The sequence below is a fragment of the Gnatocerus cornutus genome, chromosome 3 (assembly GCF_029298725.1).
Source record: "Gnatocerus cornutus isolate USDA-ARS CGAHR chromosome 3, icGnaCorn1.1, whole genome shotgun sequence".
NCBI lineage: Eukaryota > Metazoa > Arthropoda > Insecta > Coleoptera > Tenebrionidae > Gnatocerus > Gnatocerus cornutus.
In genome coordinates this window covers 1,251,932-1,321,190 of record NC_142235.1, presented here as the reverse complement: position 1 = coordinate 1,321,190, position 69,259 = coordinate 1,251,932, and the positions used below count along the sequence as shown (strand labels likewise).

At 32.9% G+C, this 69,259-nt stretch overlaps 3 protein-coding genes and 2 long non-coding RNA genes across 5 annotated transcripts in view; 4 read left to right on the top strand and 1 right to left on the bottom strand.

Moving 5' to 3' along the window:
* The window catches only part of LOC148176741 (uncharacterized), a 4,847-nt gene extending 3,870 nt beyond the window's left edge, over positions 1-977 (top strand). The window contains exons 14-18 of the mRNA XM_088032800.1: positions 1-70; positions 123-257; positions 305-450; positions 503-638; positions 688-977. The exon at positions 1-70 is cut by the window's left edge and continues 52 nt beyond it. Of these exons, the coding sequence (XP_087888926.1) occupies positions 1-70; positions 123-257; positions 305-450; positions 503-638; positions 688-768 (568 nt within the window). The 3' untranslated portion in view covers positions 769-977. The remainder of the gene's footprint in view (positions 71-122; positions 258-304; positions 451-502; positions 639-687) is intronic.
* Positions 978-19,274: 18,297 nt separating this feature from the next.
* LOC148176740 (tyrosine-protein phosphatase non-receptor type 5-like) lies at positions 19,275-19,733 on the top strand. The gene is made up of 3 exons (XM_088032799.1): positions 19,275-19,303; positions 19,350-19,485; positions 19,533-19,733. The coding sequence occupies exons 1-3, from the start codon at positions 19,275-19,277 to the stop codon at positions 19,731-19,733; spliced, it is 366 nt and encodes a 121-aa protein (XP_087888925.1).
* Positions 19,734-34,802: 15,069 nt separating this feature from the next.
* LOC148176739 (uncharacterized) lies at positions 34,803-35,151 on the top strand. The gene is made up of 3 exons (XR_015769768.1): positions 34,803-34,893; positions 34,944-35,024; positions 35,079-35,151. It is a non-coding gene; the product is annotated as an uncharacterized LOC148176739 (long non-coding RNA).
* Positions 35,152-35,818: 667 nt separating this feature from the next.
* LOC148176738 (uncharacterized) lies at positions 35,819-42,556 on the top strand. Its single transcript, XM_088032798.1, has 12 exons — positions 35,819-35,862; positions 35,914-36,165; positions 39,331-39,579; positions 39,630-40,843; positions 40,899-40,989; positions 41,046-41,122; positions 41,191-41,325; positions 41,379-41,647; positions 41,694-41,829; positions 41,877-42,072; positions 42,131-42,437; positions 42,483-42,556. The coding sequence occupies exons 1-11, from the start codon at positions 35,829-35,831 to the stop codon at positions 42,283-42,285; spliced, it is 2,808 nt and encodes a 935-aa protein (XP_087888924.1). The 5' UTR covers positions 35,819-35,828; the 3' UTR covers positions 42,286-42,437; positions 42,483-42,556.
* An 845-nt stretch (positions 42,557-43,401) lies between these two features.
* On the bottom strand, positions 43,402-44,196 carry LOC148176737 (uncharacterized). The gene is made up of 4 exons (XR_015769763.1): positions 43,798-44,196; positions 43,688-43,748; positions 43,542-43,625; positions 43,402-43,484 (listed from the first exon to the last, which is right to left on the bottom strand). It is a non-coding gene; the product is annotated as an uncharacterized LOC148176737 (long non-coding RNA).
* Between the last annotated feature and the right edge of the window lie 25,063 nt (positions 44,197-69,259).

The following is a 69,259-nucleotide window of genomic DNA, read 5'->3' as shown; positions in this document are numbered from 1 at the left end:
GGAGAGTTTTGCACCATTTTGGAATATGGTGGCCCATGAATCGATTGAAGTAATCATATTCTTAAACAAAGTAACAAAAAAAATGCAAATGTATTAAAATATAACTGATAATACTTTTTTAGAAGATTCCGTTCCGAAACTTTTTACATAGAGGGGCGAAAGAAGTCATCGAGCTAACTTTTGTTAAAGCAAGTCAAGCAACTTTCTGCACAGTCCTCAAGTTCTCATTATTAATTTATAATTCCGCGACTAAAGAGGTAAACAATGTGGTGTTAAGGAAGCAAAAAACCATCTTAAATTGTAGATTATTCATGAAAGAACCGTCTCCGTGCTGGAATTTAGCGAGTGGAAGCAGAGGAAGTTGGTACCCAGATCCATTGAACATTTTGTAGAACTAGTAGATGCTATTACTAAAATAGTTCCTCCAAGACCAATTTTAATTTTATGCAGGTGAGTTCGACAGTTTGTTTTTATTTTGCTGTTTTTGACAAGATTTTTTCAGCGATGGTTGCACTGCGAGTGGTCTATTTATTGTTGTATCTTACGTCATAGACCAGTTCAAGTCTGAATCCGCAATTGACACGTGCGCTGCTATTAGAATTGCACGAAGGAGCGGCACGAAATTTGTCGACTCTGAAGTACGTAGTGCACAAAGTGGCTTTACGAGTGTTAATTTTTTTGTTTTAGAAACAACTGAAATTTGTATACAAGTGTGTTACGAAATTTTGCAAAAATATTGACAGCTACCAAACGATAGATTTTCTTTGATGTTGTTTATTTGTATGTATTGTTTGTATAGGAGCCACACTTGTGGCTTTTTTTTGTTATCAAAAAACTATCAAACTATGTTATCAAACTTTTTTTTGTTATCAAAAATAAGGGGTTTGATTGATCCAAATGAATGAAAGTTTGTTAGCAAAAGCTATATTCATAAAATTAGTAATTCGCGACCTGAGAACTATAAGGTTCTAACTAACATTTGCATTAAACTGATCCAGTGTTCACATTATCGGTGATATCTCTTTAATTTATTAAGCATTTATTTACAAAATGACAGGATCTATTAAAATCATTTTGGCTTGTGAAAATATTAACTCATTTCTTTTTTATACATGATAGAAAATGTTTAAAAAAATCGCAAAACAGATAATTTAAATTTTCACAGAAAATCACTTAGAACCTTATAATTCTCACGTCGCGAATGATTACACTAACAATAACAAAAAAACATAATTAAAAATACAATAAATATAAAAGATACAGTAGTTAGTTGGTAGTGGATAATAAATAAGACATAACAAATTAAAAAACATAAAATAAACAAATTACAAACTACGATGCCTTACTATGTGCGTTTTTAACATTTTTGCATTATAAAACAATTTTGCTTAGTTACCGCGCCTGTTAGAACAGTAAGTTAAGTTTACTAGTTACCAAATTAAACCAAAGCGGAAAGTACAAAATTTACTTATCGTTCTTAGAACGGTAAGTAAAAATTGAAAAATAGTCATTTAAAAAAAAAGATTTATATACAGGTGTCTCAGAATTCGCGCCAAGCCAAAAAACGACGGATGCCGACAGCAATCAGGATGCTAAAAATGCAATTTGTTTTGTCCTAATGTGCATTAAAGTTGAGAAATTGCTTAACGAAAATGACCAATCCCAGAAGCTCAAGCACAAATAATATTAATGTTGCTAGGTTTCATAATTAAATCCTAAAGAGGATAAATTGATTAGGTCCCCTACACTTTTATAACTGACGTCTAATGTCAATTTGACACATGAAAACCACACAATGGCGGTTATAAAAAGAACCCATTTATTACAACAAGAAACTGAACAAGGCACATGGTGTAATAGTTAAATCAAATGCTTGAACAAACATTTGGCATGCATTTTGAATCAGTCCCTGAATGCGTTTTGTCTCAGCTCTGCTTCAGTATTTAGCGGCACAACATAAATAACATTTTTGAAGTGACCTCAGAAGAAGAAGTCTAGCGGCTTTTGATGAAAGCCATTCGCAAAATCTCTCTGTCTGAAAAATCCTTAGGGAGTAAACGTTGAACCCTGGTATAGTACGGGTGCCTGTAATCAGTCGCAAGGATTCTTTGTACATAAGATCATCTGATGTTTAACTTGCGTACTAGAATTCGGATACTTTGCGTGGGGTCTTCACCGCTTCTTCATTTTCAACAGTTCTGGATGTTGCTAAATTTTGTGACAAAGATCTTTCATCACTAGTTTGATTTCGTTTTGCTGTCTTTTATTGTTGAAACTTTCATTCCTTAATAGGCCGAAAATCTTCTACATCAAGTGGAGACTCCCACAATATGAATGAATTTGAATGCGGAAAACCGATCATTTATAGCTTCACAATTAATAGTTATTTATTATACAAGACGATAAAGGACCACTGGTTAAAGATCCTTTATCGTCGTGTATAATACACTATTTTTTTCTATAGGAGCTTTTAAAGAAAAATTAATTTAAATTTATTAATTAAAAAAATGTATCATAATACCCAATGTTGGTTGTTATGGAACTGTTGCTGTAAACAAATTTTTCATTTTCAAAAATCCCGAAAACTACCATGTGCGAGATCGAATTAGAACTTCCAGCAGACGTAGAGAAAGAAGCTGCAACTGCTGTAATTAAGCTGTTGCCCCAAAAATCTCGCCTAATATACGAAAAAGAATACAACACTTTTCAAAGATGGAGAAGTAGAAAAAAATATCAGTGGTGTTAGCGAGAAAGTGCTCCTCGCAAATTTTTCTCAAAAGTCTAAAAAAGTCAAACCTTCAAGTTTATGGTGTTATTACTCAATGCTAAAAAGCACATTGTTGGTAAATGAAAACTGCGACATTTCAAGGTAAGATGTTTTTAAAATAGTGTCAACGTAATGTCATAATAACTTTCAGATATTGCAAACTAATTTCACTACTAAAGAAGCAAAGTGAAATCCAAGATCTTTGAGCCAAATGAGAATATTAAATTCTTGGTAGATGCGTCAGATGATGACTATTTATTAGCAAAGGTAGTAGATTTATTGGATAGGATAAAATGTAAAATTGGGTTTTAACTTACAGGTTGTTGCTGTAATGGCTTTGCATGGGGCTTGCAGATCAGCTAAATTGTACAAGTTACAAGTTTCCAACATTGAGGATCGACAGTCAGTAATTATTGTTTCACTTATTGACACTAAAACCAAGAAAGATCGATCGTTTTGTGTAAAAACGTTCCTCACAAATTCTTCGTCAACTACAGACAGAAAAAGTGTCAGACTGAAGCATTTCGCCGCTCGGCCGCTATGATGATAGCCAACAAGGGTGATGATCTCATCACCGGTAAAAGAATAGGCGGATGGAAATCATCCTCGGTAGCAAAAAACTACATAGAAGAAAAATTGCAGTTTCGAATCAAATTCTTTGCGAAGATTTAGTCACAAATTCAGACACCACTTCGTCATCTGTAGAGATAACCCACGACGAAATCATGAATGCAAGTTCTATTTCAAAAATATTAAACGTCTGAGGAAACGAGAATTGTACCATTAATGTTACCATTACTTTAAATTAATGTAAAAATTAAATAAAGAAAATTTAAAACACTTTATCTACCCTTGATGTTAAAGTAGCACTTTATCTACTCTTGATGTTAAAACGCAAGTTAGCCTTGCATTTTTTGAGAAATAAAGCACACTTTAAAAGCTACTATAGAAAAAACGATATTGATACAATTCTCAATGTGCATAACATAGTTTTTAATAGGTTTAAGGTCAAATACTAATGACAAAACCAGAATTACTAACACTTTTCTAGTCTGACACCAGAAATCTGGCAAAATGGAGAAGATAATTCAAGCAGCCTAGACTAATTGTAAGAACATAGGAAACTTCACATTAGACCCAGACTTCTGAAGAAGAAAATGCAGTAGGTGTCTTTTAAGATGTTTTTGCAACTATTTACATCAATTTGATTTTGTTCCTCGTCAGACTGTAAGAAACGAGAGCAGTCTTCTCTCGGACTGCCACGATCTTCTTTTACTCCTTTTTACTCATTGTCAACCTTTTTGCCTCTGTCCAAATCTTAAACATAATCTTATTAGCTACGATGCCACAGGTTTTCTAGCGTGTTCTTCTTTTTTTTCTTACTTGTCGTCAGGGCTGTCCATATTTTGTTAACCAGTTCTGAGCTTTATATTCTTTTGGTGTTCTCAACAATCTAATTGTCCCTCTTTAATGTATTTTTCTACTGCTTCCATTTATATTTCTTCAATACTTTGAACATTTCTCCATTGATCCAATTTACTATCGCGGAAACAAAATTTCGAACATCAAATTGATTGATGTTTAAAAATTGTAAACTCTCCTTTGTCTTTATAACCTTAAAATTTATAAACGGCACAACAAGTGTCAGAAATTTACTTTTCATGTCAGTCACAATGACAATAAAGGTTGCTTTACATTGCCATGTCAAAAAGTGATGTTCGAAATTTTGATTCCGCGATAGTAATTGGTTTATTAACTAGGATTTTTTTTTCACTTGAATCTTGCTCTTTTCTTCTTTGTCAAAATCCATGTGTTTCTTCCTCTCCGTATGTTTGGTGACTTCCGTTTCAATGATACTTAAATCATTTGCTAATCGCATAATAATACACTTTCTTTGTACTTTGTAGTCTGTGGTTGATTTTCATATCTTGCTTCTCATTTCCTCCACAGACGAAGACTTATTCCATCGATTTACATTTCACTAGTTAGCTCTTAATTTGTACCATTTCTATTCTTCGCTTATTACAAAATCTGTTTCGACAATTCTCGCACAAATTTGTTCAAATGCGTCTTGAGCCAAAAATTCCTTTCTGAACTCACTTTCTGTCGTCTGTAGTATGCGACGTCGGTGGTTTTATGGTGATGGGAGAACTTGTTGTGTTACAGTACGTTGGATTACTCATTTTGCTGGGAACTGTCACACATTGGTATTTCCTAACCCGCGAGAAAGTAAACTGTCATTGTAATAGCTCATTTCCCAACTTTTAAAAAGAACGGAAACTTATGTATTTTTAACTGATTGCGAATAAAATTATTATACGATCTTTGCACTGTTTTTTTCGAAATTCTGACCGTATTAGCAATTAACGTTCAGTATAAGTAACTAACGGATACTATCGTGTCGCTATGTTGGATTTTTGAAATAACTAGGAATTAAACATTGGAACATTGAACATGGAATCAACTATTACAAAACAACCAGTTTCAAAAGAAAGAAAACAGGATATTTTCCTGCAGAAATCGGGAGGAACAAAGTCAGAAATTTATGGTCAAAATCAATTTCGCAATGCACACCCTACAACTATAAGAACTTTATTTCACACTCCGAAAAATTAATTAGGCAAGACTGGATAGCACTCAAAGGAGACGCAGCTGTAGACAAATTTCCACCAATCATTGTAATACTAATAGAGTCAGATTCAGAAAATCAAATCTATAGTATGTCCCCGATTGAGTTCACAAAAGGGAAAAAAAGTTTATTTTCCATTTTACAAAAAATATGACATAGAAATAACAATTTTTGCTTATTTCAAAACAAATAAATCTGCAATTAAAATTTCAAAATTATTAGTTTGTACTCTTAAAATTAATTTTTTCATTATTTTTATTTATTAAATTTTGTAATCGTATTTAAATAATAGCAGGCTGTGGATTCACAATATCAAATAGTGCGTTAAAAATTAAAGAAAAATTTACCCAATAATGTGTAAGTATTAAAAAATTAGAAAAAAAAATGCAATTGCATTCTTAACAATAATTGAGAAAATTCGAAACAGTCTTAAAGAATTACGAATAAGAATTGAACTATGTGCTAAAACAGCTAATGGGTCAATCAAATAGTGGAAATTGGTTTGAGTTAAAGAACAAATTTCATTCCTTTGACATTTTTTTCAAAATAAAAAATAAAAAAGTTCGTTATTTTTTGTTTTTTTTTCGATTTTAAGAACACAGCTTGATAATATTAAAGTTTTAATTAAAGATTTATTTATTTTAAATTAAGCAAAAAATATTATTCCTTTATCATTTTTTTGTAAAATAATAAATAACGGTTTTTTCCTTCTTGTGAACTCAATCCGGGGACATACTGTATGTATACTTCATACCAATTGATAGTGTGGTCCAAATGTCAAATTTGGCTCGAAATTTGGGACTGTAGCAAAGAATTGTGTGGAGGAAAGTACTTTTTAGGGACATTTTTATACACCAAAAATTGCCTACTCTGTGTGCAACATTTTGACAAAAACGTCTAAGTTTATAAACATTGACAATTGTACTTCCTATTTATAAAAATTTGGAGTTACTTTTTAAACTGAAATGGTTTTTACTTGATTTTAATAGAAGTTCAAGTGATTTGTTGTTGTAGTTGTTGACAGTGAAATAATAAACTGTTCGCTTCCAGTACTTTTAGAATTAGGAATATTAGGTAGTTATTTTAGACGTAGTTAGAAGCTAAACCAATAGAGAATTTACTAAATCTTTTAATGCTCAAATTGTATTTGAGTAAACATCTCAACCATCGCAGATTTTGAGAAGATACGTAGTTTAAACTTAAAAAGAAATGAAATGTTGTTTTCCAATGATCAATCAGTTTTTGTGGAATTCATACCTACATGTACACCTAAAGTTAGCTCAGAACTTCCCATTGCAGTGAGGTTTAAAAGTAGCCAGCTTTTAAAGTAACCCAATAGGTACCCTTTAAAAATGTAATTTTTAGTTAATTGTAAGGGTTTGTAATATCAACCCCTAATTTATAATTTTTTCAATATAAATGTGTTAAAAATATCTCCGTTGTTATTTTAGATTCACTGCAAACTGTCTCTAAAATTTGAGAAAAAAATGTTGTTTTATCAAGTTAGTTTCCAATTTCATTACGTCAAAATTGAGAACTACGTTTACACCCATCTGTCAACATCTTGTGTCACTAATGACATCTATCCTGTGGCTCGCTTAGATTGTAACTAAAGTCTTACTTGGTGAAATTGTCGCTTTGCCGATGTTAATTAACGATTTTTGGTGTCCATAAAGTGCAACATGCCCGTGTTAATCAAAATTAACCTTCATAACAGGAATGAAGTGACTTGTGAAATTTTGGTGTAAACGTAGTTTGCCGCTGCGCTGTCATAATTTTGAAAACTAACTTGATAAAACAACGTTTTTTTCGCAAATTTTAAACACAATTTGCATTAGATTTAAAATAAAAACTCAGATATTTGTATCACTGTTATGTTAAAATAATGTTAAAATCGCTAAAAATTATACTTCTTAGGCGTCGCGACGCCAACCAAACCGTGATAAAAACAAATGTAACTTTAAAATTAAAGACTATTTTGGGGGTGGACACAAGTGTTGCCGAACCCTGTATTGCACTAATAAAAATTTTGACATTCAATTATCATCTCTTTTGTACCCTTATCGGCAAGCGCGTGTCCCAACAATAAATCATGGTTTGCCTGAACTAACCAGAACCGGCTTAAAATATTTTAGTAATCATAAAATTAGGATTTATCTGTGGTGATTAATTTACCATTTATTACATTCTTTAAGAAAAACAATAGAAATGTGGGAAATCTACAATTAATAATAATCTCTTTGTCCAAGTTTGATGTAATTCATGCACATGTTTGCATAATTTTTAAATATTATTAAGCCGGGACTGATCGAAGTGACCAAAGTAAGCGCTGCGGTACAACCAGATGGTTTACAACTCTGGGATGTTTTCTATTGTAGACAAGTTAACTTTTACACAATGGGATAATTTTACTGCTGCCATATAGCCTTATACCTTCTGGGTTACTTTACCATGGCGTACCTGTCTTTTAGAGTCGAATATTATCTTATTGCACTCAAAATGTGGAGGGTGTAAACAGGCTATTGTGTCCGAAAATTAAAATTTTTGGCCTCATAAATTGTAAACGTCAAATTAACATTCATTTGACAGCTTCGGAAACACTAGATTTACAAGCGCCCTGGACGTTTACACACGCCGTGCTGTAAAAATTGCCCAAATCGTCTGCTCTTCACATGCGTTTATAAATTAAAATCACTTTACCATAATGAAGATTGATCACCAAAGTGGAATCTACCTAAATTATTATCTCAATTAAGACAATATTTCTATTTTTAAACTAATATTAAAACCACGACCTGCTGTATATCTACGACCTGTGCAAAATCTCATTTCCCCGCATCAAGAATGTTTCCGAGAAAACGCATTTTTTTGCCGAGGAGGGCGCCACTGCTCGGGCGCTTTTGACATTGTTGACAAATTGAATTTTGGGGTTAGTAAGATTTTTGACTTTTGAAAGCTACAAAAAACACAAACGTAGAACAAAGTAACGATCGTAAACAAAGCACACAACGAAAACTTGAAAAAGCAACAAACAACGTGTAATAATTTCAATATTCAAACTTAAAATTTGAAATGTCAAAAACAATGTTGGTAGTAAACCCAATATTGTAAAATGTTCCCAAAAGTGCCCGAGCAGCAGCGCTTTCAAAAGCATATGCGGAGAAACAGTGGAACTACACGAATGCACAGGTCGTAGATATACAGCAGGTCGTGATTAAAACGTTTTTTTATACTGCGCCATCTTGTGTACCATCGGTGCCCTTTAAAAACTGGTACAGCAAAAATTAGTTTGCTGTAAATGTTGCTTTACAATTATTGTCAATTTATTTGTCAGCGTCGGTTGATTTGTCAGATCCAGTAAATGTCAGCATGCCGAGACTAAATAACATTCAAAAAGAGACAATCGCAGTGCGTTTAAGGGATGGGGTTTCAATTCGTCAAATTAGCAATGAATTAGGTGTGAGTAAGAGTACTGTTTTGCTTGCAAAAACAAAATTAATGAGTACGGGAGCATCGTCAGAAAAGCAGGTTCCGCAAGACCGCGAGTTACCACTCCCCAGGACGATCTGCAGCTAACGAATTATCTAAGATAAAATTCTTTTGAAAGCGTCATATCTGCTAGACAAGCAACTCTTTTTCCGGCATCTTTGAAAACCGCCCGTAAACGAGTGCGTGAAACTGAACTACGGAATCGATGTGCGGCAAACAAAATATTTTTAACGGAAGAAAATAAAGCGCAAAGAATACTGTTTGCTCAACAATATGTTAATGAACCGCAAGACATGTGGGACAGAGTAATATTTTCTGATGAAAAAACTTTTCAATCGTGTAATAATGGACACATCAGGGTTTATAGACCTGATGGGATGAGATATAATGAGAGATATGTGCACGACTACAGTAAATCAGGTCGATTTTCCGTTAACGTATGGGGTTGGATTAGTGGCATGGGTCCTGGAGTCTGCCTAATAATAGAAGAACGACTTAATGCGGCTGTTTACCGAAACATTTTGCGAGATGTAATGCTCCCATCGGTGCTACCAGTATTTGATAATGTTGAAAATTTTATATTCCAGCACGTTGGTGTTGATTTACTATTTTAAAATATATTTTTTCAATGTGTTATTGTAGGACAACTGTCCGGTCCACAAAGCTCGGATAGTAAATGAATATTTAGAAGAACAAGGCGTAAATGTTTTACCTTGGGCGGCCAACAGCCCTGATCTGAACGTTATCGAAAATGTTTGGGCACGTATGAGAAAGGTCATTTATACCAACGATTTTCGTCCAAGAAATGCAGACGAACTTCGTCAGAGTATTGTTCAGTCTTGGGAAAGCATTACTCCCCAATTTACAGCGCACCTAGTTTCTTCTATGCCCCGCCGTCTCCAGAGTGTAATAGACAGCAACGGCGCTATGACCAAATATTAGTTCAGTTCCTTTAAATACTCATAAATGCTTAATTTGTTATTTTTCGAATTACTCTGTGTTTTACAATTATTTATTCAGAAAAACAATTTGACAAGTTGTCATCTAACGTCATGGCAGTTATAACCTAATTTAATAATTCTCACAAAACCCAGGTTAACACGATACAAATTTTCAATTTTTGACACTTATCAGTTGTCAATTCGTACCAGTTTTTAAAGGGCACCGATGGTACTTTTTGTGCACCAACTACAAAATTGACAGAATTGACAGATGATGAAATTTACAAATGTCAGATGTGACAGTTCCCATAAATTTTGAAAAATCCAATTATTTAAATTAAAATTTTTCGGCCAAAAAGTTTAATACAACTCTTGTGCGTTAACCATTTTACAGCGCTCAATCATTAAAGCACTCCGGCTACGCCGTCGTGCTTCAAACTGATTTCGCGCTGTAAAATGTAATTTACCACACGCGACTGTAAATAACTATTGTCAAATATTACAAAATAAATTTCATTTAATCCAATTTGCTTACATTTATATCTATGAACATACAACATTTATTTCTCTTTCCATAAGCAAATGTTCACCGAAAAAAAATTGGTTTTTCGCAATAATCTATGTCAGCTTGTAGTTATATGTCTGTGCATTTTCACGTGATTATTTTATTACAGTTTGCGAACAAAGTACTAAAAACCAATACACAGTGAGTAAAATTATATCGTAGTTTTTATAGGGTTTTCTGTACACAGCGTAGTCCCGAAAGGTAATAAGTTTAACTAAATGCTGAATGCAACCCGCAACACATTTCCACAGCTTTTGTCGGCCATTTTATATTTAAATCAAAACATACTAAAGCTATCAGAGTTTTGACAAATCTTTCTACTTAAGAAGCTTCCTAATCGTATGTGGAATGACCTCTGCTGAGGAATACATGAAAGAGCAATGCAACTTTGATGTTCAGTTCACTGTCTCTACAACCGGAAAAAAATTAAATACAAGTATCCACAAAAGCTACAAGGTGTTTATAAATGTTTCTAGCATCAAGGGTGGTTATGAAATGTCAAAGAAATTTACCGCTCATTACAAATGTGGGTTTCGATTTTTCAACTGACATTTTCAGTTAACCTCAAACATGAAGCAAAGTTAATTTTGAGAAATAAACTGTTCCAGTTGTGGTTTAAAACCAGAAAATCAAAAACTTGGACACAAAACTGTAACTGAAACATGAATATAAGTCACGTTATAAATAATTTTCAAGATATGTATTTATATTCACTATGAAAACAAAGCGGCAAAATAGTGCACGGCAGGAATTCCAGAGCCACCCTTGATGTTAGAAACATTTATAAACACCTTGTATGTAAATGTACTTTTCGGTCTTATGAATTGTAAACGTCAAATTAACATTCAAATGACATCTTCGAAAACATTATTCATATTTACAAGCGCTCTGGACGTTTACACACGCCGTGCGGTAAAAATTGCTAAAATCGTCTGCTCTTCAGATGCGTTTATAAATTAAAATCACTTTACCATAATGAAGATTGATAACCAAAATGGTATTTACCGAAATTATTATCTCAATTGAAACAATATTTCTATTTTTAAAGTCATATTAAAACATTTTTTATACAACGCATCTGTCGCTGCGCCGTCGTGCTTCAAACTGATTTTGCGCTGTGAAATATAAGTTACCACACGCGACTGTAATAGTTATTTACAGTCGCGTGTGGTAACTTACATTTTACAGCGCGAAATCAGTTTGAAGCACGACGGCGTAGCCGGAGTGCTTTAATGATTGAGCGCTGTAAAATGGTTAACGCACAAGAGTTGTATTAAACTTTTTGGCCGAAAAATTTTAATTTAAATAATTGGATTTTTCAAAATTTATGGGAACTGTCACATCTGACATTTGTAAATTTCATCATCTGTCAATTTTGTCAATTTTGTAGTTGGTGCACAAAAAGTACACAAGATGGCGCTGTATAAAAAACGTTTTAATATTACTTTAAAAATAGAAATATTGTCTTAATTGAGATAATAATTTAGGTAGATTCCACTTTGGTGATAAATCTTCATAATGGTAAAGTGATTTTAATTTATAAACGCATGTGAAGAGCAGACGATTTGGGCAATTTTTACAGCACGGCGTGTGTAAACGTCCAGTGCGCTTGTAAATCTAGTGTTTCCGAAGCTGTCAATTGAATGTTAATTTGACGTTTACAATTCATGAGGCCAAAATAGTTATTTACAGTCGCGTGTGGTAACTTACATTTTACAGCGCGAAATCAGTTTGAAGCACGACGGCGTAGCCGGAGTGCTTTAATGATTGAGCGCTGTAAAATGGTTAACGCACAAGAGTTGTATTAAACTTTTTGGCCGAAAAATTTTAATGTAAATAATTGGATTTTTCAAAATTTATGGGAACTGTCACATCTGACATTTGTAAATTTCATCATCTGTCAATTCTGTCAATTTTGTAGTTGGTGCACAAAAAGTACACAAGATGGCGCTGTATAAAAAACGTTTTAATATTACTTTAAAAATAGAAATATTGTCTTAATTGAGATAATAATTTAGGTAGATTCCACTTTGGTGATCAATCTTCATTAATATGAATGTGTGATTTTAATTTATAAACGCATGTGAAGAGCAGACGATTTGGGCAATTTTTACAGCACGGCGTGTGTAAACGTCCAGGGCGCTTGTAAATCTAGTGTTTCCGAAGCTGTCAATTGAATGTTAATTTGACGTTTACAATTTATGAGGCCAAAAATAACTATTAGATTGCAGTCTAAATTCGGCCAATATTATTTTCAATTTATACAAAATGTGTTTGGTCCCTGTGGTACAGTACTTTTATTCTTTTTTTTGTGGGCGATTTCATTCTCAGCCTCGACTACTTCGGTAGTGCAACCGGAAGAGGTTGGAGTTAGTTGTACGTACGTTAAATCCGAACGTGACACTTTGTTCCTGGTAAACGGAAAATCCGTACTTTTCGGAAATTTTGTCACAAAATTTCGTAGCAATAATTGGAATATAATAATAATAGGGCAAGCAAGCCAAAGCTGGAACTTATGATACTTAAGCTTCGGTCAGGTCAGATCAGGTCAGACTAAGACGAGTTATTTTTGAAAACTCAATAAATCCATTGCATACATTTTGAGAAAGGGGAAAAAAAAACAAAAATTTGTTAAAGTTTGTTCAAATTTACTTTAACTATTTTGGCATAAGAGGATAACACAACGTTTTTGCAAGAGGTTTTTCACTGAATAAAAATACACATTGTTAGATTTACTCAAAATAATTCCAGTTTTATATCAAACCCAGTGTCAGTCAAAATAGGATTTAAGTATTGAAAAAATAACTTCTCAGTTATAATTTAAGTAAAAATCTAAATGGTTAAATTTATAATTGAATTTACAAAGGTGTCAATTAGAGAATGTCTATGACACAACGAATCTCAAGATAATTGCTTCAAGTCAATAATTTTTGGTATGAAAGAATTTCAATCAGTCAGGCAGGCAGGCAGACAACTGGATTAGTAAATACAATACCATATTTATGTAGTAGCATTGAAAATATAGTTTTTAAACTTATTGTTAGTCTTGATATGTCGGAAATTCTAAATTTACATTATTTGCACAAAGGGGAGATAAAATTGATAAAACCGTGTAAAGTTAGGGCGTGTAAGTACATTTGTATCAACGGAAATTTCCGTTTATCATTAGATTGAAGTAAAAGCAAAAATATAAATATCTTATACCAAATGTATGTATTGATTCACTCGTCAAATTAAATACTTACCAGTTTTCTACGAAATACTACACAGTAGGTATCTTTAGGTGAAAGTCTGAAAATAAATGAGTCCTGACCTTTGCTTTTTCCCATTGAAATTGCTTTTTTTAATGTTCCACCTGGTACAAAAAAAAATTGAAAAAATACTCTCAACACAGTCAATAATCTCGCGTAGAACGTTTATAACGCTTTGTTTAATGTTTATGTATGTCTTATTTATTTGAACCTCTGTAAAAATGCATTTTTAAAAATTGGTCTTACCTACAGGCGTAATTCATTTTTCTTAAAGTTTAACCAGGCCTTGGAGGAATCCAAACCAAAAGTTTTCACCGACACTATATTTCCATTTCTTTCTTTTTGACAAAAAGATGATGGCTGTAACCTCTGTTGCTTATGGTGGTGCAGGTTATAAAATGCAAAATAACGCAACTCATATTGTCTTTGTCAAATTGGTTTGTTCATTATTTCTTAATCACTTTTATTAAAAGGTTGTATGACATCCGTGGCTTATTAGTATTCGCATTTTTAAAAGTTAAGTTAAGTTTTTCTTAATTTGTATTATAAATACAGGGTGTTCAAAAAATGGCGGACCAACTATTCACTACGTGAATCTTCAGATAATAACTAGTAGCTAAATTAAGTTTTTTCAATTATTGAGTGCTTCGTTGGAAATCTACAGCCACTTAAAGGGGCGCTATTTATGGCACAAATTTTTCCTTATAATGAACTCAAGGTTTACAAAATTCTACTAGAGTTCATGTTTTGGGTGATATTTACATACCTAAATGCCTTAAATGCCTTAAATGTTGATGCAAAACGTTATTTTGCACTTTTAAAATCAAACTCAAAAGCGCAAAATTGATTTGGCAACATTTCACTTCAAGAATTCAGTAATGAATTGTTGTCTAGTGCCTGACAATGACCACTTTTTTAGAAAAATCAAACATTTTTTAGGTGTCACCAAGGAGTTTATTTCTCTAATGATGGATAATTTTGTTGACTATTTCCTTCGAAAAATTTAAGCCAATCAGAAAGCTGCAATGTTTTATTTTCAACCAATCACGATCAAGTTTTAGCGATAATACTGCACTAGTGCAATTATCGATAATTTGCATTAGTGCATATTATCAGATCCGACATTTATGAATAAAAAGACTAAATTTAAATTTTTATTTCTTTTAAGAGAATGAACAATTGTTAAAATTCGGAGTTGTCTCGTCCCAAATAGTACACATTTGATCAATTTCTTGTTCTGATAAACTAGATGCACTCATTTTTCTTTTTTCGGGATTCTTTTGCAACTCTTTCCTCTTTGCATCTCTTGCAGTTCGAGCACACTCAAACGTGACGTCTTTAAATGGATCAAAAACAATGTTAAACTCATTATAATATTTTTGTTGCAACAGTTTCGCTATTGTATTCCAAATTGTCTTCACAACACCCTCTTTATATTCTTCTCCATTAGTGCGCCTCATATTGAAAGCGAAGTCTTTAAGAATTAGCGCCAGTTGCGACATAGAAGTTTCCTGTTCGATGGTGTATTTTCTTTCATCACAAAATTGTTCAAACTGTCTCCATGCAGAATCTCTTGACTTTTTTGTGTTCTGTGGAGTTAACTTGTCCACTGCAGCGTTTATTATTTGTTCTGTATTCTGGCCAAAACGCAAACTCATCTTGAAATTATTTTTTCACAAAATTGTTGTCACAACAAAGCCCTTGGATACCGGTCAATGAAAATGTGATTACGGTCAAGAATCGTTTAAAAATTTAAAAGAAACCAATTTTTAAACCAAAAAATTGTTTAGAGTATCGATGAAATTTTTCTCAGGAAATAGTCTGCCAAAATACCCCCTCGTGCATGCCAAATTGCCTCCTAATTTTCTCTCGTGCACTTCGTGCACTCGAGAAAATTAATTTGTCGACAATTTGACATGCACTCGGGATATTACTAATGAATATACCGACACGTGATGGAAACAGTCGAGAAGCAGTAAGGGGCAGTAAGGCTTGTGAATTTCCTAACTGGCAAATTCCCTCAACGAGTTTATCAACAGGTACGTGAGACGGGCCGATTGGAACCAAATTTATCAGGATCATGGAGGACCCAGGACTATTCGCACACCAAGAAGAGAACAAATGGTTCTTGATCTGCTTTGTGACTTTTACTGGTCAGGTGTTATCAAAATTAATTGCAAACCATAGTAACCAATTACATGATTTATTAATAATTGTAACTACCAAAGTGTTGCTCTGGTCTCAAAATTATACTCCTAATAATTACTGAAAGAATTGAACACTGTTGCCGTTTTTCGCAATATTTAAAGTTATTTTGCTCCCTTACAAAGCTTCAAATAAAAATTTTAAACAGCATTTCCAATTCACAGCGTCTTAGAGTTTGACGTTCTTATCAGTTGGTCCGCTATTTTTTGAACACCCTGTATAAGTTGTCTATTTACAAAGTATTTTTTTGAGATTTATGATGGTTGTGCTATTTCCATAGTTAATCATCATTATTACTATTTTTATTACGCTGACATAAAATTGAATTAAAGAATGAAAGCTTATTAGCAAAAACTATATACCTATATATTTTTTCAGCTTTTCTTTAAATGTATCTATTTAATAAATATACTTGTTACAGATTCATTGTAATCCTAACTTATTTTTGTGACTGGAAATATTTTCTACGAAGAAAATGTTTTTGTTTTTGATGTTAGTATTGATTCTGCACTATTGTCATTGCCAAGAAGTAACGAATACTTATTTAACAGGTTGTATTCTATGCAGACAGTTTAAAAACAAAACGATTTTTGAAAAAAAAAAGTTGCAGGTAATAAATTGGAATGATTGGGTTCTTCGCAACGCAACGGAAATTTTACAAGGTCCTGTGACAGACCGACGTTTCTTGAGTACGAGGGATCTTGTTTCCAAAGTGAGAATATTAATTAATGTCAATTTTCAGGCTTAGAAACAGTTTCTGCCAAGTCCAAGACTTTCTTTCTGCAATCGTCATTATGTTTCTCTGTGCAGTCACCTTATGAAATTCAGTTTTTAGTCATGAAATTAGATCATAGTAATCACGAAAAAATTACTTTTAAACAAAATGACAGGAATGGATGATTTTACTGTATAGTCTTGACAAAAAATAGTGAGATATGTTTGTTCCAAAATAGTAGTAAGTTGTCAAATTCTGAAAATTTTTGGTAATACATTTCAAGTTGCAAGCGAATTCTTTGAAAACAAAACTTTTTTTTTTGATAAGACGAAAAATACATACAAAAGAATTTCCCCTAGTTTAAACAACGATATTTTAAAGCGTAGCGGAAAGTTTGGACAAAATGTATTGTACAGTTTCCTAGATTTCCTATGGAGTGATTGTACGAATAGTGTTAACTCAGAAGATCACTCTACAATCCAATCCGAGATGAATAAAACAATTAAATACATGATTTGAGCATTACGTAAAAACTAAAAAAATGTTAAAACTTAATTTAGGACCTTTTGTTTTTAGAACGAAAATTATTTGAACTTGCCTCCATTAGTCTTACCGATACATCTGTAAACTTGAAATTCAAATTAGGTGGTTCTTCACAATTGATCATTGGCTGCAAATCTGACGAAAGTGGAAAAAATTTAAGAGCAGAGCAGTTATGAGGGATGAATTTTACAAGAATTTTTGAAGGCAAACCACCAGATTATGCATTCGAAATAGTTAGAAACACAACCGACGTCGACGTTTATCAATTCACTTTTCCTTCTATCGATCACAATAATTTCCACAAGATAATTGTTAAAGTACACTCCAAACAGAGTTGTCCGAACGAAACACACCTTGAAACTGTGACAGTGACTCATAGGCTTGTTAGCACAAATTTGACCAATCTGAAAGTGTGTTACTGCGGGCAAAGAACTGATTTTCCAAACCTAACAGATTGTTTCGAAACAAACGAAACTTCTTCAGATCTTGTTTTACAGCCGCTACGAAAGTATTCCATCAATGTTACTCTACAGTCAACAAATTTTACATCGCCTTCTATTTCTTTACCTCAATTGGAAACCAATAGCGGTGGTACGTAATCGCGCAGAACAGAAATTTCATTTAATTGAAATTTTAGTTCCAGTTTTAAGCAAAAGTTCAAGTAGGCTAACGATAAATGGTACATAGGCAAATTTTGTATTTTCGAAAAATTTATTTCATGAAGATAATGGTGAAATTGTTGCATACGCTTTAATCTTGTTTACCAAAAATGTGAAGCCAAAGACAGATTATGGATGTTGGGATGGAAGTAACAAAACATGGCCGTCCATACCGGAAAACTTGACGCAGTTGACTTCTAACTTTTGGAACCCTTTTACCGGCGCATCAAGTACTAGAAACCAAAACAGTTCTTTTAATATAGGTTCTGGTGCAGCAAACGACTCTAATCCGCCATTAGAAGTCAATAAGAATTATTGGTTGATTGTAAGAGCCTTCACCAACGCAAGATACAAGGATAGTCCATTTTTGCATTTTAGAATAGGTAGGATTTATATAACATATCTATTCATAATAAACAAGCAGAATTTTTAGAACACGCTGAAACTAAAGTAGGAAAACGTCAACTTCTTTACGTATCATCCGTTTCAACTGGATGCGTTCTCTTATTATTATTTTTGTGTGTTTTTATTTAAAGAGGAGCAAAAGCCGTCGACAAAAAAGTGACGAAACAGAGCTTTTGAGACATAAATTAGATAAGTCTGAAGGTATGAAATTTGAAGCTGAGGCCCCGCTCTTGTTATGTAATTTAGAAATGTTCAGCGCTATAGAAGTGACAAAATTCGCCCAATTTTTGACCGAAGAGTTTTGCAATAAAATAAAACAAGAATTTGATGCAAGTTGTTTGTTGATATATTATTTATTGTTCTAATTTTTACATATCATTTCAGAATTTTGAAATAAAGAAAACCCAGTCTATAACAATTGGTCTGCAAGCCTTTAATATTGACAAGAACAGAAAACGAGAGGAGTATTTACCGTGTATAAAAATTTTTCGGGAGTTTCAATTTATTGCGATTACTGTTTAATTTTTTTAGATGATTGCAACAGAGTTATCCTGAGGAATTTGCCTAGAGCTGGGGAAGGAGACTACATCAATGCCAGTTATATTGACGTAATTATTCTTCGTAATTATTTACTGCTTGAATAAGAAGTAAAATTGTCATATTTGGTAATTCTCTCGTTTTTAAGGGCTATAATCGCAGCAAGGCTTATATAGCGGCCCAAGGACCCAAATTTAAAACAGTTAAAAGTTTTTGGAGGATGATTTGGCAGGAGAACATTGAAATAATCATAATGACGTCAAACACTTTTGAAAACTAAGAAGTACATTTCCCTTATTTTACTATTCTCTATTTCTATCACCATATAAATTTTAGAGAATGTGTGCAGAATACTGGCCCCCGAATGAATATGAAATTTACGAATGTGGCAGAATGGTAATAACATCACTCAGCCAAAACATTTACGATTGTTATACTCGAAGGCAACTTCAAGTTTCTTATGGTGGAACTAAAATATTGATTACTCAGTTTCAAATAAAATGGGTCTTTGAGGTATTTTCCTAATCACCTTTTGCCCGCCATCAAGTTTTTGCAAAAGAATGATCGAATGTGCAGTCCTGTTCTTGTCCATTCTGGGTTTGTTTCTTATATTTTTTACCATTGGAACTAACTGATCTTTTAGGTACGGCGTTGGCAGAACTGGAGTTATCATCATATGCCACTTGGCTCCACAAATGATCAAAGACCAGGGAAAAGTCAATTTTTATAACTTGACTCAAAATTTGAAGCAGCAACGACTTTTCATGGTGAAAGAATTGGTGAGTTGCATTTAAATCCACAAGAAAGATGTTAATTCCAGTTGTAGGAGCACTACGCTTTAGCTCACTTTACAGTCAAGGAATGTCTGATGGACCAAGAAAATCCATTCAACGAATCTGATGATAAACAACGTTTGAAACACCAATTGGAGTACGTGGATATCTTATGTGAACATGACACAATGCTCCAAAAATTGACTCCTAAAGCAGAAAGTAAAGGGGAGCAAAACTTGGTCGTTTCAGGTTAGTACAAAAAGCAAAAATACGATTCTTTAACAAAAACATTTAGCGATTCGTTATGGATGCGACGGTAAATTTCTCGTATCACAAGAACCATCAATGGAGAATTTCGCACCGTTTTGGGTTATGGTGGCTCATGAATCCATTGAAGTAATCACATTTTTAAACAAGGTAACACGTGAACACAAAAAATACTCCAATAAGTGTTAATGATTCCTAGAGAGTTCCATTCGAAAGCCATTTATACAGAGGGGCTAAAGAGGTTATAGAGCTCAATTTGGCCAAAGCAAGTCGAACATCGTACTGCTCAGTCCTCAAGTTTTCATTATTGATTTATGACGCTGTCACCAAAAAAGTACGTACACGGTGTGATACCAAAAAACTCAACAATTAATTGCAGATTATTGACGAAAAAAATGTTTCTGTGCTTGATTTTAACGGTTGGAAGCAGAAAAAGTTGGTGCCCAATTCCATTGAGCATTTTGTTGCATTGGTGGATGGTATTACAAAAATAGTTCCACCTAGACCAACTTTAATTTTGTGTAGGTGAGTACAACTGTTTGTCCTCGGTGTACTTTTTCTAGTTTATTGAACAACATTTTTCTAGTGATGGTTGCACTGCTAGTGGTTTGTTTGTTGTTGCGTCATACGTCATAGAACAATTCGAGGCGGAAATTGACGCCTGCAGTGCTGTTAGAGTTGCACGAAGAAGCGGCAGGAAGTTTGTCGACTCAGAGGTAGTGGTACCTCAAGTTGTTGTACGAAAAATAAGTTTTTTGTTTCAGAAACAACTCCAGTTTGTGTACAAGTGTGTCACTGAATTTTGCAAAAGTATTGACAGCTACCAAACTCTAGACTTTCTTTGATTTTGTTTATAAATAAATTAATGAATAAAAATAAATGTAAATTTGTACCACTAATATTTTTGACCCGACAAAGAAAAAATTTTCATTAGTAATATCCCGAGCGCATGTCAAATTGTCGACAAATTAATTTTCTCGAGTGCACTCGCTCAACAAATTATACAATTCTTGCGTATTTTTATGAGTTCTACAGCCAACACGATTAGCCAGATCATCCCACAAATGCTCTATTGGATTGAGATCCGGGAATTGGCTGGGCCACTCAAGAAGACGGATTTTCTTTGTCACAAGTTTGGATCGATGCTTCGGATCGTTGTCCATTTGATAGATCCAAGCACGAGGCATTTTCCTTCGGGCATATGACAGCATGTTGTTTTCAAGGATAAGGGCGTCCATATTACCCTCAATCGTTACTAGGGGACCAACACCAAAGGATGAAAAACACCTATAAACATTAGTGCCGCCAACACCATGTTTCATTGTTGGTGTCATGTATCGTGGATTAAATCTTTCTCCTCTTGGACGCCTAATGTATCGTCTACCATCACTAACGAACAATTTAAACTTGGATTCATCTGACCAAAGCACTATGGACCAATCATTGGCAGTCCAGTCCCGATGCCTTAATACCAATTGGATTCCCACTTTTCGGTTTTTTCGAGATATCAAGGGGTTTCTTCACAGGAGCGTGTGCGTTTAATCCTGCATTACGCAAAATACGTCCTATGGTACATCTGCTTACTGTAAGGCCAATCTCCATGTTCAGTTCTTTGCAAATATCGACGGCAGTTTTCTTTGGGTCGGCAACCGATTTTCTTTTAATAATTTTGTTCAATTGATTTGAAATTTTTCTCGGGTTACCACACCGAGGAAGATCCTTCACGTTATTATAAACATTTTGCTTTTTAGCAATGCGAAAAACACCACCATATGAAACTGTCCGGCGACGTCCTTCTGTGTTTTTCCAGATTGAACAGCTTCAACAATTAGTTTACGAACTTCAGGGGTAACATTTTTACCTGTCTTTACCATTTTGTCAGGTAACACTTTTTCAGTAACGCACTTGTTAATTGACAATCACAGATTATAAAGAACATAGTCTACTATCAATAAGAAAAATGTATCAGTAATCAGAAAATTAGTATGACAAACTTTTGCTCTCGTAAATTATTAAAAAAAAAATATTGTTAAGTTATTATTTTGAATGTGTCATTAGTTTTTTTTATTGTAAAAATCTTTTCTAAATGTGCTCGAATTAGATTTAATCTAACAACTAAAACAAAAAAATATATTTCATATCAAAAACCAAATATGACAAACTTTCGCTCTCTACTGTATATGTCCGTGTTCGTGTGGTGGTTCGGCGTTTCAACCAGCTTGTCAGCCCGAATCGGAACAGAGGATTGTAAACCAAGGGTGCAATAGGATTTGCAAATTTTCTGACGGCAAAATATGGTGCAATAACTCAAATTCTATCGTAAATCAAATTCTGTTTTCTCTAGAACGGACCGTGGAAATGAGGCTAAAGCCTTTAAAAGGCGAGTATACCAAGACTCGTCGCTGGTCAGAATTCGAGCTGAGCTGTCACATCGGGAAGGTTGTCAAGCGGTACCTCTGTTTACAACACCCGTTACTGTGCTATCGTAAAGTGATTGTAAAATAATAAATGCTTATTTTATCTCTGTCTGGTAGAAATACTTTTTCATGGGTAAAATAATATGAATAAAAAACTTTTATTTTAAAATTGTAAGTACATCAGTACGTTGTTCAAAAAATAATTAGTCAAATAATAAATAGATCAAAGTATTATTTAATATTAGAATGCCAAACAGAAGTTTTCTAAAAAAAACTAAACTTATCTGTTTTATGTTTAATTTTATTTGTTTCCAAATAGATACGTATTTGGTACGAAGGTATACTCAAAAGATACAAAATACATAGTATAATAATGTGTATAATATGTACATGTTAGTAAGTATTTATAAGAAAAGTGGTATTTACATAATAGATACTTATTTATAATATTGACAATTAACTAATACATAGGTAATACAAACTCAATGACGGCGGATCGGAATAGACAATCTTTGTTTCCTAGAGTCAATTAATTCCAGCAACATGTGATCAAAATAAAACTTAATCAATTTTGGTTCCATTTTTTTTTCCAAAAAGTTGTGTCTTCATAAATTTATTCATATTTCATATCACTTTCTTGTCCAAACCAAGCACCCAGAATACACATTTTTTTTCGTGTTATTCTTAACTGCCCTTGGATTTGGTAATACCAATTATGATTTGAATTTACAATGTATGTTCCATTGTTTTCTAGTTACCAGAAGTCAACCTTTTTATTCTCCCAAAAAAAAAATTATATTGTTCTCAAAGGAACAAGATTTAGTGTTTTTTCAGTAGAGTTGAACCGGCCGGCGGCAAAATGAAAGAAATTGTCATCACCTAGTAAAACTCCGGTCAGTTTCTTAGATAAACTCTAATCCAATATTGCAAACATCAGGTAAATTGCATCCGGTCAGGTCGCTCCATAGAGTCATACCATTCAAAACAATTTTGTTTCATTCAACATTTTTATTCATTGATGAACTTTTAAATTCTAGTGAAATAAGAAAAAAATAAACATAAATAATAAAATATGTAATAAGAAAAATAATAATAAATTACAATTTTATTAAATTTCTTTTTCTAAATTTTACGTCCAACACCGTGAAATAGTCGAGAAATTAATTCGTGAGTCATTGAATGACTTTAGTTGAAAACATGACTATAAATTAAACGAATTTTCATACTACATAGTTGTTTCTATAATTTCATACATCAAGCATTATGAAACTTCGATGTGCTTGTACTTATTAGCACTTTTAATAACGCTCTTCTAATTGTAACCATTTTATTATCCTCTGTGCGAAACAAGCAGGTAAAAATTTTAAAAGAAATCCCTTGATTTACAACTTCCAAAGCTGGTCAAGAAACCGCAAATGAGGGTACGCTTGTAAATCAGCCGAATCGTAAATTATCTGCAAAGTTCAGAGCTTCGATTGAAAATTTTTTAGTTTATCTCTCTCATAACTAAACCAATTTTAATGATATCGATTTAAATTTAGCGGGAAAGTGATTTTGAAAGTATTCTTTACTAATTCTAAGTTTAAAAATTCACAAAAATCGGACATAAACTTCTATTCGTAAAACTACCCCTAAATTATCGAATTTTCAAGTCATTTAACTTTTAAATTAAATGTTTTTTCCAATGTTTGATTCTTAGTTTTAGAAGAAAATATGAATACAAGCAGTTGAGAATAAGAACGAAACTGATACATGAAAAAATAAGCGAAATATTTAGACGATACTTTACATGGGATTCTCCATAAGAAAAATGTCTTGGCACTCGCCTTAAGAAACCCAGCGGTTGGAACAATAAATTCCTGTTGGACCAAAGATGAGTTAAAATATCAGGATTTGAGTTTCTCTGCGTTTTGAGCCCGTGAAATTTCTGGTTCTAGTAGGCAAAAATTTTACAGACGTAATTTTTTTTTCAATTAATGGAAAATGTATGTACAAAATCCGCAAATTTCCAGTTTCCATAGTTCGTAATGGCAGAATGTTTTACAAAGTGCAGATTCGGATTATGGTGCGTGTAACAAAAACTCAGAATCCAACGAAGTAGTTCCGGACATATCATTGGAGGAGTAGGAAACCAAAAAAAATATGTTTTTAAATGAGCTGTGATTGGCCAATGGTTTAGATATTGAAAGAAAAACAGTTCAGCAGCGGCATAGTGATGAATGGAACAAAGAACGGCAAATTAGATTGACATCGAGTAATTTCGGAAAAATTTGTAAAATGAGAGACGGAACAGACACGTCAAACACGGTAAAGTCATTGTTATATGATTCTGGTTAGAGGTCAAAAAAACTACCGAATGCATTAAAATACGGAGTTGATAATGAAGAAAAATCCACAAATAAATTTATGGAAATCCCGGGTTTAAAAGTTCAAAATTGCGGTTTGTTTATAGACGATGATAAAAAAATTTTAGGCGCCACCCCTGATGGGTTAATTGGAACTTATGCGATAATTTAAATTAAATGTCCTTATTCAGCAAGAAACAGCACCATTGAAAGAGTGGTAAACGAAAAACTTATAGATTTCTGTCAAATTAATCCTAATAACGAAGGTACAATAGAATTAAAACAGTCCCATAATTATATGTATCAAATTCAAGGTCAGCTGCATATTACTAAACGAAATAGATGTTTTTTTGTGGTTTATACAAAACTAGATTTGAAATATATGTACAATTGTAGAGAGAGACAATGATTTTTGGAATACATTTATGGTTTCCCATTTGGAAAAATTTTATATGAATGCCTTACTTCCTGAAATAATAGATTCTAGAGTTAGCCGAGAACAAGCGATTAGAAGCATTTTAAAGAAAGACATAAATTATGTTCGTTCAAATGTCCGGAATGTCATTTCTAGAATAAAGTAGTTTTATAGTTAGAGTCAAAAGAGTGCAGTAGGCCTATTGGGGAGAGCACTTAAAAAAAAACGCGCCGTCTCTCTGTACCCCAAGTGTGGTGTGGAAAACAGTGAAATATATTTCAGTTTAAAAATATTATTTTTCTATTACTTGCTACAAGTACCTTCGATGTTTGTAGCCGAGAGCGACCAGTTGGGTCTTCACCTACTTTTACCCGACAGCAGTTTATTACAATTGGGCGGAACGTCAGTGACCCCCTAGTGAGCGGTCGTAAATCATGAGATTTGAAGAAGATGATTTGGGTTAGTTGTACAGTTGGTTGCCTATTTTTGATTTGTTTTTTAATTAATAACTTCAAAACTATAAACTTTTTCAAAATTCGAAGATGTCACCTCCATAGCTCTACTTGAGACGCATACATACAAAGGTCGAGCGATTTTTCAAAGTCCAAAATGCGCTTCAAAAACGAAAAATCGTAAGCCATAATACCGGGTATATGCGTAGCGTAAAGCCTTAACGCCGTGATGTTATAAACCCAAGCATCTGAAGAGGTCCCTAAAGTATTTAATTATTTGTTATGCCCCTCTTCACCGGCAAATTTTTGAAACGCTACAGCTTGAAGAGATGGGCATTGCTTCTGCAATATATTTAGCACTGTAAAACGTTTGTTTTTGTTTGCATTGTTCTACAACGCATCTTGGGCAAACAGAGTACTGTTATATTATTGCGTTTTATCATTGTGGGTTTATTATCGTAGTTATTTGTATATAATTCCAGATCGGCTGACGATTTGGTTGACATACATGCAGATGAGGAATTACATCAAAAGCATCAGACGAGAGGGACTACGCAAATTTGAAAAGTGAAGTATCAAAAATACAGTCTAAATAAGTTAATTCTTTGGCTATTAAACAAAGTTGTATTTTACATAGCACAGAATAAATAAAGAATTCCACATTAAAAAAGCACATGTATTTTAGATGAAATTTTGAAAAAAACTCAAAAGTTACAAAGAGGTATTGAAAGAAAAAATTTAGTCTTTGGTGTATACAATAGTAAAATCTAAAACTAAGGCTTGAAAAAAACATAAGTGCATATTATAAGATAAGTTTGAAATTATCTTGCCATCGTTTATTTCTAAAGCTATGGTTTCCTAAGAGAACGGTGCCGTAATGTAGCGGCCGTAATATGACAGCCACAAATTCTTTCTGTATAAACGCATTGGCGTGGTTTCCTCGAGGACGGTAGCAACCACCAGCACCGTCGTGTAAAATAGCGGCCGTACAATATTTGCAGCGGTGGCCTGTACGGTGGCAACTGTTCTTGTAACGTTTTTTGACGTTACGGTGGTGGAATCTCTGCCGCATTTAGGATGCTATGCGTATATTCTCATCAGTTTGACGTCTTTAGAAATTAATTAAATTCATTTAACAATTTAAAGAGCACATAAATTTACCCAAAATTAATACAGCTAATTGTTGCGTACCCAACGCACATGCATTTTCGTGGTAAGCGCCACACTGATTCAGAGATGTGTGGTGGGGATGCGCTAGCCGCCGCCACCAGCAGTGTGTTGTCGGCGGTAAGACAGCAATGTACACATGTAAAATAAACTGTAAAAACCAGCACCCTTACTTTGGAAGTTAACCCCACCTGCGTTAACACTAATCCTTAAAAATAAAAATCTCAACTTGATGTACAAACTGTAGTAGTGGAAATGAAGCCTGAATAATTAAATAAGTGCAAAACTCCTCAAATATATACTATTTTTTTCTCCATAAAGATTCTTTTAGAGAAGCAAATTTTTATATAAATAACAAAATAATTTTATTACTATTAAAGAAATAAGTTGCAATCATAATAACAAGCACTTTTACTACTTTATTGCATCAAGTATATTCGAGTGTCAAATAAGGGTGCTATAAAACTATAGGGTTTTCTCACAATGGCTTCTTTTATATAGTTTAAAATGTACTTAAACAACACTAAGATGACCCGAAAATATTTTCTTAATGTAATTTTGCTGCACTGCAGGTGACGACGAATTAAAATTTCATAAGCACTTTCTTTCGGGCGCATTTTGAACAGGTCGAATCTCACTTGACCTTTCGGGTTCTTCTTCTGAAGTTAACTCTTTTTCTAAACACACCAGTGAAGCAACGTCAAGTTCGTCCATGGTCGTTCAACACACTAATGACTTTATCCTGTACGTTTTCTAACTTTACATCCAAGCCCACCTCTACGATCGGGCGCTTTATCTTGCCGCTATTATGACGTCATTGCCGCTATCTTACGGCCGCTACATTACGCCACCGTTTTCTTAGGAAACCATAGCTTAATCGAAGCGTACAAAGTTTCCGATGAATTTGCTAACCTCCAATCGTTCCAAAATGAACTAAATTTGACGGTTTTGGCTCTCTTGAAAGCGGCAAGATAATCTATGAACCAAAACTAAAACCAAAATTGTGAGTAGTATAGTACTATAGGTAGTAGTAATTTACATCAAAACAAATTGTTTATGTTGCGGTTTTTTGTTTCGTTGGTAACTGCTGTGTTAATTCTAAAAAAAACTAAAGCAACATGAAGTAACAACCTCAGTAGTCTAACAAAATAGTTGCTCTTCGTTACTTTGGTGTGGACACTCTTTAAAAGACTCATTTATGGCACAATGTGGCCTGAAGTAAAACTACACAGCAAAATAAAATAATTATTTTAAAACGAAAATTTTTAAGACAAAAATTGATGAAATTTATCTGTTCACTGTTAAAATTTGACGATTTTCATTTTTGAGTTCATCATCTGTGTTACTGTTGGCACCTCCATTACGCTTAAGATCTTGAATAGATGTTATTTAATTTACGTATGGCGTACAAAACTTTATTCAATATTCTGGAGTTTTCACTTAATGACATTTAAAAAAGAACTTGCAAATCTATCCAATTAGTTTTTTTTTTTGGATAATGGCCCAGATTCTGCACGATTGAATGGTTTTCTCCACGAGTTGCAAACTAGTGGGACGAATCCACGGGTGTAGAATTGGCATTCTAAACGAGTTAGCAAATTTTTCGATCTCTCCCAGTGTTGTTGCTGGGTTTCTCTATTTTTGCTTGTTTTTAGCTAGCAATTTGCAGGTTCTTCAGGTGTCCCGGAACTAAACAGAATTTGAAAATCGGTAATTATGGACACATAGTTGGTCAGATGAACATTGTACTATCGTTGCCTAGGAAATTGGGATGGTCTTTTACTCCACTTCTAGAAGAAGCTTTCAGAATTGGTTGTTAATTTTTTATCCTTTCTCGAATACTATTAAACTTAATCAATTTTCGTTTTAATTTACCACCTGTATTTCTGTCGGCACCCTCCCTTGGTCTTTGGGACGCGAGTTCTGGGACACCTGTATGATTGTGAGTTTGATTTTGTTCTTCATTTCCTGTTTTTGTAAGATATCTACCATTTCTAGTTTCGAACTTATTTTTGCTTTAAATTGCTGCGCTGTCTTTTCTTCTTTCAATAACTTTACGTTCGATCTTCTTTTTCCTTTATAATGTTTACTTTTTGTGTTTTTTCAGAATTCTTTATCTATCTACAAATAATAACTTCATGTTATTAAATAAATCTATCTTACTTATCTACATTTACATAAATGTTTAAACAAGTATTTTTTATGCTTGTCTAGTATTACGTTGTATACTTTTCGTGTCGGCAAACGTACAGTAAAACTACCGATGCCGTTTCGCATTTTAATGTCGGTCACGAAATGTAGTGTTGAAAGTAAGTATTGGAGGGAATATTAAACCTTTTATATTTTTAAAGTTAATTACATAATATTTTTGCTAGGCATGATGTACCTGCAGGCGTTCGAAATGTCGCGCCCAGTAGGTACACTAGTATCAAAATGCGTGTTTTTTCGGACTTACCTGGAAGGTAGAATATTTAACCCTTTAAGGGCCGCTTTTACAAATTAGGTATAAACCCTTATCCTAGATATAATTTTATACCGCCCGTAATTCCTGGTGTAAATGGTGACCAATTTTACAAGTACTTTTTCGGTCTAGGTTAGCTATACCGGGGTTAAGCAAAATTACGAAATTTACTAAATTTTATTTAATTTTGTTTGTCAAATGAACAGGACAAACACGGTTTACGTTGTGGTTTGAAATTATTAAAATCACAAAATGTTGATAAAAGATACCAATATTTGATTTGAATGATGATGAGGAAATTGTCGAACATCTTTCATAAGTACGAGAGGCGCTAAACGATTTGTAGATATTTATAAGAAAAACTACTTATCGGAAATGATAAGAAATTTCAAGGTTCCGTTTAAGTATTCAAAATAGAGTTCGTTCTATAACCAATCATATTCACGTGATGCGACTGTAACCAGAATCCTAATTAGTAATTAGTACTAGCAGACTTTTGTAGTTTCAGTGAATCAATTGGATGTAATTAATTACACTGTGCGATAAATTGAAATTAATGTTGACTACCTTTCTTGAAAGTTGGTGTTTTGAAGTCTAAGCAAAGTACTAAACAACACGTATAATTTTTTTGTTATGTGAAATTAAAAAAGTGATAAAAAAATATAAAAAAAATATTGTTAACATGCATTTATTCAACTTTATTTATAATATTAACCTATTTATGGCCATAAATGTTTGTTTCGAAATTTACCATCTTTATTGGGGCGCGACTCCTGGGACACCCCTATAACGTGCTATACCTAAATGGTATCATTTGTGAAATATCTCGATTTAAAAAAAATTAAATTAAATTTGCATTTTACAAAAATAGATATTTACATAACAAGTGCGGAAAGTGAGCAATTTCGCACGATTGCAAGAAAAACACTTTCTGACGAGTTGTGTACACTATTTTTCCTACGACCTTTCATCATCAGGAAGAAACCATAAGTCTTGACAATAGTTCATTTCTTATCTATTCTAATTATCATTTTTTACGACCATGAGGTTTTATATGAATAAAAATGACGTATTCCACATAGTTAGATGGTTGACGTTTTCGTACATCAATTTACGAAAGTAAAAGTTACTAGTGTGATATGAATATATCCGCACAGACCTGTCAAAATTGTCTTGTCAGAAACGACCTAACCTATTCATTTTTACCATTATGCATCTTGTTTTACAGTGAATCGTCTAGATGTTTAAGACAAAAATTCAAGAATTACATTTGTATTTCAAAATAACTGTCAATTTTGACAGGTCTGTGCGGATATATTAATATCACACTAGTGACTTTTACTTTCGGAAATGGAAGTACGAAAACATCAACTTTCGGAGTCATTTAACCGTGTGGAAAATGCCACTTTCATATGGGGTCGTAGGAAAAAATATTTGAGAATATTTTGTTTCTATTAGACCACCAAATTTGATTATAAAAGATTCACATAAAATTAAATTGACACCATTCCAACTTCTTTTTTTCTTGTTTTTGGTAGGAAATAGATGTTCAATACAAACATAAAGTTAACGCAAAATTTTATTGTACGTTTATATTGTGCTTATTTTCCAATTAACGTAGCGATTTTGAAATAAATTATAAGGAAAAAAAATCACATCTGTTGTGCAATTGTTTTACAAAAATCAAGATATCTCTGAACTGCTTCAATTTAAGTATAGCACATTATACATAAAGTCACCCTTAATTTGGATGTTAAATCTGAAAATGGAAAAATATATGAGGTGTTCCATTTTAAATAAGCAAGTTGACTACTACTTCCGACATAATCAGAAGTGTCACAAATACGTGAATCTTGTCATTCGATTTGTCTTATTCGTTAATTTTTTTTCCCAAAATTTCAAATTTTCATCTTTTGTAATTTATGAGAAAAATGTCAAAACGTATATTGTCGTCTAAGCGGTAACATCCGCAAACTCAGTTGTGAAAATATTTGGAAATTATTTTTTATATTTTGGAATAGATCTAACCTTAAGCTAAGATTTGATACCTATTAATCATTGAAAAAAAAATACATACACTGCCAAAAAAACAATTTTTTTGCCCTCCTGTATAATTTTGTAAAAATTGAGATTGCGGTATATACTTTTGTAACAGGCCGCTTTTACAAAGCAGGTATAAATTGAGAATAGCGTTATTCCTTAGATAAACCCTGGAAAAGGGTTTTACAATCAGTGGTTAGTTCGTAGAATAGATAAACTTGAGTACAACCAAGATACATATAAGACTGGTACGTCAACTCCCTACTGTAAAAATGTGTCGTATTTTTGGGTCCAGATAAAACCTCACATAGATGGCGACACTCTAGCGAAGGACTGTCAGTTAATTGTCAATTTGTGATTTTGAGGTTAAGAAAATTTTGTACTAATCTTCATGTTGATTAAGGAGTAATTTTTCAAATAAATATGTAGGTGTATATTACCGAAGGAACTGTAAAAAAAGAAACATCACTGTTTAAAAGTTTAACGTGTCCACAAATGACGCACTTCTTCATTTTTAACCTTTACACTGCTCGGCCCGGAAAAATCCACAAAATAATATTTCGCTCAAACTGCTCCGAACGGATATATTCGCATTGATTGCAATGGTCAACTGCTCAAAACAAACACAGTCACAATAGCTTTTGCATCAAAATTCGCGGCTAAAAAATAATGATTTGCATGAGAAATTTTTTATTTTTTTGCAACTTTTGTGTTTTCTGATATAAACTTATCCAAAAAATGTAATAGAGAATGAATATTATGAATACATACGTAAAAATCAATCTACAAACCGTTTAGGGCCTCGTACTTATAAAAGTTGTTCGACAATTCCCTCATTATCATCCGAATCAAATATTGGCACATCATTTATCAACATTTTCTGATTTTAATAATTGCAAACCACAACGTAAACCGTCTTTGTCCGTTCATTTGACAAACACAATTAAATAAAACTTGGGGAATTTTGTTTCCAGTGTTACCAGTTTCGCTTATCTCCGGTATAGCTAACCTAGATCGAAAAAGTACTTGTAAAATTGGTCACCATTTATACCAGGAATAACCAGCGGTATAAAATTATGCCTAGGATAACTACCCCGAACTTATACAGGGTTTATACCTGATTTGTAAAAGCGGCCCTTAAAAGGTTAAACAATCCTAGTACACTCAAAAGCAAAAGAAATAAGCTTATGGACGGGATGGCTTGTAATAAGATGTATACTTTATATCAAACTTTTAGTGAGGTCCAAAGATCGATCCTGGCCCGAAATTTGGGACTGTACCCAAAAACTGTGTCGAGGAATGTACTTGATTGGGATATTTTTAAACACCAAAAGTTGCCGACATGCATGGCAGCATTTTGACAGGAACGCCAAAATTTGTAAACATTGATGAGAAATTTACATTTCGCATTGGAATAACATTAAAAACTGTTGATTTTTTCCAAAAATATGAGGTTATTGCCTTAAAAATTGAGATGGTTTTTAAATAAGTGGTTTCTTTGTTTGTTATTAACAGTGAAGTAATAGAATCTTACCGACTAGCAGTTTACTATAGTGTTTTTGAAACACGAATGTTTAATCACCTAATTAAAGGATTGAAGACGACAAGAGAAGTGATGCAATCTTAACCGAAATCTTGGCCTACTCGTCCACAATGAAGTAGTAAATTCAAAATTTTATAAATTAGCTCTTTAACCACTCTAGTTGGAAACTGTCTGATTTTACTTCATGAATGTTTGCAACCTTACTGCATTTGCGTAAATTAAGCACACATTACTAACTTTATGATGAAATGCCCTACTTATGTCAAACTCTGAAGGAATCTTCAAATTCTAGCATTGTTAAATTTTTTGCAATTAATTGTTGTCAAAGGCAAACACAACTTTTTTTGTAGTTTAAAAATAATAAGCATACATACAAATATGTTTGAGTTTAGGAGTACCTCTTCGTATTAAATGTAACGGATGTAACCTATCATTGCGAAGTCTTCAATGGCAACTTACACACCGGTCCATGTAAGAAATGACCGGTATTTCATTTTTAGTGTTTTGCCAAGTACTTTCAATTTACAGTGCCGTTTTTAAGAGCCAGTGAAGTTCAAAAATTTAAATTTGTAAGTTAGTGTAAACAAATCCATTTGACATATTGACGTTTGACACGATATCCCCCTCTTTTCCAAAACACCCCAATTAGTACCAACTTTAATGAATTTTACTAATACAATACAATACATTGGTCATTCATGTATACTCGTTAACACTAAACTGGGGGCCACACTATCAATTGGTATAACATACTTATCTCTTATTGGGTGGTGTCGAAAATCTGTACCCTCATAAAACATACAGGGTGTACCCGAATAAAGTGCAAAGATTTTAATCCCAAAATCAGACCACGCAGTTTGACATGATGGCAAAATTTTGCGTTCCGAAACGTCACCGTTTCCGAGAAAAAAATTAAAGATTAAAGTTTTATGCAAAACCCAAAAATGCAAAAAATGTCTTTATCAGAGTTCCCGTCTGTTAAACAATGATCGTGACAGAGAAATGTGGGTTTTACAGTGCCAAATTGTTCAAATTTGGATTATTTTGAGTTAGATTTTTTTTTTATTTTTTGCCAGTCGTCAAAAGTGATGTGCTGAGGCTAAAGTTTCAAAAAGTGTTTTCTTTACGAATGAAACTAAATGGGATTGTCCAATGGAGAGCATTTGATCGGTATCTTACAAACAAATAAAGATTTTTTGAAGTCCTAATTTATTTCAAACAAACTACTTTTTTTGCAATAGTTGCCTTTGAAAATGATGTTTTTAAAGCCAGTAATTAAGTAAAAGTTAAACAAGTATGATAAGAAGCGAGCGTAAACGTTTTTTGTACGAACCATTTTTATAGTCTTCGGAAAACAGTTGTTGAATTCAGTGCTATAAGTGTCGAATAACGGGTAATCCAAAGGGGTTTTGCCCCATTAAAATTTCATTTTTTTTGCAGAATTATCATCAACAAGGGTGTCTGATATTGGAGTTAAAATCTGCACTTTATTCGAGTACACCTGTTTTTGTGGAGACGAGGAAATTTTGTTGTTAAAAACGCAACTAGTAATATTTACGAGGTTTCTTTTTATTATTTTTTTAGATACCTACCTTAATTTGTAAAAGTGCACTATGTTTTCTTACTCCGCTGTGGATTCATGAACGACGATTTAGTAATCACGATTAACGATTGGCAAGTTTGATAACATTCTAAAATATCTTTGCTTCATCTCTCGGAAACTACAACAGATAGAGAGATGTGTTTTCGCCATCGTTTTTCTGGTATTTTTCGAGAAAACAACTTACATCAAAATCTCACCATAAATTGAAAACTATCGTAGTTTTTTCCAAATGTCCATAAATAACTCAGTTATGACCGATTACTGTTTGAGTAATCGCGAGAGGGCAAAGATTTAATTTTTCCAAATAAATATTTATGATCAGAACTTTGCAATTTTTTTCAGTCAATTTTTCGCTTGTTTCTAAAACAAACTTTCGTTGTTTTACAAAGGTTACAATGCCAAAGTTGTAAGATTTTAGAAATTAATAATCTGATTGCCGATTGAAAGAGACGTTTTTTGTTTCAGAATATTCTTTTCCATTTGCTTCATTATTTTCTTTAATTCCGACAGCTTTAGGCATTGCTCATTGAATCATTCCTTCCTATTTTCTTTTAGATCAAACTTCCACATTTTATTGATACTATATTATATTTTCACTTTTTCAGTTGGAATTATTTGTCCAAAGAAAATGTTTCTGTTCTTGATGCTAGCACTGAGTTCAAACTATTTTAATTGTCAAGAAATCAACTCCACTTTTCTCACAGGTTGTATTCACCAATGAAAAAAACTATTTATAAATGTGATTTTCTAAAAGATGACGATGATTGGAAGGGCTGGACTCTTCGAAACGCGTCGGACACTTTACAAGGACCTGTCACTGATCAGCGATTTTTAAGTATGAGCATGAAGTCGCAGTTCAATTTTTGACTACTATTACCAAAAATTTTAGGTTTGAAGACGATTTTCAACAACTCTATGATTTTTCACCTTCGATCGTCTTTATCTTTCTCTGTACTGTCGCCCTACAACATTAAGTTTTCGGTCATACAGAATGGAAATCATCCTGCTGATCAACGTAATTATGCAAATGATAGGGACAAATGGATTCATTATACAATATTGACAAATCATACTACACTGTGTTTGTATGAAAACCACATTTTGCTTACAAATTTTTTAAAAGACGACTTCTCGCATCTTAAAGTGGCGGCCACAGCAAACATTAATTGGACAATTCATGAATGTACAAACTTTTATTTTTTGACTAGCAAAGTTAACTTTTGGTTTTAGATCCCATAAGAACAGCTAATCTCACTTCAAAAGAACCAACGAATCTTTCATTCCCAAACTTAGAATTGACTTTATTTGCTTATCTGTGTCCTTATTGTTATTTAGAAGTGTATCGACCTGGAAAACAAAAAAAGATTCTTGATGCGACAAACAGTAACTCTTCAGTACTGTGGAAACCTCTAAAATTAGATATAATTGATGCAAGCAATATAACACTAGTCAGAGGGACAAAAAATGGGAGATATGATGGATACTGGGGTGTTGATCTAAGACGTTTCGACGAAGAAAAAAAAATGGATGTAGGTAAAAGCTATTAAAATAGATAATACTTCTAAGATTACTTAACACATCCAGTTCTTCAGATTTCGATTCCGTTGAAGACTCAAAACAAGACAATTGTGGCTGCAAAATGACCAAAGCATGTCAAGTTGACTGTACCACCGGTAAGAAACTCAACATTCTTTTAATTTTAACTTTCTACGACAATATTTCAGCTCCTCAAGTCAACTTTATTCACAAGAAGTTTTCAAATTTTACTCTCGCGCATTATTGGAACTTAATTGAAGAGTGCAAAATTAAGAAATTTGTCATCAAATTCAAAAATAAAACGTACAACACAACCAATTTTTCTTATTTTTTTGAGAATTTGGATGCTTGTACCAACTATACGATTGGAGTAGCTGCACAAACGCATCAAGACAGCATTGGAAAAGAAGTTATTGAAACCATTGAAACAACAATGAATGGTGAGTGCCTCATTTCGAGTGACCTAGGAAAGACTAATAAGTCTAGACAAAATATAAAACATTTTGGTCATCGCGGGTCTCTTTTGTTGTTTTGGGATAGATTAGGACTCTTTTTGTTCTCCTTTCTTAATAATTGTGGTCGTGTCGAAATAACCCTTTGGTCTGAAGCCTCAATTTTAAGAAAACAAAAATTTTTTATAGAATTCTTACATGCGCACTACGTTTTTTTATACAGCTGTGGATTTTACAACAACGGTTTTTAAATTACGATTTACGATTTGCAAATTTAATAACATTGACACGTTTAGTTGCTAAAATTACACGATTTTGGATTGGGAATTAGTTTGAATTTCTGCGAAAATAAGCCTCAATAAAAAATCAAATTTTTAATTCCAAAATTCAATTCACCAATTTAAAATTAAAACAGTTTTGGATTCAGCGTAAAATTCTGCGTCAAATGAGCACCAATAACTTACGTTTGCTTTCGAAATAAACTAAACATTGAATAAAAATGTTTTCACGGTGTCTTTTTGTGGTGATTTTTTCAATAAACTTTTTCGGAGCAAAATCAACGTTAAATACGTTTGAGTTTACATCAATTGAAAGAACGGCTCGAGACTTCTCAACTGGCAAAATCTCAGATCAGTAGATCAAATGGTTTAAGAGCAGCGATCGATCAAAAAACGAAAAACTCAAAAATTTTAATGTATTGAGTTGGATCTTTTTTTCGATCATCGAATTTTGGATAATTAAAAACAAATTCAAAAGAAAAAAAACGTTGACGTAAAGTGTGTCTATCAATCTGTCATACTTTCAGAGATATTGAGCATTACAAATTTCAAATTGAAAATTTACTATTCAAAAATTTATTTGGTCATAATTTAGTTTTCCGTTGTAGTATGTGAATTTTGAATAAAGATTTGGAATCTGCGTAAAATTCTGCGTAAAATAAGTCTCAAAAACGCAAATTTGCTCTAAAAATGAGCGAGATATCGACCAAAAAAATTTGACATAGTTACAGTCATATAATTTTTTTTAGAAAAAATCAAATTATCGACTTTCTAAAAAATTGCGAGAAAAACAGACTAAAACCGTATTTATGCATCTGTCGTAATTTTTGTGACATGGAGCACCAATTTACAATCAATTCACAATCTTAAAAAATGTAACCTTCCACGGCTGTGTAAAGAACATAGTGCGCATTTACAAATTTTTCAACAAAGCTTGGTCCTCTTAAAAGTGATTTATGAGAGAGCAGATAAGCAATGTGACTTTGCTACACCTCGTTACGAGCCATCCCGCCTATGAGCTCATTTCTTTTGCTGCTGACTGTACAAACATGACAATTACATCGATGTAACTCGTATTTATGTATATAGCTACCATTGCTCGTTTGGTCAAAAGATTTTACAACGACTCTGTTGTAATTATCTGAAAGGTAATTAAATTAGTGATAATAGTAGTAGGGTACTGACGGTTTCACTCTACGAGCTTGAGAAGTGACTTCGGCATAGGCGGGTTGACAATTTTTACCTATAATGACTCTAGTGATGATATATCGACATAAAACCTATAACGGAGTCACTTACTCATTGATGTACGGGAAAAATTAGACCAGTTTTGGATTGAGCGTAAGATTCTGCGTCAAATGAGCACCAATAACTTATGTTTGGTTCACACATTACCAAGTAAAAACTGTTTGAAACAGTTTTTTTGGGTGATTTTCAAAAAACTGTTTCGGAGCGACAACTCTAAATACCTTTGAGTTATACACCACCAATCGAAAGAGCAGCTTAAGATTTATAATCTGGCCAAATCTTAGACTAGTACGTCAAATAGTTACGAGTGGTGGCTTATAAATAAAAAATTTAAACATTTTTATCGATTTTTTTCTCGCAATAGGCGACCATAAAATTTTTGGGTATTTGAGAGCAAATTGTAAAGAAAAACAGCCAAAGACAAATATTGACGCAATTATGTTGTGCTGTCGATGACATTGAGCATAAAAAAAATTCGGAATTGAAAATTCACTATTCGCCACTTTAATCGGCCATATTTTAGTTACTTGTTGTAGTAGGTGGATTTTGAGTCCGCAGTCGGATTCCACTCAAAATTCTGCGTAAAATAAGCCTAAATATCGCTCCAAAAATAAATAAAAAATTGTCAGAAGAAAGTTCACATTGCTTTGTCCTAATTTTTTTTTCGAAAAACAGACTTTTAAATTCTAGAAAATTTAAGAACGAATTCTAAGCAAACGAAATGTGGAAAAAACCATGACAGAAACCACATCTTTCTATCTATCGTAGTTTCCGAGATAGAGAGCGACGGTATTTTCGAACCTCGCAAATTTGGCCCTCTGGCGATTATTATTTATTATTAATTAATATTATTCTTTGTTTCTTTTACTTTCTGTTTACATTAAATTATCATAAAGAAGATAATTGTCAATTCTAAAATCGTGGCTCATAAATCCACGGCCGTGTAAAATAACATGTGCGCAATTACAAACTCTTCAACAACAAAGCTTTCTTCGTCCCCTCAATTTTTTTTAAGATAGTGCAGATTATTATGGACCCCACCCAGTAAAAGTTTACTACAACTTTTCATCTCGCTCATTTCTTTTGCTGCTGACTGTGTAAAAATGACAATTACATCGATGTAACTTGCATTTCTATAATCGCCATTGGTGGTTCGATCAAAAGATTTGACAACAATTATCTGAAAGTTAATCAAATTGGTGGTAATAGAAGTAAGGTGATGCCGGTTTCACTCCACGACCTTGAGGAGTGACTCCGAGATAGATGTTTCTGAGGCGTTTTCACAATTTTTGAACTCATGCCGGAGTCACTCCTTACGGTCATGGAGTGAAACCGGCACTACTATACTCCTGAAACTACTTTGTATTTTGAGTTAGTGGTCATCTTAGGGTTCATCTTTGTGTTCATTTTACTCTTTCGTCAGATACTTTAATGTCGCGGCATTTGATTAATATACTCTCAGGTCAATTGGCGCCCAAGGTTTGGTGGTCCACTCAGGTGTGCTCCACTAAACACCGAGTATTGGCCACATCATCTGAGTTGGCCCCCAAACTCAATCAAGTAGTTCTGAGAATTGTGACGTGTCAACTTGTAAAACTCTTTCAAATTTCTTGTAAAATTTTTCCAGTTACGAGTGAAAACTTTGGAGATGACGCTTTTTTAAAGAAAACAGAAACTATTTTTTTTGATGGCACGGGAAATACTTACAGAAAGATTTTGCCATGCCTTAAACATGATTTGGGGAAGAATAACCAACGAAACAAATTTGGACAACGTGTTTTGAACAGTTCTTTGAATTTAGCTTGGAGTGTCTGCAGAAATTATGTCCTTCCATCAAAAAATAGCTCCAAAATTAGATACATTGTCAAGACATTACGTAAAAGCTATAAAAATTTGAGTAATTTAAATTTAAATTTTTATTTTTAGAACCGTACCCTTTTGATGTTAGCACGATTGGTCTTGGGGAAGAATCCGTAAATTTAACATTCAAACTAGACGGTGAAAAGACGACCAAATTGATTGTACTGTGCCAATTTGAATCGTCTGCGACAGAGTTTACAACAAGTTTTGGAGAAGAACCTTGCGATTTTAGAATCGACATATTGAAAGGCGAAAACGATGTTTATAACTTCAGTTTTTCTACTCCTTCTGCAACCATCAACCAAAACAATTCTTACGAGATAATTACCAAAGTAACCCTATTAAAATGTTGTGGCAATGAAACACATCCTTACAATGTGGAAGTGGCACACGATTTTTTTCCCACCACGCTCGCGACGTTTGAAGTCTGCTGCACTGAAGCCAAAAATAAAACTATTTGTACTGATACTACTCAAAATATTGCACACATCTCTCTCAAACCTCTTCGGAAATATACCATCAGTATTAGCGTTCGGACCACTGATTTTACATTGCCTTCAATTCTTCTGCCTCCATTTGAAACGAAGAGCGGTGGTACGTTTTTGACCCAACAAAATTTCCTCCTAATAGAAGTTTTAGTTCCAGTTTTGAACGGCAGTTTGACTGCACCGACGACCAACGCCACAACTGCTAATTTTACATTGTCAAAGCAAATTTTCAGTGAAATCAATGGAGAAATTATTGCTTATTCTTTGATTTTGTTAACAGAAAATATGAAACAAGAGAAAGATTTTGGATTTTGGGACGGAAGTAACGAGACGTGGCCTCTCAATGAGACACAAGTGACTCAAAATTTTTGGAATCCTTTCGGAAATGTTACAAATTTAAAGATAAACTCGTCGTTTATTATCGGATGTGGAAAACCTGAGTTTAATCAACCGTTAAAAGAGAATACTGAATATTGGTTAGTGGTGAGAGCTTTCACAAGCGCGGGCTACAAGGACAGTCCTCTTTTGCCGTTGAAAACATTGCCAGCAGTTTCAGCGCTAGAGAAGAATAGAGTGTTAATCTACGTGGGATCTGCTTCAAGTGTCTTGATATTCTTTTTGTTGCTGTTAGTGGTGTGTCTTTATTTAAAGAAAAACAAAATCCCTCAATTCAGGACTGTTGAAACAGAGCTTCTGATGAATAAATTAGAACAGTCTGAGAAGATCAAATCCTCACAGTTTAACCAGTTTTTATCTGAAAGTTTTTTAAAGAAGCTGAAACAAGAATTTGATGTAAGATTTTTGTTGCAACATTTTTTATTTTTCTAAATTTTATATTTCATTTCAGACTTTTGATGTAAAAGTAACGCAGCCTCTAACAATAGCTCTACAAGCTTCGAATATTGACAAGAATAGAAGACGAGAGGAGTATTTACCGTGTATAAAACGTCTTCGACACTTTCTATTTATTGCGATTTAATATTTTATTTTTTAGATGATTGCAACCGTGTTATCCTGAGGAATTTAGCTGGAGTTGGGAGAGGGAACTACATCAATGCCAGTTATATTGACGTAATTATTGTTTAAACTAGAAGAATTGATATCATATTTAATCATTTTTAAACCCGCTTTTCTTAAAGGGCTACAATCGCACTAAGGCTTACATAGCGGCCCAAGGACCCAAATTTAAAACAGTTAAAAGTTTTTGGAGGATGATTTGGCAGGAGAACATTGAAATCATCATAATGGTGTCAAACACTTTTGAAAACAAAGAAGTACATTTTGCTTATTTTACTATTCTCTATTTCTATCTCCATATAAATTTCAGAGAATGTGTGCAGAATACTGGCCCCCGAAAGAAAACGCAATTTACGAGTGTGGCAGAATGATAATAACATCACTCAGTCAAAACATTTTCGACTGTTATACTCGAAGGCAACTTCAAGTTTCTTATGGTGGAACTAAAAGATTGATCACTCAATTTCAAATAAAATGGGTTTCTGATTCCCAGAGGTATTTTCCTAATCACCTTTTGCCCGCCATCAAGTTTTTGCAAAAGAATGATCGAATGCGCAGTCCTATTCTTGTTCATTCTGGGTTTGTTTCTTATATTTTTTACCATTGGAACTAACTGATCTTTTAGGTACGGCGTTGGCAGAACTGGAGTTATAATCCTATGCCACTTGGCTCTACAAATGATCAAAGACAAGGGAACAGTCGATTTTTATAACTTGACTCAGAATTTAAAGCAGCAACGACTTTTCATGGTGAAAGAATTGGTAAGTTGCATTTAAAACCACAAGAAAGATGTTAATTCTAGTTATAGGAGCACTACGCTTTAGCTCACTTTACAGTCAAGGAATGTCTAATGGACCAAGAAAATCCATTCAACGAATCTGATGATAAACAACGTTTGAAACACCAATTGGAGTACGTGGATATCTTATGTGAAGATGACACAATGCTTCAAAAATTGATTCCTAAAGCAGAAAGTAAAGAGGAGTCAAGCTTGGTCGTTTCAGGTTTGTTACAAAGAGGTTACAAAGAGCTAAAATACGATTCTTTAACAAAAACATTTAGCGATTCGTTATGGATGCGACGGTAAATTCCTCGTATCACAAGAACCAACAATGGAGAATTTCGCATCGTTTTGGGTTATGGTGGCTCATGAATCCATTGAAGTCATCACATTTTTAAACAAGATAACACGTGAACATAAAAAAATACTCCAATAAGTGTTAATAATTCCTAGAGAGTTCCATTTCAAAGACATTTATACAGAGGGGCTAAAGAGGTTATAGAGCTCAATTTGGTCAAAGCAAGTCGAACATCGTACTGCTCAGTCCTCAAGTTTTCATTATTGATTTATGACGCAGTCACCAAAGAGGTATGTACACGGTGTGGTACCAAAAAACTCAACAATAAATTGCAGATTATTGTCGAAAGAAATGTTTACGTGCTTGAATTTACTGAATGGAAACAGAAGAAGTTGGTGCCCAGTTCCATTGAACATTTTGTTGCATTGGTGGATGCTGTTACAAAAATAGTTCCACCTAGACCAACTTTCATTTTGTGTAGGTGAGTACAACTGTTTGTCCTCGGTGTACTTTTTCTAGTTTTATTAACAACATTTTTCTAGTGATGGTTGCACTGCTAGTGGTTTGTTTGTTGTTGCGTCATACGTCATAGAACAGTTCAAATCCGAAGCGGAAATTGACGCCTGCAGTGCTGTTAGAGTTGCACGAAGAAGCGGCAGGACGTTTGTCGACTCAGAGGTAGTAGTACCTAAAGTTGTACGAAAAATAAGATTTTTGTTTCAGAAACAACTCAAGTTTGTGTACAAGTGTGTCACTGAATTTTGCAAAAGTATTGACAGCTACCAAACTCTAGACTTTCTTTGATTTTGTTTATAAATAAATTAATGAATAAAAATAAATGTAAATTTGTACCACTAATATTTTTGAACCGACAAAGAAAAAATTTTCATTTGTATTTAATCTTCAAGCTTAAAACAAATCCTTAAAATTATACACAGGAGAAAATCAAATCTAAGATAAACAATGTTTTGGTTAGAGTGTTTTATATTAAACAATAAACTACTAAATTAACCAAAACCGTGTTTGGTGTGCTACCTTTCAAAAATACAATAATAACAATGATTAATAAAATTAAAGCTCGTGCAAACATTTTTCATTAGCTTATTTGGTTAATCTAATACTTAATTATGTTATACTATTACATGTATGTACAAAATTATTTAACACTGAAAAATTAACTATACAACTATACATAATGGGTATTATACATATGTATGTAGATACAAAAATCTATTAACGAAAAAAAGTATTTTGGGAGAATTTCCAATTGCTTTCTAAAAGGTTTTCTAGTGTGATACCAATTGCTAGAAAAAGTGTCAATCGATTCTTCGGGCTACCTAAAAATAAATTCATTGAATTATCAAGTTGATTTAGTTTTTGAATTTTTACTGTACAATTAAAATAGGAATTTTGTTATTGAACAAACAGGCTTCCAAAGGGGGCAGTAGAGGAACAGTCACAACAAATATTGGGATGTTCTAAACAATTATTAATATTGTTAAAATATTATTACAATTTACAAAGGAAAGTAAAAACTCACCTCAGGTTTGGTTTTACTTACAAAAACACGAGTCTCAGGAAGAATTTCAGTAACTTTCCATCTGCGGAAGGAAAGAGATTTAGAACTAAATTTTCGAAAAGTCAACTTACCGAATGCCTGATTTTGTTGTTCGATGAAATTGTCAATCAGATTTTTAGAAGTCAGTTGAGAAAATAAGCTTGACAAAGTAAGCATTCTGTTACAAATTTTTATTTATTAAAAATTTATTAAAAAATTCCGTGTGTGATTTATAATTTGAATGAAATAAGTAGGTACATTGGTGAGGTCACTGACTAATTATGTCAAGGGTGTGACAAATGTCTCGTTTTTATCGTCACCAAATACATTCTATGTTTTCAGTCAGATTTTTAATCAATTTCAAGATCTGATTGGTCAAGTTTACAACCTTATAATTTATTACTTTTACAAAAAAAAAACTAAAAAATTAAAACAAATAAATACATTTTTTATTTTATACCTTTTTTAAACAATCTCCAGGTAAATTTAAGTATTTTACTTACATAATAATTTGTATAATTTAGTTAATTGACACATAAAGGTGTCCGGAAAGTCGAGCACCACCGTGATTCTGTGTCATCGGACAATGCCATAGATCATCCGAATAATGTTAAAAAAAAACAAGTTTTTAATTTTTTAAGATAATGTGATGGGTTCAAGAGCAAAAGTTGAATGCCAAAATTAACGATTTCTGTGCAATAATTTCACGTGCAAATATATTTTTTATTAATTTCGTAGAGACGTGTGCAAAAAAATAAAAAAAAAAGTTTTCAATTTTTTGAGATAATATGATGGACTGATGAGTAAAAGTTTAATGCCAAAATTAACAATTTCTGTGCAATAATTTCACGTTCAAATACAATTTTTATTATTTTTGCAAAAGCATGGTGCAAAAAAAAAACAAAAAAATTGGAAAAAATTTCGTTCGCATGGAACCATAGTTACATTACTCGTTCATAAGCCGACATAATGCCAACAATACAATCGCAACGTTTCTGTGGCTTTGAATACTGGAAATTAAAATTATTGAGAAAACAGTTCATCGATATTTCTATTTTTCTAATTTATTTTGGTCTTGCTCCAAAAACAGAGCGAGTGGAAAGTTTTTTAAATTTTTTTGGTACTCTGGTAGACCACCCAATTACCATTGAGTATAAAAATAATATTTTAATACTCATGGCAATTACTCCCTTTGAAGGTGGTGCGCCACTTTCTGGACAATTGTATGTACAAGGTGTTTATAAATGTTTCTAGGTTGGCTCTAGAATTTTTGTTATGCACTATGTTGCCGCTTTGTTTTCATAGTGAACATAACTATGTTTAACTATACAGGTGTCCCAGAACTCGTGACCAAGCGAAAATCGGCACATGCAGACAACCGTACGAAACCAAAATTTAAAAACGAAAAATGTTTCGGGCAAAAGATAATTGAATTAAGACAAAAATACAATAGACAATCACGATCACTGAACCAAGGATAGCCAGAGGTATTGTGAGGGTTTTTTTATAATTGCTAAGATACCCAAAATAGAGAGTATTGTTGCCTATTTGTCAGGCTGACATTACGGTCCTGTTGCCTAGAAAATTGAAATAACCTTTTATTTTCTCGCTATTCTACCTATGCAAAAGCTTTCGGGATTGGCTGTCAGTTTCTTGTCCTTGTTCAAATACTAGTAAGCTTAGACTAATTTGGTTTTTGAATTCGCAACCTGTATTGATGTCGGCACCTTCCCTTGCTCTCTGGGTCATAAGCTCTGGAACAACCTGTATTTAGAATTTCAATAGTTATGATTTTGTGTCTAAGTTTTTGATTTTCTGACTTCAAATCATAATTAGAACAGTTTGTTTTGTTTTTGTTTTTGTAACATTTATAAACACCTTGTACATTACTACATGCATTGAAGATGATACTACGCCTTAAGTTTCCGCTCGTTTGTCATTTTCAAGGCGTTTAACTATCACTCATTATTTTTTTCTACGACTATTTAATAATACTTATTTCCATTATTTCAACTTTTTCGATTAAGGGGATATCTAACAAACTGTAACGGTAAATTCTGCTTCAAAATTCTGCGTAAAGGAAAAATTATATGAATTATTTTAAACATCCAAACGTCAAATGTAGCATCTCCCTTCAACCCTCATTATTTGTAGACGGCACTCTTTTAGTGAGTTACCCATGGTCATTTAAGTCTCCTTACTACGGTAATAAAACCATAATTAAAAACTACTACTATGTTACCTATATTTCAAGCATGTGAATAATGAATTCATGGTTTACGACCTTCAGCCAATCATCAGTCAATCAATCATCATTTATAATTCACTGGTGCACTGAGCCAATAAAAAACCCTTGGGTGGTTGCTATGACAATTTGCATTATTTCAAATCGTCCGCGCTTATGCTAACCTATCACAGAAAAGAAGCAGCGTTACCATGGTGACAGTTGTTGATTCTCGTGATCTGATGCTGTTTACAATTTCACGTTCTAAATATAATAATTGCAGTAAACTACAGAGGGTTTTATATTAAAAAATGGATAGTGATGATAGTGATTTGGAAAATTCTACTTTTACCGAGATAACTAAAGCAGCAAAAGCAACAACGGCCGCTTTACTGCCACCTAAATCGGTGAAACTTTATGAGACTACATACAAATCTTTCATGGACTGGACAAAAAAGCAAATTCGTTTTTTGGGAGTCTGAAGTTTTGGCTTATTTTGGAGAATTGGCTGATAAGTATAAATCTTCAACACTTTGGACTCAATATTCCATGTTAAGAAGCACTCTTGAAATTCATCATAATATAAAATTGGAAAATTACGGAAAACTAACAGTAAATCGGATGGATACAAACCAAAAAAATCTAAAACATTCACTTCAAAAGAGATACGCAATTTCATCAAGAATGCAAATGACAAAATGTATTTGGCAAACACGGTACAGTTTGTAAAACCTACGTGACTAAAAATGTTACTAATGTTTTTTTTTACTTAGGTGGCATTAATTATGGGTGTCATGGGTGCCTGCTCATGCAATGAGATGAAAGAAATAAATATTTAGAACTTCTGCAATGTTAGTAACCCTACCGAACACAAAAAACAAGATAGTTCGCAAATTTACAATTACAGGTGATTTTTATGAAATAATCAAGAAATACGTTGCTCTACGCCCTCCTGATGTTGCATGCTGTTCTTTTTTTCTCAATTATCAAAATGGTCGTTGCACAAGTCAAAGAATTAGAATTAACAAGTTTGCTTCGATGGGGAGACAAATTGCCACATTTTTGGATCTTTCTAACCCTGAATTGTTAACTGGACATTCATTTAGGAGATCTTCAGCAACTTTACTTGTAAACGCAGGTGGCCTTGAAGCGACACGGAGGGTATATCGACGACTCAATGCAAATCAAATTGGATGCGGCAGAAAAAACTGTTCAGTCGATACAAAATAACTCCTTTATCAAGACATCAAAGGAGAATTTAACGATGGACATCACCACACCATCTCTAAGTATTGCAAACTATTAAAATAGATTAAAGTTAAAATATTCATTTGTAAAAATTTAATTTCACTATTTGGTCGTAGAAAAAGTATAGTATTATATTCGCAGTTATGGTCATTATTCACTCTGATGATTTACTTTACTCGCCTACGGCTCGTTTTGCAAACGTCATCCTCGTGAATAATGACTACCATAATTGCTCATATAAAGTGTCTCAAAATTAGCGAATTCCGAATTCAGAGCGCGGTAGAGGGAACCCAGTGGTGCCCGTAAATACTTAAAAAAAAATTTTTTTCGCATTTCCTTAAGAAGATGTAAGCACTTTAATTTTGCTCAATGCGACAAGATTCTAAAACTCACATCCTGACCTACCTTATGATTTCTACCTATTGGTATTGCTTAGATACGTTCGAAACCTCGGAACTGACATTGCTAAGTAATGTCAATTTTGCCACTTTTAAGCAGCTTGCTCACTAAAGAAAGACGCACATCTAACTGACGACTCAAGTTTCGTGTGCTAATTTTTGAATCGTTGCGGTAAGCGGCAAGAATTTGCTTTTCCATGTGTGAAATCATTACAATACTAGCGCGTCCAGCAACAAAACCCTCCTGGAGTTAGCTGACGCAGGGGTCAATTTCAAGTTATTTAGCGACGTCGCTAAAAGTGTTTGCGACGTAGCAACGTCAATCACATCACAGCTACCTTAGCAACGTCGCTAAATAGCGACGTCGCAAACGTCTTGAAATTGACCCCACAGTCGATTGGGCTGTCGCTCATGGTATAGGCGAGGTCTGTTATCTGATGTCTCCAAAATCAAATACGTGCCTGCGTATTCATTATTTGAATAAAAATCCATCATTTGCATCAAATTTTTAGCGGAGTGACAGATTTTGACAAAATTTATAGTTGCCTGCATCCATAGTAACAGACTAATTTCTTGCCAAGTTGTTGTTCCATTTTTTAAAAAAATTACAAAAAGTTAAGATTTGTTTACTCTCAAATAAAGCAAATTCTTCAAGAAATTGTTTTACATTATTATTATCCACAATCATCTACACCATAAATAACAATAAATACTACAATTTTTACCCTGCATTTGAAGAAAATGCAGTTCAAAGAGTACACATTCAGATCAATGTACCTTTGTGGGGAAGTCTCAAATCTTTATTTTTTTTCATATTTGAACTACTGAAGTGATTCTCTACAACGCTCTGAACTCGGAAATCGCGAATTTTGAGACACTCTGTATATGGTATATTATTTTTCACTCTAAAGTTCTCACGCAATGTTTTCGGTTGTAACATGCAACGTTGGATTTTTAATTAATAAAAATATATGTTCATATTACTTTAAAATTTAAATATGGCAAAGATTAAAGAGAATTTATGATAATGAATCTGAAATAGTTTTTAAGACAAGAAAGTAACAATATCAGTCTGTTTTCTTTCACGAGTGTAAAAAATTGGCAAATGACCAAATTTATCTTTGACATCTTTTTCAGATCCTGCAGAGATTAACAAATTTACTGTTTTAATTGTGCCACTCTTACAAGCATAATGAATTGGTAATAAGCCATTAAAGTCGGCAACATGTAATTTGACGTTCTTTTGTAATAAAATTTCTACTATTAAATATCCACCCTTATTACTAGCACAAGCATAATGAATTGGTAAAACACCCTCTTTGTCGGGGATGTTAACGTTTGCAGCTTTCTCTACTAATAGTTCGACTGTTTTAAATTCGCCACTTTTACAAGCATAATGAATTGGTAAAACACCCTCTTTGTCGGGGATGTTAACGTCTGCACCTTTCTTTACTAATAGTTCAACTGTTTTAAATTGGCTACTTTTACAAGCATAATGAATAGGTAAAACACCCTCTTTGTCGGGGATGTTAACGTCTGCACCTTTCTTTACTAATAGTTCAACTGTTTTAAATTGGCTACTTTTACAAGCATAATGAATAGGTAAAACACCCTCTTTGTCGGGGATGTTAACGTCTGCACCTTTCTTTACTAATAGTTCAACTGTTTTAAATTGGCTACTTTTACAAGCATAATGAATAGGTAAAACACCCTCTTTGTCGGGGATGTTAACGTCTGCACCTTTCTTTACTAATAGTTCAACTGTTTTAAATTGGCTACTTTTACAAGCATAATGAATAGGTAAAACACCCTCTTTGTCGGGGATGTTAACGTCTGCACCTTTCTTTACTAATAGTTCAACTGTTTTAAATTGGCTACTTTTACAAGCATAATGAATAGGTAAAACACCCTCTTTGTCGGGGATGTTAACGTCTGCACCTTTCTTTACTAATAGTTCAACTGTTTTAAATTGGCTACTTTTACAAGCATAATGAATTGGTAAAACACCCTCTTTGTCGGGGATGTTAACGTCTACATCTTTCTTTACTAATAGTTCGACTGTTTCAAATTTACCATTTTTACATGCACAATGTAATGGTAACATACCAAATGTGTCTTTAATGTTGAGATTCGCGCCTCCGTCAGTCAGTAAATTTACAACTCGAACATTGTTACTCTCGCATGCATAATGAAGAGGTGTTTTACCATCCGAACTTTGCAAGTTTATCACATACGTAAAAATTTGTTTTTCTTGAGGAGGAAGTATCTCTAAAAATGTATCAAAATGTTCGACGAAAATATGATGATATTTTTCTTCTAACATTAATTTTGATAAAAGAGTGCGTGACTTGCAAATTAATAAAAGTGACAACAAACTTGTTAAATCAATTTTCTCGAACTTTGAATTTAAAGTTTCCGAAGCTTGTATGTACTCAAAAAGCATTGAATTGTCCGTTTTAGCTGCGTAATACAAAAATGTGGGTAAAAACTCTGAATTAAAATCATTGGTGTCATCGTCAAGAAATTGAACAAGAAATGGAAAAAATAACAACAAGCGAATTTTAGGAAATACGGTTTTCATAGCGTCAAATTTTGATTTTATATTCCAATACTTTAAAGTTTTCAAATCTTGTTCTGCCATTCTTTGGGTGTATTTAAACTGTTCATCATTCTTAAATTTAAAAATCGGGCAATTTTTATTCCAAGCGCAAGACAAACTCAAGAGATCTCGACCAATAGTATCTTTGATGTTTAATTCTTCTTCAGTGCATTGCTCTAACAAAGAGAAATTCTTACACAGTATCGATATAAAAGGTTTTAAATTTTCAGTCATCATTAAATCTAAATAAAATCGAATGTTATTATATTTATCATCACAAACAAATGATTTGGAGTTTACAATTTTTGGATTATGTTGAAAAAGATGCAAAGCTGCAAAATATTCGCCATAAGAATTGTGAGTGAACTCGACGTTACCAGCATCTGTTACTTCTTTTATAAAGCCCACAGGGTCTCCGTTCTGTTTTATATCTTTTATCAAGTTTTTAATATTTGCTCCTTTCATTAGTGTAGTCCATATCTTTTTTAAATAAACTATGTATGCAATGTTTGTGTAATATTTGATTTTATTTTCTTTTTGAATTTTGCAATCTGCAATATTAATCGCATTGTTTAAATCGTGACCTTTTTTTTCTTGGAAATATACATTGAATTTTTCGTCAATAAAGTACTGATATAAATTTAAAATAGTGAACGTACCATTTAATAGATTTAAATATTTTTCTCTGTTTCGTATTAACAGTTCTGTCAACATATATATTTGCAATGGAATGCCTAAAATATCATTATTATAATATGTCTTAACATTTAACTTAATTTTTTCGACAACTTCGTTTAAATCTGTTACAATTTCACCTAAACGGCTTCGAATGTATGTTTCTTGTTCTTGTTCGTCAAACTGTTTCAGATCGCGAGCAAAAACACCAAATTCTTCTTCTAACCGAGATTTTAAGTTATGACATGAAGTTAGCCACTGTTTGAAGCCATAGGTTGAATGTATAGCCCTAATTGCCGCGAAAATTAGCGGCAATTTGTCTTCGGACACTTCGTCAAGTCCATCCCAAATGATTCGAATTTGTTTCTTCTCAGCAAAAAGTTTAAAAATTGTTTGACTGTCTTCGTCAAGTTTGTCAGTTAAAATTGAGTCCATAAGTTGTTTCACATTTGATTTTTCGTAGAGTTGACCATAATTTCGTGCATAAACGACGACTGTCCGTACATTCGAAAGGCAACTGTTTTTCAAACTCTTTGCCAATGTGCTTTTTCCCATTCCAGGGTTAGCACATATAAGATTGATCATGTTTTCAGACTGACCAAACATTTCAGATTCCGGAATGACGTCATTTCCATCTTCTAGTTGGAATTCTCTTAGTTTATTGATGTGTTCTTTTAAACAATTTTTTGTACGAATCCATTCTAATGTGTTTTCGTTCAAATATTTAAAATAATAGATTCGTTTGGACTCACTTTTCGAGCAGATGTGCAAAAACTGTTGATTAGAAATTTCATCTGTACTGTAACAAAATCGGTTATTGATTTCATCTTTTTGCGATGTTTTGATTTTAGTCATTTCCACATTTTGAAATGTTTCTTTTAGCCATTCGTCGTCCTTCACGTTCGAAAGTATTACAAGATCATTTTTATTTATCTGCTTCAGAAATTGCATGTCTATCAATATTTTTGTCAATTGTCTTTCCATATGACAGGTCGGCAAAACTTCTTTTTGATTTCCAATTTTGAGAGGTGCATTTACCATTTTAAGAAGATGATTGACTGTAATTTTTCTCTCAATATCGTTGTTTAATTCAGTCAGGTGTCTAATTTTTGTTTCTTTTTGACCTTCTACCGAATAAGTAAATGTGTTTAAAAGTGTTTCGTAAATGTCACTCTGTGATCTCAAGTCAGACAAGGTTTGTAACTTTGACGAATTTTCTATATTATCTGATGATCCGTCGCCCAAAACTATCAAGTTTTTAACTTTACACACAGCCATCGCTTTAGTCATTCGTGGATCTTCTTGGACAATTAAGGGGCATTTTTCCAGTAACCATAGAATCCGACTTATTGTCGTATGTTCGTCACAAAGGTCGTTTGTTCGTAAAGACTGATAAAACTCATAATTTTTCTTATTTACTTCCTTCATAACGTCCAACCAAAGATACTTTACTATTTTATAGTTATCACGATTGAGATAAGTATAATCAAATTTTGCAATGGCATCTCGAAGTATTTTCCCTTTATTACAAATTTGATCGGTAGAAACTCGCAAAGATTGAATAAACGGAGACGCAACACAAAGAAATAATTCTTTTTTGATCCACGATTGATCAAGTTTCTTCTTTTGACCTCTTTTTAAACTCCACTTTGTAATAAAATCAACAAATTTATGCAAACTAGTTTCATCACCTCCCAGCTCTTTTTTTATCATATCTGACATAAACTCTTGCAGAGTCTTCGAATCTGCTTGGTTTGTATACAGAAAGAAGTTTTGAAAAAAACTTTCATGTTTATCAGCTCTGAACATGTATGAATTTTCTGCAGCAGACGTTTGAAGCAAAGTTTGTTCGATGTTTGATACTTCAGCACAAATTTCTTCGTTGTTACATTCAAATTTGTTTCCATTTGCAACTGTTGATTTACAATTTGTAAATAATATCATTTTAGTGTTAGTTAACGACTTTGTTTTTTGAAAAATTTGAAGACATTTGGCAATACTAAAATCTCCATTTGTCGTTAAATCTTCAACTTGCAACGTTTTGGTCTCTTCGGTATGTCTTATCTGCACAGCATAAGTAATGACTTCCTGATTAAAATATTTAACTTGCATAACTACGTCGTCAAATGATCCAAAGTTGTCCTCATTCAAAGACAAATTAAAATTTTCGACGTTTTTGTCAAGAACCATTTTTAAGACTAAATACGCCACATACAAATGTTGATATTCTTTCTGATGCTCATTTGTTTCATCGCTTTTTTCAAACTCCTGCGAAGATAGTCTACATTAGAGACAAGTTTAGGTGAATTCATGGTAAAATGATAGTGGTTTTGCTCAGTTGTCTGATGTTACAATTGTAAATAATTTAAATAGGTAGATAAAAAAATACTAAGACTTAAAACAATTTTTTACGAGAAAGATTTTTCGATAAAAAAATGATATTTATGGTAGTATTATAACTTACTTTTGCTGTAGTCATATTATGGATATGTGGTGTAGAAGACAGAGGATCTACCTTAGGATCGATTTCCTCTTTTCTTTTTACAGGATTAGATTCACCATTTTCCTGGAAACAATTTAATAATTGATATTTTTGGCATTGTTTTGACTGTGTCTATTTAGATTAAAATAAAAAAAAAGAGATAAAATCAATTATATTGGATGATCGATTTTAAATATAAATTTTCAGTGAATAGTGTTATGCAACAAAAATCCATACCTAGTCGTCTAAAAACGTTCAAACTTTAGTTTTACCGATTCTGCATATAGGGCAGAATTACTGTTGTAAGACGTTTCTTTAGCTTCATATGAAACTTATAAAATGGTAACATTTCTAATCTAATTTTTAATAACGCAGAGAGGTATATTTAAAAAAGTTTAAGTGTTGGATCTTTGCTACATAACACCACTAAAGTTGTTTACCTGATTCAGCGGTTCGAAATTGTCTATTTTGCTACTTGGTGTGGTAATTTTCTGATTCTGCCAAAGAGTAGAAAATTAAAAGTTTGCTTTTTTAAATCTTTTATAAATTCAAATATTTATCATGCAATGGAAGTCAAACACGCATTTTATTTTCCACGCACTCTATTAAAAGCTAGGTAAAAAAATTCTTGTTTTTTTCACTTTTCTCAAAATACGTTCGACAGAAAAACTTATTTGTTAATAGGCGATTAATAATGTCGATTTATTAAAACCTCTCAATTTTTAATCGCTTTCATTAATGAACTTGTTTGTTAAATAATTATATGCATATAAACTCAAACTCTTCTCTCCTCTTCTCAAACTTATTGGTATCAGTCGGCATGTTTTTTGAAAATTCTTGAGTGTAAATCAGGCTTTCATTTTTCAATTCTTTGGGGAAAAATAAGAAAAAAACGACTTTTGAAGAATGTTGCTGCAAAACTTTGATTTGCATTCTTGCATTGCTCTATAAAAATGCTCTATCAAATCATAGTCCTGTTAAATTAGTGTGAATTGTTACTAATCTTTTTAAAGCTATTTTTTTAATCAGTACGTTGATTTTGTATTAATTTTGCGGCATCATTAACAATAACAGCAAGTGACACAAGTGCATGACAATAAAGTTTCAATTTTGAAGCATGTTGTTTATGAGAAGTTCAATTAACATTAAATTAACAATTAACATCAAACTTCAGCGTGATTAGTACAGACCATAAAATGTCTGCAAACGAATTGGGACTTGTAAAGAAGAGTTTCAAAACATGTTTCCTGATGTTCAAATAAAAGAAAGTATAGTTCAGCCAAGTTGGTCTGAGCCACCATAAAATCATAAAAATTAGACGGCAACCGCACCCGGACAGTTTGCGGTATTTTGTCATTTATGACAAGACATCTGGCCTGTTTAGGGATGCTGTTCTTATCGCAGGGTGCAAACTTGAGCAAATAAACCCTCATTATGTGCACTTAAGAATCTTTTGAAACTGTCTCGTTGCGGTAGCCCACAAATTTTTATGCTTTTATGGTGGCTCAGACCAACTTGGCTGAACTATACCTTGTTAAGGGCCCCACAAACCTCGTTCTTGCACGATGTTTCTGAACGACGGTTTCGACGGTTGGAACGAAACGGTCGGAAAAACCGAGGTCTGTGGGTAAAATCGTCGGTTCAACACGACGGTTTTTGCCCACAGACCTCGGTTTTTCCGACCGTTTCGTTCCAACAGTCGAAACCGTCGTTCAAACACGTCGTGCAAGAATGAGGTTTGTGGGGCCCTTTACGCTAACATATTGAAAATTGTGGAAAAAGGAAAATGAAGGTATATGTTATAGCGACATTAATCGACAAACATTTGTAGATACCCTGTATAATTACCTGTTTTTTCTCTGCAGTAATCTCAAATTCTTGAAATTCCTGTAGAAGTAAGTATTGTTCTTCCATCAAATTTATCCTTTTTTTGTCTTGTCCTAAAAAAATACGATATACATGCCTAATTGTAAATTAATTAGCTCGCAATAGGCCGTATCGTCCGAAAATATGTCGGTAATGAATACAGACTAAATTGACACAAGCCTGTTGCTGCTTTTAAGTTTAGGAATTTTCATAGATTTCTTGTCTTTTTATGATGCAATATTTTACAAGTAGGAGAAAAATGTTCAAGTTGTCAACCATGACTGTCTGTGAGGCCAATTTCAAGTCGTTTGCGACGTAGCTATTTTGCTAAGGTAGCTGTGATGTGATTGAAGTTGCTACACCTTCAGCGACGTCGCTAAATAACATGAAATTGACCCCCCGTGTGAAAAGTTATATGGCGTTTTCCTAATTTGATGTTACACAGCTATTTCCGCATTTGTTTTGAATGCATTAATTAACAATTTTTCCATCGGTTGCGTTAATAGCTTTGTTACCATAGCAGAAAAGAACATTTTTTGAAAACAATTGAATTAAAAATGTACAAATTGCAAAAAAAACTCGTTTTATAAAGTTTAAATACACTTGTTTTTTGCAGCACGTGCTGAAAAGCTGGATTCGTATTTTAATACGCGTTTTATAAACATCATTTTTTAATATAGCCTAATTATAATACATACAGGGTCCGTCAACACTAGTGTATCGAGCCAAAATCGCTATTAATTATGAAGCTATAAAAATATTTTTTTTTGTACATGAAGAGAAAACAGAGCGCTATAAACTGAGGTGATCAGTTTTACTCTTGTGTTAACCATATGTGAAATAAACGCAAAAAACTACGGTTTTCAAAAATCAAAATGAAGAAAATGGTGAGGCACCCAACCTGTCTTGTTCCATTTTTCACCAAAAGGATGAAAATGATTTTAAAATGTGAATTAAAAATGTGATACAAGTTTAACTAATGACTTTTTCAAAATGCAACGAATTGCACCAATTAATGTTAAACTAGAAAAGAAAATAAAAAAAGGAGAAACAAATATTCTAAATTATGGGGATATCTAACAAACTGTAACGGTAAATTCTGCTTCAAAATTCTGCGTAAAAGAAAAATTATATGAAACATTTTAAACATCCAAACGTCAAATGTAGCATCTCCCTTCAACCCTCATTATTTGTAGACGGCACTATTTTTTGTGAGTTATTACCCACGGTCAGTCTGTTTACTACGGTAATAAAACCATAAATTAATTAATTAATTAATAATTAATAATAATTAATTCTAATTAAAACCCCAACCCGAGTGGTTTAGATTATTATTACCATCATCTTGTGGTCAGGACAACAGCTAATAGTTTTGGCAGCACAGATGGCCAAATTATTATTGCCCATGGCCAGTAAATCTTAAATACTTTGATGTATTAAGGGCCCCACAAACCTCGTTCTTGAACGACGTTTCTGAACGACGGTTTCGACGGTTGGAACGAAACGGTCGGAAAAACCGAGGTCTGTGGGTAAAACTGTCGGTTCAACACGACGGTTTTTGCCCACAGACCTCGGTTTTTCCGACCGTTTCGTTCCAACCGTCGAAACCGTCGTTCAAAACTGTCGTGCAAGAACGAGGTTTGTGGGGTCCTTTAAACATAATAATTACAATATCTCATTATTATTATTTAATGTTTATCTTCATAAATAAATTAAATTTTACCCGAAAAGGTGGAATTTGTGTAATTGCAAAAATTGAAGAATTAATAGATGCACTGCGATCTCCGAATTTTGTCCAAGATTTTTGTGAATGTAACAAAAAATAGTGAACATAATTATAAATAATTAGATTATAAATAATATGTAATTATATTCTGTTGTTTTAGTAATTGATCTATCTTTTAAAACCTTAAAATTTTCAGTTTTTTTTCCACCCCAAAGTCATAATTTTGACAACAAGACGTCTGGTTGTTCTCAAAATACGTATGTGTGAATTTTGAAAAGTCTACGCATGTGAAATGCTTTCAGCCAAGTTTTCGTATTTAATTAATCAAAAAGTTATTAAATATTCACTTTACAAAAATTATATACAGTATGTCCCCGGATTGAGTTCACAAGAGGGAAAAATAATAGATTACATACCGAGGTGGGAAGTTCATGATTCCTCTCGAGAGAAAAAGTTTGTCACCGAGGCGTCAGCCGAGGTGGACAATTTCTCGAGAGATAGGAATCGAACTTCTACCAAGGTTTGTATACTATTTTATTCACAATCATTTAAAAAAAATAATAAGAAAGTTAAAAGTCCAATATTGTTAAACGTTTATTTGCTTCCAAAAACTGTTACCAAATTACTTCCGCCCATGCTCTACATTGGAAATGCCTCATCTGGAGTGGATATATCTAGACAACCACTTTTTCACACGCGCACGCATCAATAGTTCAATTTGGTTCAACCTCCTACCAAAGTCGCTACTGTCAACTCATGAAGTTTTAGGTTAGGAATTTTTGATTTCAATACAACTTTATTATTATAAATATCTTGAATAGCAAGATGAACAATATATTTAACCAACGAAACTTAAAACTAACAAGTTAAATTGTATTAGAGGGAACACCGTTAATGTTGAATGTGAACGAAGAGTGATCATAACCTGCAACATACAGTGTCAGACCTTGTTTCCGTTGTTCACTTGAAAAGTTAAAACTCCTGCAGTCAGACGAGACGCGGTTGTTTCTCATATTAAAATGTTGACATTCCTCTCAGTTTTTGTAAAATTCACCGGAAAATGTACTAGTTTTAAACGGTTTAGAAGCTTCAGCATCCATTTCACACACTTTTTGAAATCAAACTTCGCCAAATGACAAGATAGAAATGTCAAATTCAGTAACGCGGCCTGCTTCATTTATAAAAATCTAGATATCTGGCATTTGGAGGTCCGGAAATGGTCACTTCCCAGTGAGTTGGGAAGTGAATTACCGTAGTAACAGCTCACTTTCCACCTTACGAAAAGTTAGAAAATGAACAATTGTTGACTGATTGTGAATAAAAGTTTATTTTCCATTTAACAAAAAAATGACAAAGGAATAACATTTTTTGCTTATTTCAAAACAGATAAATCTGCAATTAAAATTTCAAAATTATTAGTTTGTACTCTTAAAATTAATTTTTTTATTATTTTTATTTATTAAATTTTGTAATCGTATTTAAATAATAGCAGACTGTGGATTCACAATATCAAATAGTGCGTTAAAGATTAAAGAAAAATTTACCCAATAATGTGTAAGTATTAAAACATTGGAAAAGAAATGCAACTGCATCTTAACAATAATTGAAAAAATTCGAAACAGTCTTAAAGAATTACGAGTTACAATTGAACTATGTGCTAAAACAGGTAATGGGTCAATCAAATAGTAAAAATTGGTTTAAGTTAAGGAACAAATTTCATTCCTTTGACATTTTTTTGCAAAATAAAAAATAAAAAATTTCTTCGTTATTCTTTGTTTTTTTCGATTTTAAGAACTCAGCTAGATAACATTGAAGTTTTAATGAAAGATTTATTTATTTTAAATTAAGCAAAAAATGTTCCTTTGTCATTTTTTTGTAAAATGAAAAATTACGTCTTTTTTCTTCTTGTGAACTCAATCCGGGGACATACTGTATAGCATTTAACATAGTGCACGTTGAACAGATTCATATGCAAAAAACAGAAAGCAATTTACTCAAATAGTTTTCGAGTAATCGCGTTTGGAAAAATACATTGAATTTGCCCTATACTGAACTTTGTTCGATATCCCCTTATGGATCAAACAGTTGACAGGTGTTCACTCATTATTTCTATACAGATGGCAAAGAATTCGTAACTGATAAAAAAAGAGTTTTAAAGTACACACGGTATTATTGGAAAGTTGTGGAATTGTAAAAAAACAAGATTTCTGTCTAATTTATCAATTCTTTGCGTACTTGTAAATTTTTAATAAGGTAGCTTGTTGGTTTTTGACTTTTAAGAAAAATCTACATTTTGCCAAGCGCAATTATTTCTTAGGGCGTTGAAAAACTCTAAGGACACTAAAAACGAAATTTCTTTGTGCTAAATGTTAAATGACCAAATGCAGTTAACTAAATGGCTTAGAAAATTAGTGGATCTCGCTTTTTTCATGGACGTAGCATTTCAATACCCCGGAAAAGCGAGGGCCACCTGGTTAAACATATTTTAAAAAAATATAATTCAGTTGTCAAATTAATTTTAGAATGCATAATTCGAAAGTAATATTTCCTCAATTGGAGATGTTTTTCGTCGGATTGTAACTGTCACTGTGACTGAAAGCTAACAATTTTTTTTTTATAACATCAAAATACATATTTGTTTATGATAAAAAGTTGCCGTGTAGATTTTATACTTCGCGTAGATAATTTTATATGCCACACAACGGTTTATCTAATATGTGGGAATTTTCATTTGATAACAGCGATAGAAAACGTGAGTTCAAATAAACATATATTTGAAGAAGGCGGTGTCTGCGACCTTTTGACTCTTTGTCAAAAACTGTTCTAGCCAAAAAAATTTAATCAAAAACAAAACATCAAAATTTCAACATCAAAATGAAATTACAAGAAACATTGCATAGTTGTCAATAGTAATATGTATAAAAATACTTAAAATTGTATTGTTATGCTAGTTTACTAACCTCTTTTATAATGCATTCCAAAATAAAACACGATTACCAGTATCACACCTATTACGCCTAGTATGACAAAGACCAGATAGAGTGAAATTTCTGCAACAATACAAGTTATTTACAACGAGAAATTGAAATGATTTAAACTTACCGCTATTATTGTTCTGATGATAAGCTGTAATACTGTGCCATTTAATACTGTCAAGACTAATAGTGTACCCTTCACAGTACTGCCGATCTTTCCCAAACAATTTTTCGCAGTAAATGTCGCAATTTTTACCGTATATTCCAGGCTTCTGACAATGAAAAATATTGTTAATTAGGCTTTTATTACTTTTTGAATTTGTCGCTTCGTAAGTTTTGCACATTGCATCTTTTATAAAATTTGCATTTACACTGTTGATTTTATCAATTACTGAAAAAAAAATACATGAGTAATTAATGCATAATAACTAGAACATAAAAAATGGCAACAACGTAACCATTCACTTTATTAGAGGTATTTACTAAAAACTCCTACCGTAATTGAATTCAGGAAAAGAGCAGCTTCTGATATCGATCGCCCAGTATCCGGTATGATCATCTATTGAGCGCCTTCGCAAAGATAACTTTTCCAGTGGTGCTAATTTAAGTTCTTGTGGTGTATATAGACCATTCACTGTTTTATTTGTTCCATATAATGTTTGTATTCCATTAGTAGTTTGAATGTCCAAAAAACAATCTTCACAAAGGTATACATACAGCACTAAACAAGCTGTTTCGTTAGTTGGAATATCTATATGAGTAAATCCCCGAGATACGTTATAAGCGACTCTCACTTTATCTGCAATCAAAATCGATTATTATATTACTTATGACTTACTATAAATTTTATTACAATCGTGGATTCTCCAATAGTTGGGTTTAGTTGTCTTAATAAATATTTTTGTAGGATGTTTGGAAAATAATCGAAGCTCTTTATAGTTTTTCATATAGCTGGTAGTACCATTTTTCGTATAAATAGTCAGTAAAGTCCAAATATCGTCTATTTTTTCAAACATGTGGTCTGATTTGTTTGGATAATATTCGGTATAGATAACAATGGATGTTGGGCTTGGTGCATACATCCAAAAGGATACAGACTTCTCAAAATTGAAAGTTAGGTTGTCGGTATACACAACACCGAAATCTAAGAAAATCATGTTGATTAAAATATAAATATACAGAAGTTTGCGATACGTTTACCTTGCCATCGATAATCTATAATTGGTTCGTGAAACGTTGATGATGAATTTAATAATATCCAATCACCCCATGAGTCAAATTCTATCAAATAGTTTTTCTTAGTTCCATGTTCTTTCATAGGTTCGATATAAATGGGACGTGTCGTATTGTCGGAGACGCAAATCATATGAGTTTCATTTTTAAAAGTAATTATCCCTTGGCAATTGTATGTTCCCGCACACAAGATGATTACGGTGAGTAACGACAAGATAACCATTTTTGGCAGTTAAACTAGAAATATGAATACTTAATACTAGAAGAAATATTAAACTAGAGGTTTTTATTTAAATTTTCATACGTCTCACTTTAAATTTGAACTAAAAAGAACTTATCTGATACGGTATCTAAAGATATCGATTTAAGGTTCTACGCTCCGCTAATACTCGTATATGACCTACGATTTTTCGTTTTTGAGGCGCATTTTGGACTTTGAAAAATCGCTCGAGTTTTGTATGTGTGCGTCTCAGGGAGATCTATGGAGGTGACATCTTCGAATTTTGAAAAAGTGAAGGATTTGACTTTAATTAATTAAAAACTGAAAATCCTATTTTTCGTTTTTAAGGAATATGAAGCAACATACGAAGTTCAAAAAAACACCAACTTGTAGAGAATTCAAACCTCTATGGAGGTGGCACTTTTGTTTTTGACATTATTTCATAATTTTGAACTATTTTGACTTCTAAACTAGAAGACCGTTTTTCCGCAATCATAAAATGTGTATTATTGGGAACATTTTCTATTTCAAAAACTTTAGCCAATAATTCTGACTTAAAACCGCTATTTACATTTTCACTTTCGGAACTATTCCTAATATTTTTCATCACCGTTTTTTAATAAAATTGTTGGCTCAAATCTTGGTGTTGACAAAAATTATCAAAAACACAATTTATTCCCAAACACCAAATTTCGTCAAAAACTGCTGACGCGTAAGTTTGATAAAAGCAACTGACCTACTTTAATTGACAAGACTCTAGAAATTTAAAAAAGTATATTGATTTACAAGTCGAGTACAGTCAAAAACACAAGATATTTATTTATAGGTTTTCCGAAATACATTTTTAATTGCTTTTGGATGATTTGAAGTTTTAGGTTTTACAATCTTTTCTTAAAATAAAAATTATGGTGTTAGCTTCGACATTTTTGAAAGCAAATTGTTTTAGGGTGGCATTTTTCAGCACGACAGATAATATGAAATTAACGATGGAAACAAATGAAAAATCGACCAAATTATTAATTGCAAGACACTATTTATATAGAACGACAAAATAAAAGATTGAACGACGTGAAATTTTATTTTCCAGTAAAATAAAAAAATCGGGCGGCAAGTTATATTTATCAAGATTTTGAAAACTTGATCGACAGAATGCAACAATGGCAGACTAAACAATTTTTTAACGACATAAATTTTAATTTCTCGACATGCACAGCAGAACAACAAAATAAAAACAGCAAACGGCCGAACATAGGAGCTAGAAAAAAACTCAAAATTACACTAACAAATTTTTAAAATATCTTGCACGACAGTTGGGAAACATTAGTTTGCCGTTTTTAATAGATTGCACCACTGGTAATTTATTTACTTGTTGTGAGGTGAAGTTTGTTCGTTGCCGATTTTAGCCATTCTGTTAAAGAAAACATTAACAGTCGTTGAAAACATTAATAATTGTCGATCACATATTTTTTTGTCGTTAAAATTATTATTAATATCTGACATTTACCTCTTTTTATCGTTCATACTCTGTCGTTCAGTTATTTAAATTTGTCGTTGATTAACAACTTATCAGTCGGAGTTTTTCTATCGGGAAAATCTTTATATTTGTCGTGCTCTTATATTTACCTCATTGTTTTATTGGTAACGTGTAAAATCCACCGGTACCAAGTAATGATTAGCTTATTAGAGACGAGGATTTTTATGTAAAATTCGTACAATTAAAAATACAAGTGGATACAGGTTTTTTTTTAAATAGTTTTTTGCATAATAACATTAAATGCCACTTTCGCTTTTCCTGAGTGGTTCTGGCTTAAAAAATATTAACCAATATAGAAACTATAATAATTTAAAATGTTAAAATTGTTAAAAATAAATTAGGGAAGTAACACTTCGGTCAAAAAGTCCCGGGACTAACCCACAATTGGTTTCACAATTAAAATTTATAAGTATGCGATGGATAGTTTTAACCTTCAAAAGGCACGTGTCAAAATTTCATGACATTTTGACTATTAATTTTCAAGATATTGAAGTTTTTGTGAAGCTACTTTTGATATTTTCAAAATAATGGAAAAAAGCGAATTTAGAGTGCTTATTAAACATTGTTTTTTGATGGGAAAAAATACCGTTGAAGCTCAGCAATGGGTTGAAAAGTGTTAGGGGGAATCTTCTCCATCGAAAACAACAATTTGTTGGTGGTTTGCTGAGTTCCAACAGGCCCCTACAGACACTGATGACGCTCAACGCGCTGAACGTCCAAAAGAGGTCACAATACCAGAAAACAACGAAAAAATCCTTAAAATTGTTTTGGACAACCGGAAGGTAAAGTTGCAGGAGATAGCTGACACCGTAAAGATTTCGAAAGGCAGTGTCTACAATATTTTGCATAATTATTTAGACATGAAAAAAATATTTTCCAAATGGGTGCCGCGCTTCCTTACCGACGAACAGAAACAACAACGTGTTACTGAATCCGAGCGTGGTTTGGATTTGTTTACCCGAAATAAACGGGAATTTTTGCGTCGGTATGTGACAATGGACGATGCATGGATACACCACTACACTTCAGAATCAAAACGGCAATCAGCTGAGTGGAGAGCAGAAGGTGAAAGTCGTCCAAAACGACCAAAAACGCAACAGTCGGCCGGAAAGGTTATGGCTTCCGGATTTTTGGATGCACATGGTGTAATTTTCATTGATTATCTTGAGAAAGGAAAAACCATTAATGTGAATATTACTCAATGCTATTAAACCGATTAAAAAACAAAATCAAGAAGAAACGGCCCCATATGACGAAAAAGAAGGTGCTGTTTCACCCAGGTAATGCGCTGTGTCACAAGTCAATGGTGACAATGGCGAAACTACAAGAACTGGGCTTCGAACTGCTGCCGCACCCCCCATATTCTCTTGACTTGGCCTCCAGCGACAATTACCTATTCGCAAATTTGAAAAAGATGCTAAAGGGAAAAAAATTTGGAACAAATTGTGAAGTTATATCTCAAACAGAAATTTTTTTTGAAGACCTTGACCAATCATTCTACAAAAAAGGGATCGAAATGTTAGAAACGCGTTGGACGGAATGTATAACTCTCAAAGGAAGCTATGTTGATAAATAAAGTTAAATTTTTCAAAAATTGTACTTTTTTACTAGTTAGTCCCGGGACTAATTGACCGAAGTGTTATTTTTATTGATTAGCGGGATGTATTATTATGAAGAGTGTAAGGGACGGGTCAGGTGGCAATAATACCGTCCCGATTAACATTTAAACTTTAATAATACTGTTTACACAAAAACTTAATGGTTAGGCACGAGTCGTCGCCGCACGCCATGTTGGCTTCGCTGCTTCTTCTCCCTCCTTCAGTCTGAGGCGCGCAATTTAAAATTTAACATAAACTCTTACAAGAGTTAATTTTTAAATCACAGAAAACAACAGAGTAAAAATTGCCCAAAAACTCATGTGTTAGGTAAAAGGTTTGGTTAAAAAAAAATTAAATGCGTTGTTCTCAAATAAAAATAATAAAATAATAAGAAATTTTAAAATTTCCCCGGCGACCAGTGAGGAAAAATTTCGGACCATATTTACGAAAATTATATTTTTCAATTAAAAGAACATTTTGCCATTAAAAAAAAAATACGCCCGAAAAATTTTTGCCTACTAGAAACAGAATTTTCACGAGCTAAATACGTAGAGAAACTCAAATCCTGATATTTTAACTCATCTTTGGTCCAACACGAATTTATTGTTCCAACCGATAGGTTTCTTAGGGCTGCTTTTACAAAGCAGGTATAAATTGAGAATAGCATTATTCCTTAGATAAACCCTGGAAATGGGTTTTACAATCAGTGGTTAGTTCGTAGAATAGATAAACTTGATTAAAACCATGGGTATTTCTTATTCGGTCGACCGGCGATGAGATAGTGAGTTATTCCTGGTAAAAGTGGGAATTCTATGCGTGTTTACCTGTCATAATTAACATATTTCACTTCAAAAATGTTTGCAAAGTGCTTCAGACCAGTGGCAAATTCAAAAAAGCTCTATAATTTTGTGTCAAAATTGGCGTCTAAAAAATAATGATTTACATGCGAAATTTTTAATTTTTTTGCAACTTTTGTGTTTTCTGATATAAACTTATTCAAAAAATGTAATAGAGAATGTATAAAGAAACCAAAAATAACAGCAAGTTAAAAAAATTAAGTATACAAAAATTATTAGAAAAATTAAGATACAAATACTCAAAGATTTCGAGGAACTTTATCTAAAGCAAATGAAGATAAACTCCAAATAGAGAATGTAAACGACTTTAAAAAAGATGAATGATCTAGTAAGTTTTGTACAAATGTGTAAAATATGTACGATTTGAAATTGCAAATTAGGAAAAAAATTAATCATATTTAAATTTAAAGAATAATAAAATAAATAAATTTAGTGAAGTGGAAGTTAGAAAACTTGTTGAATTATAAATAATCTTGGATAGATAAATAATATCTGAAACGTTCTAAAAAAGGAGGAAACTAAGAATATATTTATAGCCATAACAACATTTCACATAACAAAAAAATTATACGTGATACAAAGTTCTTGAGACAAAGGTGTTGTTTAGTACTTTGTTTAGATTTCAAAACACCAACTTTCAAAAAAGGAACTCAAAAATAAATTTCAATTTATCGAACAGTGTAATTAATTACATCCAATTGATTCACTGAAGCTACAAAAGTCTGCTAGTACATATTAGGATCATGGTTCCAGTCGCATCACGTGAATACTATTAGTTGTAGAACGAATTCTATTTTGAATTAAACTCAACAAATTTCTAAATGTCTCATTACTTAAACGGAACCTTCAAATTTCATATCATTTTCAATAACTAGTTTTTCTTATAAATACATACGTAAAAATCAATCTACTAACCGTTTAGAGCCTCGTACTTATGAAAGTTGTTCGACAATTTCCTCATCATCATCCGAATCAAATATTGGTACATCATTTATCAACATTTTGGGATTTTAATAATTGCAAACGACAACGTAAACCGTCTTTGTCTCGTTCATTTGAAAAACAAAATTGAATAAAACTTGGGGAATTTTATTTCCAGTGTTAGCAATTTCGCTTATCTCCGGTATAGCTAACCTAGACCAAAAAAGTACTTGTAAAATTGGTCACCATTTATACCAGGAATAACCGGCAGTATAAAATTATGCCTAGGATAACTACCCTGAGCTTATACAGGGTTTATGCCTGATTTGTAAAAGCGGCCCTTAGTAGGAAATGTGCAGGTCAAGCGACTGTTTCCATAAAGTTTATGATCCTCTCATTACCAAATCATCAGTAATTCCTTTTGGCCGCTGTCAATCAAAGGTGTTGTTAAAGTTGCATACTTTTCAAATTGTAGGTAATAAATCCCAGATTTTTGAAATTTTGTATTTATGAACTCATTTATATCAGATTTAAAATATCGATATTTGAATAAATTTAGGATATAATTTTAGTTGCTAATATGAGTTCTAATTGATAGCAGGGTTATAATAAAAGCCACAGGTATGGAGAATGAAGTTGCGGTCCTTCAAGATGTTATGGAAAATCCGCCTGTCAGTCAAAATTTGGTGGCACGTCAAGTTGGAACCAGTTTGTCTTCAGTTTGAAGAATTATTTCTGCTAACAAATTTTATCTATACCATATCATGTAGGTTTAAGAGCTGTAGGAAACCTGGAAGATTTAAAAGCAAAGATTACGGCCGTCTGTCGATCGGTAAACAGAATAGCTTGTTGCGAAGCGAATAATGGGCAGCATTTTCAACACTTCTTACGATGATTTGTTTCCAATTTTTGTTAAATTTGTTACTGTTACATAAATTTGGCTTCCAGTTTTGTTATCTTAATAAATCGTTGAACATTAAATGTCAGTGTGATGATTTTTTAAACATTAAGCATCAACCATCGTTGATCGATTTTATATACAGGGTGTCTCGCATAAGGTTAGCTTCCAGAAAATGTGAGATTTGTGAGTTTATAAGGAACAAAAAATATATATATCATCTGGGCCTAAACTGAATAATAAGCGAAAAAAAGACATTTTTGTAAATTGAAATTTTGGGACCACTGATATAAGATCTACAATTAAGCAACTACAATGAAACCGTTAATTTTCTATAGCAACACTAAATTGTCAATTTTGACTTTTGTCACAAATTTAAAAATGTTTTCTGCTGCGAAATATTCTGATATGCTTCTGTTATGTGGAGAATGCAGATATAATGCTGCTAAAACCGCCCGCCTGTACAATCAGCGCTTTCCTGGAAGAGTGGCTCTCCACAGAGATACGCATAGAATCGTCTACGTACTACAGGTACGATTTTACCATCGCGCCATCGGTAAAGCCATCATACGCTTGAAGTTTTGGAACCAGAAGATGCAATCCTTCAACTTGTTGAAGAAGAAGCAGTGATCAGCACTTGTGAAATCGAAAGGCGAATTACAAGCGTTTCGCGAACAACTGCATGGCGTATTATCTGAGAGCAACAACTCCATCCGTTTCATTACTCTCGTGTGCAAGCTTTGGAACCAGAAGATTACCCTAAAAGGGTTCAATTTTGGGAGTGGCTGGTTGAAAAAGCACAAAACGACCCAAATTTTGCTGACACATTCAACAATACCTTATAACCATAGAAACAAAATTAGTAAATGTTCAAGGATGAATTTCATTATTACAGAGAGGTCCCCAAAAGTTGTACTTTTTTGAGTGCTTTTTATAAATGCCTTTAAAACGCAATTTGCCATTAGAGTTTTTTAATCCTAAAACCTTCAACTTTCTCTATGTTTAAGGAAGCTAACCTTATGCGAGACACCGTGTATTTCAATTTACTAAAAGCGAAGATTTGTTTTTGAAAATGTATAATGGGTTGCATTTTTTAAAATTACAAGTCGTACAGTTATGTGAATAGCCCTGTATATACTTTTTAAAATTAGTAATAAAAAAGGTATTAGAATAGAATATCGTTAATTCACGTTTCACGAGTTTGAGCATTAAATACGAATTAACGGAATATTGGAATGTTAGAGGGCTACCTGCATTATCGAAAGTAAAGAGTAAAAAATACTAAATAACAAAATTTTGTGAATACTACATACATACATTGGATTCTGCTTTAAGGCGAGTGCCAAGACATTTTTCTTATGGAGAATCCCATGTAAAGTATCGTCTAAATATTTCGCTTATTTTTTGATGTATCAGTTTCGTTCTTATTCTCAACTGCTTGTAATCACATTTTCTTCTAAAACTAAGAATCAAACATTGGAAAAAACATTTAATTTAAAAGTTAAAAGACTTGAAAATTCGATAATTTAGGGGTAGTTTTACGAATAGAAGTTTATGTCCGATTTTTGTGAATTTTTAAACTTAGAATTAGTAAAGAATACTTTCACAATCACTTTCCCGCTAAATTTAAATCGATATCATTAAAATTGGTCTAGTTATGAGTGAGATAAACTAAAAATTTTTCAATCGAAGCTCTGAGCTTTGCAGATAATTTACGACTAGGTGATTTAAAAGCGTACCCTCATTTGCGGTTTCTTGACCAGCTTTGGAAGTTGTAAATCAAAGGATTTCTTCTAAAATTTTTACCTGCTTGTTTCGCACAGAGGATAATAAAATGGTTACAATTAGAAGAGCGTTATTAAAAGTGCTAATAAGTACAAGCACATCGAAGTTTCATAATGCTTGATGTATGAAATTATAGAAACAACTATGTAGTATGAAAATTCATTTAATTTATAGTCATGTTTTCAACTAAAGTCTTTCAATGACACACGAATTAATTTCTCGACTATTTCACGGTGTTGGACGTAAAATTTAGAAAATGAAATTTAATAAAATAGTAATTTATTATTATTTTTCTTATTACATATTTTATTATTT

Bases quoted from the DNA above. Each gene is read 5' to 3' on its own strand.
- LOC148176740 (XM_088032799.1), top strand. From the start codon at position 19,275: ATGTGCAGTCCTGTTCTTGTCCATTCTGG. The intron at 19,304-19,349 runs GTTTGTTTCTTA...CTGATCTTTTAG, and splicing joins CCTGTTCTTGTCCATTCTGG to GTACGGCGTTGGCAGAACTG. The intron at 19,486-19,532 runs GTGAGTTGCATT...TTCCAGTTGTAG, and splicing joins TTTTCATGGTGAAAGAATTG to GAGCACTACGCTTTAGCTCA.
- LOC148176738 (XM_088032798.1), top strand. From the start codon at position 35,829: ATGACCAAAGCATGTCAAGTTGACTGTACCACCG. The intron at 41,648-41,693 runs GTTTGTTTCTTA...CTGATCTTTTAG, and splicing joins CCTATTCTTGTTCATTCTGG to GTACGGCGTTGGCAGAACTG. The intron at 41,830-41,876 runs GTAAGTTGCATT...TTCTAGTTATAG, and splicing joins TTTTCATGGTGAAAGAATTG to GAGCACTACGCTTTAGCTCA.